The 60,948-nt window shown below is 44.4% G+C and overlaps 1 protein-coding gene and 2 long non-coding RNA genes across 3 annotated transcripts; 1 reads left to right on the forward strand and 2 right to left on the reverse strand.

The window, feature by feature from the left end:
• Positions 1–23,375: 23,375 nt before the first annotated feature.
• Positions 23,376–25,480, reverse strand: LOC146892374 (uncharacterized). Its single transcript, XR_015004332.2, has 2 exons — positions 24,699–25,480; positions 23,376–24,089 (listed from the first exon to the last, which is right to left on the reverse strand). It is a non-coding gene; the product is annotated as an uncharacterized LOC146892374 (long non-coding RNA).
• Positions 25,481–37,050: 11,570 nt separating this feature from the next.
• Dhrs7 (dehydrogenase/reductase 7) lies at positions 37,051–51,310 on the forward strand. Its single transcript, XM_048415756.3, has 7 exons — positions 37,051–37,247; positions 40,098–40,250; positions 45,371–45,477; positions 46,117–46,356; positions 49,208–49,330; positions 50,034–50,246; positions 51,043–51,310. Exons 1-7 carry the CDS (start codon positions 37,115–37,117, stop codon positions 51,085–51,087), a joined length of 1,014 nt encoding a protein of 337 aa, XP_048271713.3. The 5' UTR covers positions 37,051–37,114; the 3' UTR covers positions 51,088–51,310.
• Positions 51,311–54,945: 3,635 nt separating this feature from the next.
• LOC146892375 (uncharacterized) lies at positions 54,946–59,244 on the reverse strand. The gene is made up of 2 exons (XR_015739237.1): positions 59,149–59,244; positions 54,946–57,258 (listed from the first exon to the last, which is right to left on the reverse strand). It is a non-coding gene; the product is annotated as an uncharacterized LOC146892375 (long non-coding RNA).
• Positions 59,245–60,948: the final 1,704 nt, after the last annotated feature.

Raw genomic sequence — 60,948 nt, forward strand, 5'->3', positions numbered from 1 at the left:
GATGATGTTTTAAAGAGAGATGTGTACCTTTCCCCTTCATTATTGGCAGACCACTGAGACAATGGACCTCAAGGGATAGGAATTCCTCCCAGAAAAGTCTGGAGTTCCATGCCTGTCAAGGGAAGAACTTGACTCTTCGAAAGAAATATCAAAGTTCTGACAACTTTCTAAACTATCTTGCAAGGAGAGAATGGAGCAGAGAAATGGGGACTAACTTTTTGTCTTCTGTTGAAACCTAAACCTCACCCTGAAGGTGGACTTGAGGTGGCTTGTTCACTGACCGTGTTTGTTCTTCTTCCCAGTGTACTCACATGAACAAATCCCCGTTCTCTGCTTCTCAGTATCAGTATCAGTATCTCTTAACTGGGCATATTTGGTGATGGGTGCCTGGGCCCTGGCAGTCCTGACAACCTAGGTTGTGACAAGACCTCCAGGGCCCAATCACAGAGGGAGGTGGGGAAGAATGACACCTCAATAATCCTAAAATCTATTTTCACTTGGATGTTGCAAATACTTCACCTGAAAAAAAATAGAGAGATTAAAAAGAATCCAACCAATGACCTTTTCTGGATATGCAAGTTCTAATGGATAAACACAAGAAGTATGAGAAACCCAAACAGTGTGACTCCTTCAAAAGTGGTCAGTTTCACAGCAACAAACTCCAAGGACTGTTAGCTAGATAAAACCCAGGCAGGGCTGGAAAAATGGCTCAGTGGTTAAGAGAGAATGCTAATTTTACAAAGGACCCAAGTTCAGTTCCCAGCATCCACGTAGGGTGGCACATAACCTCCTGTAACTCCACCTCCATGTGATCTGATGCCCTCTTCTGTCCCCATGTATACAAATACATAGGCCAATTTCTTTGATGAATTCAAGTGAAAGGAAAGCTCTCAGTTAAGTATTTGTGAACTGAATTCAACAACACATCAAAAAGATCATCTCCACAACCAAGCGAGCCCTTTTGAGGGATACAAAGATGGTTGAACATATGCAAATAAATAGAAAGCATACATCACACAGATAGACTCAAGGACAGAACTTACATGACCATCTCGAAACATGCAGAAAACACCTATGATGAAAATTCAGTATCCCTTTGTGGTAGTTTGAATAGCCCCGCCCCCAAGGGGCTCAGGAGATAAGATTGTTAATCAGCAAATGAAGACCTCATGAAATTAAAAATCTGTAAAACAAGCAGTTAATTAACTTAAGAGACAGTTGGAGAAAATCTTTGCCAGTTGTTGGTGGTGGTTTTTCTCTTTTTACTCTTTTGGCTCTTTTGGGGGCCTGTCACCCAGCTTCCAAATAAATCACCCGGAGGCTTATTATTTCTTAAGAATGTCGGGCCTCAGACTGGCTTATTTCTAGGCAGCTTTCTTAAATTATCCCATTTACCTTTTGCCTTTTTAAAAAAATATTTATCTAAAACCTTTCTTTACTTCTTACTCTGTGGCTGGATGTGCAGTTGGGTGACTGGCCTCTGGAGTCCTCCTCCTTCTCTCCCTCCTAGATCATTTTCCCCACATCTCTCCTCCTATTTATCCTCTCTGTTTGCCAGCCCCTCCTATCCTTTCCCCTGCCTTGCTATTGGCCATCCAGCTCTTTATTAGACCAATCAGATGTTTTAGACAGGAAAGTGACACAGCTTCACAGAGTTAAACAAATACAACATAAAAGAATGCAACACATCTTTGCCTCATTGAAACAAATGTTCCACAACATAAACAAATGTAACACATCTTAAAATAATATTTCACAACATACACCTGACAGATTAACATCTAGAATACAAACAGAACTAAAAACTGAACAAGAAAACAACCCAATCAACAAATGAGCTAATGCAACAAACTGACAGTTCACAAAAGATGCATTATATATGACCAATAAATATGCGAAAAAAATACCCAGTGTCCTTAGTCTTTAGAGAAATGCAAGGCAAAAGGACATTGAGATTCCTTCTACTCCAGTCAGAAAACCACAAATGCTGGCATGGATGTTGACAATGGAGAGGCCCTATGCCCTGCAGGTGGGAGGGTAAACTAATCCAAGCTCTGTGAAAATCAGTGGGGGAAACAAATCCAACACATGACCCCATTATGCCTCTCCTGGGTTTGTACCCAGGGACTTAAATCAGCACATCACAGAGACACTACAGCAGGGTTTGTTTGCAGAGGATACATAATCCCTAAGTCATAGAACTGACCTAGATGCCCAGCAGCTGAATAATGGGTAAGAAAAATGTGATATATATATATATATATATATATATAATATATATATATATTAGTGGGTTTATATTTCATCCAGAAAGAAGAATGTAGTTATGTTGTTCATAAGCAAATGGACGCAACTGGAAGCGATCATATGGAGTTCAGCCAGTCTCGGAAAAACAAACACCCTGCTTTCCCTCAGCTGTGGTTCCTACATTTTCTACAATCACACAAAATCACTTATGCATATATTAAAAGAAAATAGATGTGAAATATCTAGGAAAATTAAGGGAACTAATAGGAGGGGTGGCAGGGAAAAGGGGAGGTAGAAGGCCTGGAGGAAGAAATATAAGCGTCATATAATGTAGTAAGAAAAAAAATTTTAAGCCAGGCAGTGGTGGTGCACACCTTTAATCCCAGAACTCAGGAGGCAGAGGCAGGTGAATCTTAGTGAGTTCGAGGCCAGTCTGGCCTACAGAACTAGTTCCAGGACAGTTAGGGTGGTTACACAGAGAAGCCATGTCTCGAAAAGCAAAAGAAATATTTTTTTTTTTAAAGAAGATAACTCTAGTTATTGGATAGAGAACAGACATGAAGCCAGGTGCGGCAACACATGCCTTTAGTCCCAGCACTTGGGAGGCAGGGGCAGGCAGACCTCTGAGTTTGAGACTAGCCTAGCCTGCATAGAGAGTTCTGGGCCAACCAGGGCTACACAGAGGGATCTTGTCTGAGAGAGAAAGAGAAAAAGAGGGGGTGCGGGAGCCAGAGCCTGAGACTGGGCATGAGCAACGAGGAGGTAAGAGTGGAACGTGGACACTATGGGTCCTGTGGGTTCAGAACAGTGATTCGGTGGAAACGCGACATCAGATAAAAGGAAGTCAAGGCTAGGCCTGGGGAGACGGCTCAGGTGACAAAGTGCTTGCCTTGGGATGAGAGACTCCGTAGCACATAATTAAAAGTAAGTAGGCATGGCGACCTACTAGCTCTCTAACCACTGAGAAGGGGTCCTGGTTGGGCGCTGGTGCAATCTGGCTTGCTGGACTGGCTGACCTTGGTGAGCCTTAGTTCAGTGGGAAACCCTTCCTCAGTAGATGAAGTGGAGAGCAATAGAAGAAGACATCCAATGTCACAAACTCTGGCCTCTGCACACACTTGCATACACATTCATGTGCACATGTACATGTGTGTGTTCACATGTGTGTGAAAATGCATTCTCACGTGCACACCACATATCCAAACACACACAGCACAAGGATGGATGCGGGGAGGCAGATGTGAGATGTGGTGACGAGCTGGGGAAAAGCGTATTTGTGAATACATACAGGAGAGAGCTTGTTGAACACTTTTATGTGGGGAATGTCTGCTTGAAACCACTTTGTCTGCCCGCCATCATTACAGGAGACCCCTTCCCTTCCTGAATTGTTCCAGTATCTCTAAGCACTGGCATGGTTTTCTGACTATACACAGACACTGAAAACTCGATTCAAATTATTCCAATACAAAACTTGACTTCATTCTTATTTAAATAGCCATTTCTGTTGTGGAGTTCAAATCCACTGGGAAAGACCAAGGACTTAGACTCAATTTAAATTTAGACTAAATGAGTTTGTTCTTATTTCTAGAAGAAAGATGGCAGCTGTAGAGCCAAACAGCATGCCTACCAAAATGGGCTGAAGGAAGAGTTTATTTACTTATTTTATTTTTTCAAAACAGGGTTTCTCTGTGTAGCTTTTGCTGTCCTGGAACTCACTTTGTAGATCAAGCTGGTCTTGAACTCACAGAGATCCCCCAGCCTCTGAGTGTGCCACCACCGCCTGGCTAAAGGCAGACTTAATAAAGGTGGATGGGTATCTACCAAAGGTGTGTATTGCAACTATCTACGGCATTCACAGCTGGGCAAAACCATTGCTTTACTTCCTTCACTTGGTTCCCTTTCCCTTTGCATAGTATAAGAGTCCCCTTCATTCCGGCCCCACAGCCATAGGCGAGCTCACAAAGGTAGAAAGCCAGTGGCTGACTGCTTCATATCAGGGCAACATCCTATCACACCTGCAGTCGCTGGGATCTCACAGACATCCCAAGGCAAAGGCGATACCTAGTACCATATTAAGTTTCTTTGCTATCACAGGGGAGTTATGTGTAAATTATTATATATGCCTGAGCCTTCTGGGGGAGGTGTCACTAACTGACTAGGATAGAGCAGGCAGTAACACGGTGGCATCAGGTTAGGGCTGGCTGTCACCCCCCATATCTCTGCTATTCTCAGGATTTCCAAGAGTCTCCCGCCTGACCTCTACATCCAGGCATCCAAACCAAATTTGGTCTCTCATGCTCTTTCAATTTCCTCCCCTGGGTCTTATCTTGGGGTCCCATTGCTTTTCTTACTCTTATTTCATTCCCTTTCTTGGATCCCTGGTGTGGTGGTTTGAAGAGGATTTCCCTCATAGGCTCATCTATTATAACGCTTGGTTATTAGGGAGTGGCACTACTTGAGACGGATCAGGGGGTGTGACCTTGCTGCAGGAAGTGTGTCACTGGGGTGGGCTTTCAAGTTTTCAACAACTCAAGCTAGGCACAGCATCTCTCTCTTCCTTATGCCTGCAGAACCTAATGTGGAACTCTCAGCTCCTTCTCCAGCATCTTGTCTGCCTGCTTTCCACTGTACTTCCTGCCACAGTGATAAAGGACTAAGTCTCTTAAACTGTAAGCCAGCCCCAATTAAATGTTTTCCTTTATAAAAGTTGCTGTTGCCATGAAATCTCTTCACAGCTACAGAACACTGACTAAGACACCTGGCTTGGAGGAATTTCAGAGTCCTGCGACACCTTGTTCTGGTCCCAAGGGTGGTTCCACAGTAGTTTTTCTGTCTTACTTTATTTTCTGTTTTTGCTGCTCAAGCTTGCTGCCTAAGCAGGGAGCCGACAGGATGTGGACCTCCCTTCCTGGCCTGGGGCAGCTCTCACTTTCTTTTTCACTAAGAAGGAAAAGCCCAGCTTTTGCTTGATGTGGGATGTCCTTCTGTGTGTGTGTTGCTTCTTATTGATTGATGAATAAAGCTCTTTTGGCCAGTGGCTTAACAGAGAGCAAAGTCAGGCGGAAAATGCACACAAAGATATCTAGAGTAGGCGGACTCAGAGAGATCCTTGTAGCTCCTGAGGGAGAAGGACATGCCGGTTGGAACCTTATCACCACATCCTCGTGGTGATACACAGATTAATAGAAATGGGCTAATTTAAGATATAAGAACTAGCTGGAAATAGGCATGAATCATTGGCCAAACTGTTGGAATTAATATAGTTTCTGTATTTGGGCCTGGGCGGCATGGAAACGAATGAGCAGTCTCTGCCTACACTTGCCGGAGGCTGTACTCACCCTAATTTCCCAAGACTCTGACAGCATCCGTCAGGGACAGTTTGGAAGGGTGGGAAGGGATTCGTCGGGATCGTTTTGGGGAATGACAAAACAGGTTCTCAACTATAAATAAATGTAGGGAGGTGTCTAGCCCGTTTTAGAGTGCTGATTGCATAATGCAGCTTTCCTGGGAACTTGGTGCTCATTTCCAACTCTGTGGCCACAAAATTTTCCACTTCGCATCCTGTTGGGTTTGTAGCCTGTTCGGATGAGGGCAGGGAAACCTCAGGAGTGGGGCACATGGTTCCTATTTTAGACATTTTGAAGTGAGCGTTAGAAACTGGTAGAGGTGCGGGTGAGGATAGCGCCGGCAGTTCACTCCGGGACTCCTCAGGGTGGATAACAGACAATGAAGAGGTCACTGGCGCATAGAACAGAGAGAGGGGCAAGAGGTGAGGGTTGCAGCAGTCCCAGGAGGTCCCGCCTTCTTCAAAGGTGAGGAAGAGGAGCCTGCAGTGAAGGCTGAAAAGGAACCAGCTCCTGTAGGCACAGAGCAAGCGCCTTGATCTTGAGGACAGATGGGCTGACCCCTGGCTAGTGAACGTGTCAAGGGCAGACATTTGGTACAGGCCGGAAGTGTTTCCCGTGGTACAGGGAAAAGCCCGACAGCTCTGAGAGCAAACGAAGGGCGTGAAGTTGGCAGACAGCGCATGCGGATGAGTTCTGAAGTTTGCTGTAAGGGGAAGCGTGAAAACCGTATCCGCAGTGAGAAGGGAACTTGGGATAGAGACGCTTTGGTTCTTCCTTGAGATGGACTAGACCACATACGCTTTAGTGTGAAAACATTTCCTCTGTGCTAGAGGAAAGAAAAAGGTCGGGTGAAATTGTAATCGTAACTAAAACAAGTTATAGTAATAAGGTTGCAGCCACGACTTCCGTAAAATGAAGTTCAGATGCGCTGTCTCCAGCAGGTGTCTAGGCTGCAAGTGATGAGAACACCTCATCCAAACCAGCTGAACTTGGACAAAGGTGCAGAAATCCCGCCAAAGGCAAGAACTGATCACACAGACACAAACACAGGTGTCACCTCAGTAGGGAACAAGAATTAGTTTGCTCTGGGACCAAATATGAGGGAATATGACCTTGGAGCACAGGCTGTCCCTGTGTGGGAACAGTTTTATGACGTTTTTCTGGCAGGGCCACAGGAGCGTACGTCAGAGCACTTTTGAAATGCGCCATTGGGAGCATTAGGTAGGTGAGTTTGGGTGGGGCAGGGAAGATCTCTACTGTGGGTCCCGGATGCTCTCTACGATGGTCTTACCTTCGGGGTTGGTGGAAGTGGTCTGGTAATATATTCTAAGAGGATGCAGCAGAGAGTTACTGGGATGTTAGGCTGGACGTGACACGGAGGTGGACAAATGGCTATTAACGGGCTAATGAAGCAGCCTGTGATTTGTCAATAAGGCTGCAAGGTTCCAACTCTCCATCCATAGGAAGCGCCAATCAACCCACGAGTCTTACAGAATCTTTAACTTGGGTGTATTTGCTTTTTCTTTTTTGATTTAAGAATTTCAGGCTGCAGCAAAAACAGTCAGTTGTAAGAGCAGAAGATGGGCCATAGAACTGAGAGAAAAGCCTCGGGAGCCAGAGACGTCTCTGCAACTAACTCTCTCCCTTTATTTGGCTTTCGCCAGTTTTTGCTTTTTACATGGTGTCCTTACTCTTTTATAGTTGTTAGGATGTGTCTTCCTCCCTTCCTCCATCCCTCTGTCCCTCTATCCTTCTCTCCCTTTTTCTTTTTCTTTTTTTCTTACCTTCCTTCTTTCTTTCCTTTCTTGCTTGTCTTTCTTTGGGTGGGGATTTGAGACAGGGTTTCTCTGTGTAACCCTAACTGTCCTGGAACTCACTCTGTAGACCAGGCTGACCTTGAACTCATAAAGGTCCACCTGCTTCTGCTTCCCAAGTGCTGGAATTAAAGGTATGCACCACCACCTGCCTTCCTTCTTGTCTCAAGACAGGATCTCAGCTTTGACTCTTGAGCTTCAGATCCTCCTTCTCCAGTACTGAGGTTACAGCCATCACACCAGTCTGGGATGCATCTTTTCTGTGGGATCATTCAGCCACCAACTGCTTCCAGTCTACCTTCCCAAAGAAAAGAGAAAATTTCCCCCAAAACTAGCAAGTTCAGATGAGTAAGTGACAAGAATTAGTCATCTATCTCTGAGTTTCAACTCGGTTTGTGGGGAGTAAGGATTCTTTGAGAGGCCCGATCCAGATCTACACATCTCTTCTGATTCTTATCACTTGCTCAGCTTTAATGATGGTGGTGGTGGTGGTGGTGGTGGTGGTGTGTGTGTGTGTACAGGTGCAGTGCTTGCATATTTGTGTTTGCACACACATCCCTTGGTGCACTCATGAAGGTCAGGGGAGAACTTTGTGCAGCTGGTTCTTCCCACCCACTTTGACATGGGTTCAGAAGATCAAGCCAAGATCACCAGGTTTGTGCAATAAGCAGCTTTACCCGCGGAACACTTTGCCGCTCCTCTTTTGTTTTGCTTTGATACAGGATCTCTATGTGTAATCCAAGCTGGCTTTCCCCTCTGTTCTCCTGAGTGCTGGAATTTCAGATATGGGACACCTGGTCACATGTCCTTTTAAAAAATGGCTGTGTTCAACTTTTTAACATTATGGCATGATGCTGTCATCCACAAAGTTCATGCTCAAGAACTGCACAATGGAGTTAACAAAAAAATTACAAAAAATCCCTCATAATGTCTTTAGTACGCTTGTGATCTTGTGTTGGCCATGCCAGGTAGTTGATGACCCCAGACTGTGCAAGCAGGAGCCATCCTTCCTAAGATGACTTTCTTCTGTCATTTCTTTTTTCTCTTGTAAAATGTGTTAAATATTTCTTATTAGAATTTTCTCTCTGATTGGTGTGAGCAATTTTCCAACAGGCAAACACCTCCAGGTTAGAGTTTGATTCCTGACAGGAAACAAAAGAGAGAACTGATTTTTATCAGTTAACAGGGAATTGATCTTAGAACCAAGAATATTCAAGTGAGGTTGAATATTTTTGTTGATTTGTGAATCTCCTGTGGTATGGATCATTTTGGAGATGTGATCCATTCACAGCTGGCTTTTGTGTGTGTGTGAGGCTGCTGTTTAACAATTATATTAGCAGTGTTTACTGATCTTGTAAATCACAGGATTTCAACTGTGACCTTTTCATACATGCAAGTAATGAGCTTGAATCCTATTCATCCACGTGACAACTTTGGGAATGATTTACCTTGCTTATGACTTCAGAGAGTTCCGTCTGGCTTTGTTACTTTGAGCCTAGGTAAGATTAACCATCATAGCAACCTTTTCTTACCTGGGCTTCATCTAATGAACGGACCATGCTTGCAGCGTGACTTGGGGAAGCCACACAGGAGAGGCAGTCCTGGGAAGGGCTCTATGTCACGTGACTAGGTATTTTCAATCTCCTTCCTCCCTTCAGGAGTCTGCTTCCAGTCTTAGGTGTGTGCTTCCTTTTCTAACAACCTAGCTCTATTTATAATCTCATGTCCCTGGTCTAGTGCTTTGTTGTAGGGCGCAATCTCTGACCTCACAGACGAGAATCTCCGGCCCTTCACACCGCTTCTCTGATATCTGTGGCTAACTTTAAAGGCGTGTCTTTTTTTCTCAGTCTCCCCCCCTCCCTTGGTGGATGCTGGGGTTTTCAGCTCCCCTGTGCTGTTGTTTTTCTTGCAAACTCTAATATGTTTTTTCTCAAGTTTCCTTCTGGGCTAGCTCTTTCTTTCTTTCTTTCTTTCTTTCTTTCTTTCTTTCTTTCTTTCTTTCTTTCTTTCTTTCTTTCTTCCTATTTTATTAACCAGGCTAGGACCCCACCCACCCAAGAAACCAGAGTTCCCTTGGTAAGGCAGGCCCCTTATCTGAAACTTGCTTGGTTCAAAGTCTTTCAGTAGCACTCAGAGAAGACCGACTTAGAAAACACTGCCAACTCTTATTCTGTCATCCGATTGAACTGAGAAGTTCAGGGAGGTTTAGTTTGCAAGGGGAGAAGTCAGTTAGAGATGGGCTATACTTTTTTGTTTGTTTGCTGTGTCTATACCGAGCTCTGAGCATCGCAGGTATTCCTAATGAGACAGCAGTACTGGGATGTCAACTTTTTTTTAAAATTTATTTTATTGAGCTCTACATTTTTCTCTGCTTCCCTCCCCTTCAACCCTCTCCCATGACCCCCATGCAAAGGGCATCAACTTCTTAAGGACTCCCCCCCCAACACCTTTTTTTAAAATTTATTTTTATTTTCTGAACATTAGTTTTTTTCGCCTGCATGTATGTTTATGTGAGGGTATTGGGTCCTCTGGAACTGGAGTTGCAGACAGTTGTGAGCTGCCACGTGGGTGCTGGGTATTGAACCCAGGTCCATTTGGAAGAGCAGTCAGTGCTCTTAACCTCGGAGCCATCTTTCTTTCCAGCCAATCTCCATCTCCCCCCCCCCCACCCTTTTTTTTCTTTTTTAAGACAGGGTCTCTCTGTGCAGCAACTCTAGCTGTCTGGAACTCACTCTGTAGACCAGGCTGGCCTTGAATTTGGAGATCCACCTACCTCTGCCTCCACAGCCCTTCCCAAGGAGTCTTAAGCGGGTGATCACAATCAGCCTTGAAAGCAACACGAGAACACTGGTTCTCAGCAGGGCGGATTAGGGACTTGAGCGTGGGTTGAACAGCCGCTTGCACAGACCTTTCCAGAGAAGGATGCTTCCTGGCCAGGTGAGTAGGCAGATTTTCAGTGGGATCAGAGAGTGGAAGGGGAGGACCCTTAGGACCCTTAAAGCTCTGAGAACCCTTAGGTACCAAAAGTAATACTCTTTAAAAAATACTTCAAAATAGAAACAAAAGGAAATCAGTCAGCAAAATGGAATGCTTCCCTCAGCACTGGGGAAGGCCTCAGCCTCCCTCCTTTCTCAGCCTCCAAAGTGCTTATACTGCAGGTGTGAGCCAGCATAGCCTATTTTTAGGTTTTTTTTTTGGAATAGACTTTGACATCAGAACATATATTTTATTACAGGAATTAGATTTCTCCGCATTATCTTTTTCTGATGCTAGGGGCTGAATTTAGCGCCCCCCCCCCCCCGTAGCTAACTGTATACGCTATCAGTGAGGTATACTGCTGGTCTCCCAGAAAAATCACATCTGAATGTGATTTGTGCCCATCTTGCCCTCTAACTGTGTCCTCATGGGGCGTCCACAGTGAAAATCCTCTTTCTTAGAAATGCCTGAAAAATAAGGGCATTGGTCCCCTCAAGGTGTTTAGCAAAAATCAGTGAAGTGTTTCTAGTCGAAGTGAATCAAGAATAGCATTCTCTGACAGTCCTGTGGGAGTAGGTAGGACCAGCAAGAGAACAACGCTCTCTGTGTCTGTGGTGCTCTTGCCATGAGCACGAGCCATGGCAGGGTGACGAAAGAGTGTCAGGGTGACGATGGAGTGTCAGGGTGACGGAGTGTCAGGGTGACGGAGTGTCAGGGTGACGAATGGCAGGGTGACGAATGGCAGGGTGACGACGGAGTGTCAGGGTGACGACGGAGTGTCAGGGTGACGGAGTGTCAGGGTGACGACGGAGTGTCAGGGTGACAACGGAGTGTCAGGGTGACGACGGAGTGTCAGGGTGACGGAGTGTCAGGGTGACGACGGAGTGTCAGGGTGATGACGGAGTGTCAGGGTGACGAATGGCAGGGTGACGAATGGCAGGGTGACGACGGAGTGTCAGGGTGATGACGGAGTGTCAGGGTGATGACGGAGTGTCAGGGTGACGGAGTGGCAGGGTGATGACGGAGTGGCAGGGTGACGGAGTGTCAGGGTGACGGAGTGTCAGGGTGACGGAGTGTCAGGGTGACGGAGTGGCAGGGTGATGAATGGCAGGGTGATGGAGTGGCAGGGTGACAGAGTGGCAGGGTGACAAATGGCAGGGTGACGACGGAGTGGCAGGGTGACGAAGTGGCAGGGTGACGACGGAGTGGCAGGGTGATGACGGAGTGGCAGGGTGACGACAGAGTGGCAGGCTGACGGAGTGGCAGGGTGACAGAGTGGCAGGGTGACAGAAGTCGAGCACTGAGATGAACTTTGCGGTTGCTAAGGAGACTCTAGTTAAGTTGGTGTTCTCAGTCATGTCGTAAGGTGTCATGGAGTCAGTCTTCTCTGCTCTTGAAAGGGTCCTGTAGGTCCAGTAGGTCCAGAACGACAGTCACATTCTTTCTTTGTCACCATCCTGACTTCCAGAAGTGGCAGAAGGGAGGAGGAAGCTGCTGTCCACAAGGGGAGTGGAAGAGAGTTACAAGAGAGTTTTCTCCTGTGGTTGTGTAACTTCCTTGTTCAGAGAGGAAGTGATATTGCATATTGATGTCGCTAGTGCTTGAATTTTGCCCTTTTAATTATTGAAATTTTACACTTCAGTAGTTAAAATTCTGTCAGGTTGAGCTGGACGTGGTGGGGCATACCTGTAATCCAGTACGGGAGGCTGAGGCAAGAAGATCACAAGTTTGAGGCCGACCCAGGTTACGTAATGAGTTGGAGGCTGGTCTTGTTTGTTTATTTCAAAGCAACCTCATCAGCTTTAAGGATTACAAACTTCAAGAGAGCCAGGCTGTTTTGCTCTGCCTGTTACTTGCACCCAGGTCTCAGCAGAGTCCCCACATTTGCTCACCCACCCTTCATTTGTCTTCAACACTTTGTTTTCAAACTCTATAGTGGCGTCAAGAGAAGGGGAGATGCAGCAGCAGCGGAGTCCAAGGCTGCTGTTGTTTGTCCTCTCTCACTGGTGAGCAGAATAGATGATATGAATAATAGATAAGTTATCTAATGACGATCGAAATGGATTTGCTAAATATAACCTGAGCTCAACAGTCGAGAACTTGCCTAGAATTTTTAAGGCCTTAGGTTTGAGCCCCAATACACACACACACACAGCGACACACACAGATACACACACACAGACACACACACAGTGACACAGACACACACACACACAGACACACACACATATGAGGGGGTAGCACACAGACAGGTGGGAGAAAGAACTAAATTCCAACATGAATTGATGAATTATGCTTTATTCAAGAGAAAAACAGTTTCTGAAGTTGAAATTTGCTGTTTGTGTTTTTCTTCTCTATTGCAAAAGCTACCATATGGTTTTATAATAGCTTTGTAATTAGCCAAGGTATTCCAGAGAAACAAAAGTAATTTGATATGCAAATGGTGGGGGTGGAGTTAAAGAAATTAGCAGGCCCAAAGTCTTTGACATACCAGCAGCTGGAATGTCAGGGGGAGAGGTGAGGTGACTGGAGACCACAGGCAATATGGAAACAAGATCACCTCTTCTTCCCCACCTCTCAGTTGTTTTTTTCATAAAACTTCAACTGGTAATGAATTGCCCACATTGTGAAGGGTAGGTCATTTACTTTACTGGAAGTCCATTGATCTGTAACATGAGGGGCCAGGCTTGTTTGTGTTTTCTGTCCTGCCCAGTTCCCACAGCTAGTTTGTTCCAAAGAAAACAACACAGAGGACTCTGTAAGTTATAAGCTGATTGACCCATTAGCTCTGGCTTCTTGTTAACTCTTATAGCTTATATTAACCCATTATTCTCATCTATGTTAGTCACGTGGCTCAGTACCTTTTCCAGCGGGGTAGGTTACATCTTGCTTCTCTGTGATCTGGGCAGGAATGGAGGAATGGGCTTCCTCCTTCCTAGCCTTCTCCTGTTCTCTTTGTCCCGCAAAAAAAGATGGTTTTTCTTAACTTAGAATGAATCCACAGCCTCTCACTTTCTGTGGAAACAAAAGTAAAATCTCTTCTCCAAGGTAACATACCTTTTGACTTCAGTTTTGAAGCCAAGGTATTTTCAAAATACCTATCTTGGGTTAGGTCAGCAGCAATTATAAGTAAATATCTTTTTAGCAGCTGTTGCTCCCTCCTCAGCATTCAAACAATTTAAAGAGAGCATAATAGCATACAGTATCAAGATTCTCTGTGTATTTTTCATCTTTATGCAGCAATATTTTAACCTCTATTTCTTTTATTTTTACTTTTACTTTTTGAGACAGGTTCTCTGTATATCTTTGTCCTGGAATAACTCTGTAGACCAGGCTGTCCTTGAACTCACAGAGATCCCTCTGTCTCTGCCTCCCCAGTGCTGGGATTAAAGGTATGTGCTACCACACCTTGAATTCACAGAGCTTAGTCTGTCTCTGCCATTCTGTAACATTGATTTAAATGATAAAATACATCTTTAAAATACCTTCACAGCAATATCTAGACTGATGTTTGAACAAAAATTGGGTATCATGGCCTAGTCTGTTGACTGAAGTTGTTTGTCCTAACTGCATGCTCCCAAATAACTGGTAGCTGCTTCCCTAATAACTGACTCAGAGACTTAATATAAATTATACATGCTTGACCAATAGCTCAGGCTTCTTACTAACCAGCTCTTACAACTTATCCCATTTCTATTAATCTATGTGCTCCCCTTGTGGCTTTTACCTATATCTCATTTTGTGAGTCTGACTCATTCTCCATCTGGCTGGCAACTCCCCTGACTCCACCCTTCCACATCCCATTCTTCTCAGTTTGACTCTCCCACCTAATTTTATCCTGTTCAGCTATTGGCCAATCAGCTTGTTTATTAAACTAACCATAGAGACATATATTCAAATGGTGTACAGAAGGATAATTACACAGCACTAATCAAGTCAGAACATAACATTAATTAATTTAAAAACTCAGGTTTTGTTTTGTTACAGGAGCTCATGTTTTCCAGTATAACTGACAAAAAAATTCCCAGTAGCATTCTTATGAACCACAGTTTAGAAGTTCAATTAGAGACAGAGAAATAAAGGCCAAAAATCTTTGCCAGGATTTGCACAGCAATGGAAGAGGGTAATTTATCTAACTTTGAATGTTGAATGGTTGATATTTTATCATATGAGACCTGAACATACATACCCAAAGTGTTATGCAATCATCTTTGCTTGAAAAATAATATTATTAGCAGTGGGGCACCAAAGGAAGTTGTTTTTTTTTTTCATAAAGTTTTAACTGATTGGAAGAACTGCCCATGAGAAAGCAAAATCTTGATATAGCTCATCAGGTCCCTCTCTAATTTTGGAAAGTTCCTCTGCCTTTTTCGCCCCAGAATTTGGTAACTTACACCGTGCCTGTAAAGCCAAAGTATCGATTTGTAAATAAGCCTCAGGAGGGTATGTATGTGATCTGTCATTGAGCATCATATATGTTCCTTCTCTGGTCAGCGTCTCAAAAGTTATGGGCACACTACTTTATTGATTCCTAATTGCTTGGTCCTGACATCTTTTTAAATAATTAGTCTCTCATGGTAAATATTCACCCCAAGTAAGACGAGTTGTTTTTAAGACCCTCCAATCAGAGGGAAGAAAAGCTTTCCCAGAAATAGCATCAAGGAGAGACAATGGCAAAGGAGCAGCTGGTCGACACTGAGCACGAGCCTGTTTCAGATCCTGAAGAGTCTTAGATGAGACGGGTATGTGATTCCTTAACTTTTTGCTCTGGCTTCTAATATTCAGGTGTTTTCCTCACTGGAAGAAGAGAAACTCCTTCCTTCTGCATCTTCTCTGATCTCCAGGACTCAGTACATCTATTGACTGGGCAACCTGTACTGTGACTTTGAAGGAATTAATTCTCCTGTGGAGAGTGATAAACCACCCCCAACAACCTCAGAAACAAATGCAGCAAAGCAGAGGTAAAAGTTTCCATGCTGTCAGGAACTGCCCTTTGTAAATGGAGACTGCTTGTTTGTTTCCTGACTGCTCAGACCTCAATAATCATACAGAAATTATATTAACTACAACACTGTTTGGCCTATTAGCTCAGGCTTCTTATTGGCTATCTCCTACATCTGAACTTAACCCATTTCTATTATTTTATATTTTACCACGAGGCTTGTCATTTGTTACCTCTTGCTTCTTGGGCAGCTCTATGGCGTCTGCCTCCTTTGGCAGCTCCATGGTGTCTCTTTGACTCTGCCTACTCTCTCTATATATCTCTGTTTGGATTTCCCATCTGGATTTGCTCTGCTAAGCCATTGGCTGAAGCAGCTTCTTTATTAAACAATGGTAACAAAACATATTCATAGCATTCAGAGGGAAATCCCACATCAGCCCTTGATGGATAGGTTATAGGAGTGGGGAGAAATTGGAGGTGGTGGTGGAGGGGGCAACATTGCTGCAAGGGGGAGGAACACCCTCAGCCTCATCACAGAGAGACATAGATAATATGTATCTTCAGGCTCTAGGCTTTCTTCTACTCTTGTGTTAGTTCTGCCTTTTCTGATAATTTTTATTTGTAATTTTAGCTGCGTCCTTTTTATTTATTACTGTTTTTTATTTCTTTCCAAAGCTGAAGAGCATCACTAGGGATTTTTTTTTCTTGTCCCCTTGCATCTAATTCTCCCCGAATTGCTCTTCCTAACCAGGACCAAGTTCTGGGATCCAGAGAGCCCTCTTTAGGGACACAAGGCTGAAACCTTAATGAACTCCAGGAACCTCATCAACTGACGGTATCTTGCTTTAACTCTTTCCTCCAGCAGCTTTGTTGTTCCTTCAACCCTGCCTGTCCCATCTTTTTACTTCCAATGAATGCGCCTGCCTTATTATACATGTGTATAAGAAGTTCCTCACCTGGTTCCAATAAAGACCACAGACTGAGACTACCCAGGCACCACCCAGTGACAGACCATCCAAAGGAAATTCCTAATGTTCCAACCTTCCAACCGTTGTAGATAGGATCTCTTGCCAGCACACACCCATCAATTCAGCTGGCTGGTAAGCTTTCTGCGTGGAAGCTTTGTTTTATGTCTTTCTGTTTGCATATCCTTCTGTAAATGAGGCCAGAAGCTGTGGGAGCCTGTAGAAGACCCATGCGGGCACGTGGAAAGATCACAGGTGGGGTACCTGGGGAGATGTCCCCAGACCCTTCTGTATGAGAGTGGATCTCTCTGGTTTCTGTAGATAGATGTGCCGGATGCTCCTGGCGTCTCAGTTCTGTACATAGCCAGGCTGGTAGTACCCTTAAAACAGCTTGAGGTTGCGTTGGTTCAGTTTTGCCTCCAGGCGCCAGGAGGACTCCTGTATTGTTTTGTGTGTTGTTTTGTTCTTGTCTTTTGTGCGTCCTCTTTCTGACTTACAAGACTGACGTGATGGGACAGACTCAAATCACGATCTTGATATTGGGTCACTTACAGAACTTTAGAGACGGGACCATAGGCATAGGGGTATATTTTCCTAAAAGGGATAAGACAAATAACATCTATCCACCTTAAACATATCATGGACAGAAGTCAGCCTTGACTGTAGTGTGGGGGCCACACGGGCAGGTTTACCATACAAGCACAAGGCTACGGGGTAGCACACTTGTGAGACTGAGTGGCTGGGTTATATAGGCTTGTTGTTAAATGTTGCAAGGTTGACAGCCACAGGTGTAGGGGGTAGATATTCCCCAGTAGGATTTCAAACACTGAACAGAGAATCTGGGATTAATTGCTATGACTGGAGAAGTTAACAATCTTTTTCCCTCAAGTTGCATACTGCCCCATCCCTTCCCATGCTGGTGGATGGGTTCCTTTGGCCTACCATGGGGGCAATGAGCCTTGATTTCTGGACAAACCTGGCCAAGGTTTGGCTCCATGGGCCAAGGGCAATGAGTTGCAGTCACTGGCTGTAGGTGTTAAGCTGCAGTGGTCGTGTGGTGACACTATAGTCAGACTTCCCTCCTCCTGAATGCTTTGGTCATTCAGATCCAATGTGTTATAAATATGTCATCATTTAGAGGGGCTGGTTAAAGATTATTATTGGTTAGGGTATGGAAAAGACTTCTGTTAGTCTCAAATGTTTCATGGTGGTGTAATATTGAGTTGGAAATGTCACCCTAGCCTGTCAAGTGCTTGAATTCTAATTCCCAGCCTGCCAAGCACTTGGACTCCAACTACCAGCCTGCCAAGCACTGACCCTTCTCCAGGGAGTCCACTGGGTATTTAGGGTAGTGTTGGAACAAGGAACATGTGGTTTTGGGTTTGCTTGTGTGTTTTCTCTGTCTTTCCCCTGCCATGCTCCTGGCTACCTGGGAGACTGCTGGCTATTAAACTCAAGCATTTAATTTGGTTTAATTTGGTCTGATTAGATTCCTTTGGGCCGGCAGAGAGGCTCTGTTAGAAAACATTCTTAACAGGTGGTACAAGATTTTATGTGGTATAAATTTAAAGCTATTTCTGTTATAGTATATGCATGTTTCTGTTATTTTTTAAAATATTGCAGCCATACAATGTATTATATACTACTGAAGAAAACCACAAGAAAGACTTTGGTAAGAGTTTTTATGTTGTCTGTAAAGTGAAAAAGACTTAGTAAAAAGCGAGAAAAACTTTGGTATGTTGTCTAGAAAGCAAGGGAGAAGGCAGGAGACTGATAGAATGAAGAGAGGAAAAAACAGATTAAAGGTATATAAAAAGTTATAGACGGCCAGAATGGGATTCTCATCCCTACAAATACTGAATGTGCTTGTTTTATTGAAAAGTTTGTCTACGTAAGTTTTCTTGCACGCACAGAGCTGAAACAGAAATGGCTTGAATATCTTTGCTGTCTCTGCCACCCATCACTGTTATGGCCACAGTTAAGGGCCTGGCTGCTGTGGGAGCTCCTTCCGCTCCTTCAGCCAATAGCCTTTAAGATACCAGCCCACTTGGGCGTGATCTCTTATGCTATAAATGCAGCTGTTGAGCATACACTCGCTCGCTTGCTTCCAGCTCTCACTTCCAGCTACTAGACTCTGTTCCTGTTCCCCCCGTTTGCACAGAGGACTGTGATTTAGGACAGTAATCTGTAAGTCTTCCCTAGATAAATAACCCTTTATTACACATAATTCTGAACTAGTGTGGGATTATCTTGTATCTTCCATCATCACCTGACCTCAGAATTTATCTCTGGGCTCTGGTTACTGGATTTGGGTTAGCAGAAATTCAAATGACTTTTTGATATAAATAATGTTCAGACTGTTTTATACTGTTCTTTTTTGAAAATCTGGCTCTAGTGTTGGATTGTGGCTCTTCCTTCCTTAGACCCATGTTTATTTTTAAGTTTTCTCTGTCACTCTCTCAGTCTGAGCCCCCAACACAATGACTAGGGGAAGAAAACAAAGTAAAACAGTAAAAAAAAATAATTGGGCTTGGTTTATGTGAATACTCTGTAGCTTCAGATGTATAAGCTTATTTTGTTAGATATGATCAAAAACCTGTTAAAATCTAAAAATAAAACTAGTTAAAAGTTAATTAGTAAAACTGGCAGTTGATAACTTAAAATCTATGCATGGGTAGGTTTAAAGAAACCATAGACATGATTCCATTTTAAATTTTCGATTGCCAATTTGCTAGAGTTAGAAAACAAATGGATGCCACGTGATTTCACCATCATCTTGATTAAAGGTGACCATGTGGAGTGGGCCTAACTAGGAGGCAATAATTGATCTTCAAGATAGTTTGGATTGGGATAGATTTTTGCATGATGACTATTGACTCATGTCCTGTTCTAAAAACAAATATATATATATATTTATATATATATATATGATTTAAATTATTAAAGCTGCACTTCAATGTTTTTATACTCAAAATATGTACCTAGTTCTGTCAGCTAGACTTTGTTAATGTAAGAGTCACCCCGGTGATAATGGTTATAAAGACATAAAGGAATCACAGGAAACAGCTGAGGTTTACAAATGTCTGGCAGGACTAGAGTCCCAAGAATGTACAGCTATAAGAATGAACCTTAACAGTTTTAGACATGCCAGTGCCAGGTGATAGCCACCAGGAGTGCCAGCTACAGTGAAACAGAGCAGGCTGTGATCTAAAAGACAGGCTATGTATATGCCGTCGAAATGGAGAGAAAGAGGTACTTTATTTTTGATATAGCAGGAAGACATTTAAGAGATTTTAATTAAAAAAAACAGTTTAGACTATGGGACATTTGTGCTAATAAAATGTTTTATATTGTTAGTGTTTGTGTTTTGCTAGGGGCTTCACCCCAGTCCCCTGGCACCCACTTTGGAATGTTGGGCAGAAAATTCCATTTCAAGCTACCTTCTCTGGGAGTTGCCTCAATACAAACTCCAACTCCAAGAATGCCCACCAAACAGTGCCTCTCCCCCCACCCCAGGGAAGGACAAGGCCACTCCCATAGGCCATTTAAACTGCCCCCCAGAGATGAACACGTGGTCTCCCCTTTTCCCTCTCGGGCAGTATTCCGTTTCTGCTTTCCCCTCTCTGTGTTTTCCCGGGGGCCACCCCGGAGCACTGGCATCTACTAAACCTGGACCTTTTAAAATTTGGTCTGATTTGGTCTAATTTGGATTATTGTGTTGGCGGAGAGGTTTGTTGGTCCAGAAAAACTTAACACTTGGAGAACCCACTGGGGGGCTGTTATTCCCACGGGCCCAGGGCTACATGTTGGAAAATGCTCTTGTTGCCCGTGCTCCCTGCCAGGCTAGGATTGGCTTCATCTGGGTGAGCTCCCCTTTTTCAAGTACATGCCCTTAGGGACCAGGACCCATAGAATTTTCGGGCTGTCCTGTTGAAGTCCTGGCTGTGCCAGGCACCTGACCCCACAAGCGGTGAGCCAGTCCTCACTGAGGTGAGATTGTGTGGGGCGGAGACGTCTACCCATGTATTTCTCATACCCCTCCGTTTTTGACTCAAGAGTCTTCTCACGGTGGATGCATTGTGGTAGACACTGGGTTCCAAAACTTAACATAGACTTGTAAAAATGGGCTCTTGCAATTCAAAGCAGGATCCTCTATCGCTCCCTGGGCTGCCTTCTATAAAATCTTTATAAATTGGGACTGTTGGGTACCATCGGTTCTGAATGGCTAATCTCTCTATGCTCTAAGATCTGGCTTCAATATGACCTTGACAATGGGACTTGATGGCCACTGGAGAGAACTCTTGAATTTTCCATCCTCTAGAATTTTGAAAACTTTTGCCAGCATGGGGACAAGTGGACAGAACTTTCATATATCCATGGTTTCTGGGTGTTGTGCTCCTGTCCCTCCCTCAGTAGCAGTGTTTTACAGCACTGGTTTTGGTTGCCAGGGTCATGATGACTCCAGATTCCTGAATATCTGGGAACTGGGACCCTGAAAGTTCCACCATGGCCATACTGCCAGGGACACTGGTCCCTCCCCTACTCCCTGGAACCCTGACTACCCAACCCTGTGGAGCAACATTCTCCACATTCCTCCTCCTCCCCACTCCTCCCCACTCCCTCCCTAGCCAAAGAAAAGTTTAAAGGCCAACTTCTTCCTCCTTACCCACCTTGCTCCCCTCCTCTCCTTCCTTCCCACCCCCCCCACCTCCCCCTACCCCTCCATGCCACAACACACTCATGGATTCCTCCTATACACTGGGCTAACCCCTCCTAATCCTCCCCTGTCTCCTCTCAGACCAGGTCTCACCATAACCCTGCCCTTCTCTGCCCTCTCCAGGAGGTAGCGGGAGCTGATGGTATTATTAAAGTTCATGTTCCCTTTTCTCTTCCAGACCTCTCTCAAATAGAAAATTGGTTTGGTTCCTTCTCTGCTAATCTTTCTATTTATATTAAGGAGTTTCGCTATCTATCCCAGGCCTATGATTAGGTTAAAACCTGGCATGATTTCTATGCCATCCAGACCTCTACTCTCACTCCTAAAGAGCAAAGTGAAATTCAGGCAGCAGCTAAACAGTACACAGACCAGACCCACCTAGTAAACAGTGTAATCCCTGTTGGGGAATTGACCATGCCAGCCACAGAACCATACTGAGATTATCAACCAGGCCCAAACGGCCAACAGAGGTGGCACATCATGGTCTGCTGCCTCCTTTAGGGTATGAAGATGGTCTCGGAAAAACTGACAAAAAAACCCAGTCATTATTTTTAGAAATCTGATTACCCAATTCATTTCTCAGTCAGCACCAGATATTAAAAAAAAATAAAATAAAAAAGGCTGAGGAGGGTCTCCAAATCCCCATACAAGAGTTGGTGAAAATGGCCTTTAAAGTTTTTAGTGCCCGAGAAGGGGCAGCTGAGTCCTCCTGACAGACGAGGCTGAAGCAGGTGGCAACACTCCAAATCCAAGCCCTAGCAGCTGCCCTGAGTCCACTGGGACCCCCAGGAGGGGGAGACAAGGGAAGTTGACCACAAGGCTCCATTCCACCAGAGCTCAGCCTAAGTCAACCTCACCAGGAGCCTGCTACAAATGTGGCCTAAATGGCCATTTGACATGATATTGCCATGGTCTATGAGGCCATGCCCTATCTGTCAACAGCCTGGACACTGGAAATCACAAGCCCCCATGTGGGCTTATCTTCTATGCTATGCCACAAAGGTTCAGCCTCTCCAACACTGGAAAGTGAGACTGTGCCAGCCTTTGAACTACTCAGCCTGGTGGAGAATTGACATGGCCCAGACTTGGTGACTTCCATGGCCCTCTCCGAGCCCAGGGTAATGCTGCAGGTAGTGGGTAAGTCCATTACTTTTCTTTTGAACATGGGGGCTACCTACTCTGTTTTAACATCTCACTCAGGTCCTATGTTCCCCTCACCAATTTCAGCCATGGGGGTAGACAGGGCCCATTCCTTCCCACTTAAGATTCTTCCACTGCCCTGCATTCTTGCAGGATGATTCTTCTCATTCTTTCCTAGTCATGCCTGCTTGCCCCACATCTCTACTTGGTTGAGTTATTCTCTGCCGCTTTGGGACTCACTCACTTTGGCCCCCATACTCTCTCCTGAATCGCACTTTCTTCTGACCTTAATAGCCTCACAGGTTCATATCCCAGACTATCCTGTCCCTACCCTTCCTGATCTAGTAGCTCCCCAAGTATGGGATAGTTCCACTCCTGTGGTTGCTACTCACCACCAGCCAGCCCTAGTTAGCCTTAAAGACCCTTTGTCCTTCCCTTCCAGACCCAGTTTCCTGTTCCTGAAACCCACCGCTAAGGTCTTAAGCCTATTATCACCTGCCTCCTATCTCAAGGACTTTCGATTCCTATCACCCTGAAACATTCCCATTTTTCCTGTGCATAAGCCTTCCAGTGCTTACCATTTGGTTCAAGACCTCTGCCTCATAAACGAAGCAGTTATTCCAGTTCACCCAGTGGTTAACAACCCATACAATCTCCTGTCTAATGTCCTCCTGCCACCTCCTACTTTACTGTTCTGGACCTAAAAGATGCCTTCTTAACCGACCCTTTTACACCCTGACTCATACTTCTTCTTTGCCTTCACCTGGGAGGACCCTTACTCCTGGTCCTCCAGACAGCTTACATGGACTTTTCTCCCTCAGGGTTTTCAGGACAGCCCTCATTTCTTTGGCCAAACTTTGGCTTGAGATCTTTCAAACTTTGACACTGTTCCTAGCATGCTTCTCCAGTATGTTGATGATCTTCTCTGCAGTCCTACGTTGTCTCTGTCTCAACAGGCTGCCTCTGTGCTCCGAAACGTTCTTGGATCCCTGGGATATTGAGTTTCACCAGCTAAGACTCAGTTGTGCTCTCCCATGGTGGTGTATTTGGGTGTTCTTCTTAGTCCAGGGTCTAAGACCCTCACCTGACAGGGTTCAGGCCCTGTGAGATTTATGTTGGGGACCAGCCTTGACAAAAATACCTTTCTTCAGAGTGGAGGCATGGGAATTTAAAAATATAGTAAAGAATACAAAGACGCGAATGAAAACAATAAAATGTAGAAACATGTAGGACAGTAATGAGAGGGAATTTTTCAGTGAGTACTAAAAATTCACCTGTGTTCTATTTTACAAGAGGTTAATATAGCCCTGACCCCAAAACAAAGACTGAATTAACACACAAATTGAAAGTCACGGGTTACGTTCATCACTCTCTCTCACACCCAAAACCAAACAAACACTCTGTAGGCAAACCACTCCGTGTGTGGAATCCAAGTTCTTTCCATAAAGGGAACTGAAACGTAGTTGGATCCTTAGACTTTTGTTTTAGGCAGGAACAACTACTTCCATACTGTATTTAGGAGCATGAGGTCTGGCAACTAGCCATACCTGTTGACAATAGCCTTGAGAGAACAGAACTCTGATTTACAACTATGTGGGAACTTTGTTTGAGTTAGAAGCACAATAACTTTGAATGAACTAAAAACAACTCCCAAACTCTCTGATCTTTAGCCTCTTAGGGTCTCCATAATTCCTCCCTTTTTAAGTTAATTTTAATAAAGCCTGTGCTTCTGCAACAGGACAGATGATCACATCTGCCTTGGGATGAACACTTTTTCACTTCCCAGTCTTACCTGTCTTCGGAACCTGCATTCTCATTCATGCAAGTCCATGTCCTAGGTGCCTGGGGGGTAAAGGATCAAAGTCCATTCTTGACTGCCGACCTCTGTAAACAAAGGCTTAAGGAAGAAAGTACTGGGCTCTTTGTCTTCAAGCCAAGTTTCTGTCAAGAGAGTTCATTAGAATTAGCTAATGATAAAAGAAGCAGATAATATTTTGTGCTATGCATACTTCAATAGCTAATATATCTCCTTATTAAAGGAATAGAGGATCACTAGGGTTGGGAATGCCCACTTGTGAATTGGTCTAGAGGATTCACTTATATCAAACTCTAAATTGTTTTAACATATAAAGTTCAAGAATTCATTGCTAATGTCAAACTTTTCTTAGACAAGTTCTAAACACTTTCTAATCATTAACATCTTAAAGTAGATATTGCTAATGTCAAACTTTTCTTAGACATGTTCTGAAATTTTCTAATCATTAACATCTTATAATGAACTAAAGCATTAACAGCTCAATCTCATAACACAACTTAACAAATCACGATTCTGTTAAATCTGTTCTAACCAAAAGACAAGAAAAGATTTTTGTAGTGGGTGAGAGTCCAAATGCAATGCTGGTTTCAAGCAACTGCCCCAGTCTCTGAGCATCAGACAAAACCCTTAGGCTATCCTCCTCTGATCTGAAGAGGGCTTTCAGTCCTTTTTCTCCTGAGGGGAAAATTGAGATCTCAGTTCTCAGGCTCTCTTAACGTTTCAACAGCAAATACCTCATGGCAATCTGAGTTCTGTATTTCTAGTCCGGCTTCAAGGAAAACAGGATTCAGACTGTAACAAGCTGTAATTATTGCAGCCGTTGCAGCAAGGTCTCAGAAGCTGTGTGGATCCTGAGTGTCTGGAAGCAGTCCAGCATCCTGCAAAGCAGAATGGCATCTGCTGTATAGAATGGTGGCACCTGGTCCCGTGGCTCAGGCATTCTTCTCTGTGGGGTCAGGAAAAGTAGGACAATGGATTTTCATTCTGACTCTGCCATGGGGGCATTAATAACTACGATGTCATCAGATCTGGTGTTCTTCTGCTGAACACACTGAAACAGACATTCTGGACGCCATCTCACTTGATCCTCATCCTGTGAAAAACAGATATGTCTTTGATCCCAAATTAATACAGGGTCAGGTCCTTTCCATCTTACAGTGCAAGGCTCTTTCAACCTTGCTTCAGTGAAGGTCTCATTTGCGCCATTATGCCATAATTTGTCTGCTGATGATGGCTCATTGACATCCACATTCAAGAAGATTAGCATAAACAGTACATGGTTTAAGGCATTATGTGGTGTTTGAGGATATAATTCTCCTGTTTTTATCCTTTGAAGTTTTGTTTTCAAGGAGCTATGAACATGCTCCACAATTCCTTGCCATTGAGAATTATAACGAATATCAGTCTTATGTTGAATATTCCATTGGGCATAAAACTGCTGAAATGCTTTATTAACATATGTGGATTCATTATCCATCTTTATTATTTTTGGGGTTCCCATATATGAGAAGCATTTTAAACAATGAGTTATTACATGCTTGGCAGTTTCCCCAGTTTGTGCAGTGGCCATCAGAAATCCTGAACAAATATCGATTGTCACATGCACATACCTCAATTTTCCAAACTCAGAGACATGAGTAACATTTATTTGCCATATATGATTAGGAAGCAGTCCTCAGGGATTTACTCCCAAATGAGGTACAGGTAAATATTGTGGGCACATCTCACAGTGCTTAACAATTTAGCGAGCAGCTTCCCTTGCTAATTTAAATGGCTTTCATAAACTTAGACTATTTTGGTGGTGCAAAGCATGCAACTGCTGAGCAAGCTCAACCTGTGATGGAGCGACTATTTTTGTAAATTTATCAGCTAAAGCGTTACCTTCAGTTAATGGACCGGGAAGATTTGAATGTGCTCTGATACGTACTACAAAACATGGTAACTTTCTTTGTTGTATGGCTTCTTGAATCTGCTGGAATAGCATCTTAACTTGCTTATTGCTAGTCCTGATATCAGGGATGGTTTTTAGGATTAGAAGAGCATTAAAAATATATCAGCTGTCAGTATATAGATTAAAAGCTTTGTTTTGCAAAGTGTTGAAACACCATAGCCACAGCTCGAAGCTCAACTATCTGAGCTGAAGCTGGTTCTGTCTACACTGCATGTCCTTTATCATTAACCTCCCATTAGGAGAGCCATCTTCTAATGAAAATTAGAAATGTTCAAAGTTAGCAAAGAATCCTTTAAAGGATCTTTTGCTACAGTTTTAGGAAAAATGAATAAATACAGTTGTGTAAACTTCAATAATGGGTCAGCTTGAAAAGATTATTAATCTGGCTTTGAAATTGAGCAAACACAATTGCCCAAGAATCACTATTTTGGAATAATCATTTAATTTGTTGCTTAGTATAAGGAACATTGATCATAGCTGGTTTCTTGCCAAAATATCTCCTAGATTCTATCCTGCTCTTCTGGGCTAAGCAAGCTACTGCTTCAAAATAAGGGTTTAATACCTTAACTGGCGATACAGGAAGGTGCATTCACAATTTCACTACCTAGACTCTAATGATTTCCCAGAGCTGGAGCAGCCACAGTGTGGAAGACTAATGTCCTCTGGGTGTGAGGACATCATTTCACATGGAAGTCAAATGTGGGGTTATCTATCCTCTTTATGATGCAGTGGATGGTTTTGTTTTGTTTTACTATGTGTCAATACTGATGCATCAGGAAGGGACCTTTCTGATTTTAGGAAGATCTGGACCTGATGGTAAGATGTGTTGAGACAATGACTAGGAACAAAATAACTTTTCCAATTAATAGTCTAAGAAATTGATTTTTGCAGCTAAAAAAAAATCGTTCAATAATTATCTTATCTAGAAGAGCACATGGGTGATTTCTTGATATACTATTTTCTACCTTTTATTCTCTTATTATTATTATTATTGCTTTGTGTTCTGGGATTAAACTCAGAGCAGTGTGCATGCTAGGCAAGCACTCAACCCCCGAATTACATCCCTAACTCTATTCTTTTTTTCAATAAAAGCTATTTTTTTGGTGTGTGTGTGCTCTATGGCAGGCCCTTTCTCCTTAATCACTACCTTCCAGCCGAAACTCTTCCACTGGTGGGCACCTACCCTACCTTTTGCTTCTGTGGTCCCTTCTCCATTCATATGCTGACAGCTGTCTCCCTAACTCCACACCAGTGGACCCAAAGGCCCCTGAACCTGCCCCACTCTCCCCAGGGGACAGAGTACTCCTCAAACAGCTAGTTCCTAGGTCTCTTGAACCTCAAGGACAGGATCTCACACTGTAATCCTCACCACTCCCTTGGCTGCCAAGCTTCTGGGACACCCATGCTGGTACCATCTCTCCAGGCTCAAGTGGGCACCTATTCAGGAGATTTGGTCTGTCCAGCAGTTAGGACCTGCCACCCTCCAGTTTTCCAAGATGGCACAATAAAGGGCCTATCTGCTACTCGCCCTGGCACACTCATCTTTGTCAGTACAAACAAGATAAGAAATAGCAATATTTCCTCTCCTAGCCTCCTGCCTTCTCATCTCCCTCAAGGAACAGATGCCTGACATCTCCAAGATGGCAGTATACCGAATGCCTCTCCAGTCACACCTTTCGCTGAGCATGAGCCTACCAACTCCCAACTCTCCCCTCTCCCACATCGCCCCATGTCCACAGGAAGTAGCCAGACTTGAGCCAGTGCCCCTTTATCCAAAGAGTCTGGAATGTTTGCTTGGAAGCATCACCTCACTCCCTAACACCCCTTTACATACAAAGAGTCTGCAATGTTTAGTTGAGGGTTTCACCCCAGCCCCCTAGAATCCATTTTGGAATGTTGGGCAGAAAACTCAATTTCAAGCCCTGGGAGTTGCCTCAATCCAAACTCTACTTCCAAGAAGGCCCACCAAACAGTGACCTCTCCCCAGGGAAGGCCAAAACCACTCCCACAGTCTATTAAACTGCCCCCCACCACGAGAATAAACGCGTGGCCTCCCCTTTCCCCTCTCTGGCGGTCATTCTGGTTCTCCTTTCCCCCTCTTCGTGTTTTCCTGGGCGCCACCGGGGAGCGATGGCGTCCACTAAACCTGGGCCTTTTTAAATTTGGTCTGATCTTGTCTAATTGGATTACTGCATCAGTGGAGAGGTTTGCTGGTCCTAAAAATCTTAACAGTTTGAACTTAATAAAAAGCTAAAAATTAGGGTCATAGCCGAAAGCATAAAATGTTAACCAGAAACTGGGTTGTTCATTTCTTGTAATGCAGCAAAACAATGACCTAAGCAGTCTGGCAAAGGGCTTAAAATAGTTTCTCAGCTCACTGAGTCTCGACCCTTTGGTGGTTAAAAAACAAAACAAAACAAAAAATCTTACGGGGTAGACTAGGATCACGAACGACTGCATGTCATATGTTTGCATTCAGATTCATAACAACGACAAAACTGCAGTTGTAAAATAACAATGGGAAAAATTTTGTAATCGGGGGTCACCACAACATGGAAAACTATATTAAAAGATCAAAGTGTTAAAATATTGAAAATCAATGACTTAAAATTGTCTCTCTTTACTCAAGGTCCATTCAGACTTAAGGAAGTACATCTAACCTCCTTGTCTTTGCTAATTCTGCTAAGCTTAAGCTGTTTGGATAAACTGAGTTATGAAATTTTTTGTATTGATACTAAGAAAAACTTCAATTGAAAAATTGTTGTTTTCTAATGCTCATACTTAACAGAGATAAAACTACAAAGTCCTTCTCCCAAGGTCAGGCATTCAGATGAAGCTCCCATTCCATCAGGTTGCTTGGAGAAAGTCCCCCCCCCCCCCCCCCGCAAAGAAAAGGATGTCACCCTCCTTAACTCTGGCAAAAGGGAACTCACTCGTGGCTCTACCCTAACAGTGGCTGTGGTGCCTTAGAACTTGTCAAGGGCAATGCTAGTCCCTAGGTTCCCTCCTGTTACCGCTTTGCCCTGAGACCTTTTCCTTGCTTTCCCAGGAGACAGCATTAACAGCTGGACACAAACTTGTTATGTTTTTACCCTCAGAATGACTAGTTCAGTTTCTTTATTGGCCTCAATTCAAAGTAATTACAGAATGTAAAGTTCTAGTCTTATAAAAGCTGCTAACTTACTATAGACTTTTAGGAAATACAAGTCAGTCATCTTTAAAGTACTGATATAATTAATTACAGAAATAAGCCTTATTTAGGTCCCTGTATATGTTTTCAAAGTCAAACTTAAAACAAGTAACTAGAAACAAAGTTTGTCTAATCAGACATACCTAGGCAGCCCTCATACTTCAGAGAGCTAGAGAATATAGAATTTAAAATAATGATTAAAAAGCTTATATTTGCTAAAGTCTCCGAGATCCTAGCAGTAACCCAAGGTCTCCAAAAAGGATTATGGGGCACCATGATGTCTCCACCTGGATTATGATGACGCTGACCACTGGGCGAGATGTCCCAGGGCAACACCTGCTGCCCGGACCCGATTCAGATTGTAGACAAACAGCAGGACATTGGAGAATTGATTACACCACTTCTGCCTGGACAAAATAAGGTCAGTCTTTTCCATGTCCTTCTTCCGCAGGGAAAAAAAGTACCATATGGGCCTGGCTAAAACTGTAAGACTGCTGTTTTGGATACTTCTGCCTCCAGTGCTATGAAGACCTGTGTATGGCTAACTGTATATGGACTCTGGTCCCTGTCATTTTTTTTTTTTTGGAATTTTTGAGACAGGGTTTCTCTGTAACATGAGGGCCGGCTTGTTGGGGTATCTGTCCCGCCCGGTACCCCTCAGCCGGCATGCCCCAAAGAGAAATCATACACAGGACTCCATAAGATTATAAACTGATTGGCCCATTAGGTCAGACTTCTTGTTAACTCTTATAATTTATGTTACCCCATTATCCTTATCTACTTTAGCACATGGCTCCGTACCTTTCTCAGCTGTGACAGCTTACATGTTGCCTCTTCAGTGATCTGCGCAGGAGTGAAGGAATGGCTTCCTGCTTTCCAGAATACTCCTGTTCTCATTGCATCACCTCTACTTCCTGTCTGGTTTTCCCACCTATACTGCCTGCCTGGCCAATCAGCGTTTTATTAAAATATGATTGACAGAATACTGACAATTCTCCCGCATCAGTTTCTCTGTAGTTTTGAAGCCTGTCCTGGAACTAGCTCTTATAGCCCAGGCTGGCCTCGAACTCACAGAGATCTGCCTGCCTCTGCCTCCCAAGTGCTGGGATTAAAGGCATGCGCCACCACCACCTGGCTGGTTCCTATCATTTTTATAGATTCAGAAACTACTTGGTCTGTACTCAGGTACATTGACGACTAGTGTTATGGTTTAAGTAAAATGCTGCAGATCCCCAAGTAGCTGCAGCAAGCAGTGGGCCATAAGACTACACTGCAGGTCCCTGAAGTGGTAGCAGGCAAGGGGCAATGGGTCCTGAGAGGAGCCAGTCCCAGGCAGGGACATGTTCCTGGCTGTGCCATCTGTACTGGAAGAACCCTCCACTTCTGCTCTGGATCCAGCTAACGAACCCCCACCTTTTCAGACTCAGTGGGCAGCTACCACTGTTTCTTCAGCTCCCACCCCTGTTCCTTCAGCTACTGCTCTGGACCCCCGCCAAGGAATCCACACCTTCCTGACCTTGACAGATACTTCTGCTCCTTTACTCCCCACTGCCTCGCCACCTTCCTCCTCTTGCTCTTCAGCCCCCCACCCCCCACCCCACTAACTATTCCATCAGCCCTGCTGGATTATTCTTCCTCTTGTGCCTGTTTGCAGCAGTCACTCAGCTCTGGCACCCACCTTTACCCCTCCTCTCACACACTCACTTGCTGCTATGGAATCCAACCCTGACCAAGCCAAGTCTGCTGCAATTCTCCCGTTGCAAGAGGTGGCCGGCCTAGATGGATTGATTAGGGTACGTGTTCCTTTCTCCCTCTCAGAACTCTTCCATATAGAACAAAAACTGGGGTCCTATATGCCTAATTCTACCACTTTCATAAAAAACAACTTCAATATATTACCCAGTATTATAATCTTACCTTTCATGACACCTATATGATCCTATCTAATAACCTACTTCCTGAAGAGCACAGACGAGTTTGGGATCAGGCCAGACTACATGCAGACAAGATTCACCAAACACACGCAACCCATGCTCCAGGGGCACAGGTGGTCCCTAAGCAGGAACTTCACGGGGACTATCACACTCCAGGTGGGATTTTAGCTAGAGACCAGTTTTTGACTTGCCTTCTGGCAGGTCTCCACAAGGCTGCCCGCAAGCCAGGAAACTATAATAAGCTCTCAGAGGTCATTCAAGATACGAAGGGAAATCCTTCCGCAATTTTGGAACGTCTCCCTAAAGCTCTATTACAATATACTAACTCAGATCCAGAAACCCCAGAAGTCAGACAGTTACTCATGACTCATTTTTTTTTTTCTCAGTGCTACCCTGACATTAAGGCTAAACTTAGGCGTTTGGAGAAAGGCCCCTTGACCCAGCAGGCTTTCAAGGTGTACCATGCAAGGAATTCCCAAGTTGACCTAGGTTTGGCCATGGATGAATGAGACTGCCAGGGCTCCTTTGACCCAACCACAATCATCTTCTGTAACAGGGAGCCATGGGTAAGCATCATGGTATCAGGATGGCCCATCTCCTTTCTCTTGGACACCAGAACCACATACTTGGTACTGATGGAATTCTGGGGGCCTACCTCCCCTTCTAGTTTCCCTATTGTCGTGGGAGGGGAACAGCCTTATCTACCTCAGCAGACCCCACCACTTAACTATGTTTTTAGGGGTATTTATCTCACCCATTCATTTTTTAGTCATGCCGACCTGCCTGGTACCTCTTAGAGGAAGAGATTTTTTTAGCAAAAGTAGGAGCTTCCATTTCATTTGCTTCTTCCATTCACCTTACTCTACACTTGCCAGCAGCTCCACTCTTTCTCCTTCTAGCCTGCCAACCTCCCAGCCCCAATGTGTCTTTTCCTCTACCAGCCTCTCAGGCGGACCCCCAAGTATGAGACACCCAAAACCCCTCTGTTGCTAACCACCATTCCCGCCATTGTTATCCAATGACAAGATCCTACTAAGTACATTACCCAAGCTCAGTACCCCCTCTCTCTCCAGAGATTTAGGGGACTTATGCCTATTATCTCTGACCTTTTAAGAAAAAAACTGCTTTGCCTCACCTCTTCTCCCTTTAACATCCCTACACTCGCTGCTAAAAAACCTAAAGGAATCTATCACCTGATTCAAGACCTCCAGCTCATTAACTCCGCAGTGGTCCCTCTTCATCCTCTAGTGCCTAACCCTTACACACTTCTTTCCACTGTTCCTCCAGGAACCTTCCACTTCTCAGTTCTAGATCTCAAGGAAGCTGTCTTCTCTATTCCTCTCAGCTCTCAATCTCAAAACATCTTTGCTTTCGCCTGGACTGACCCTGACACTCACCTTTCCATACACCCCACCTGGACCGTCCTTCTCCAGGGATTCTAGGACAGCCCACACCTGATTGGTCAGCTTTTAACTTCTGATCTTCTCTCACTGTCTCTCCCCAAGTTTAAAATCATACAGTATGTAGATGATATTTTACTTTGCAGTCCATCCTTGGAGATCAGCAAAACCGATACCTCTGTTCTTTTAAATTTCCTGTTCAAAAGGGGCTATAGAATCTCACCTTCTAAGGCCCAATTGTCTACCTCTCACATCATTTACTTGGGATTAACTATTACCCCAACCCAAAAAGCTATTACCTAATAGACACAAAAAAGCTAACTCAGTCCCTTGCAGTTCTTTCCACAAAAGAAAAGGTTTTATCGTTCCTAGGAATAGCTGACTTCCTGCATTCCTGGATCCCCTCTTTTTCTCTCCTTGCCCGCCCCTTATACAAGGCAGCTCTTAGCTCTCTGCACGAGCCCCTTCTCCATCCCATTACAAAACTCTTCCAGAGACTCCACCAAGCCCCTATCCAGTTCCCAGCTCTTCAGCTCCCAGATATAACTCGTCCTTTCTCCCTCTATGTATCAGAGAATAAGGGATATGCCCTTGGGTTCCTACGACATAAGCTGGGACCTTTCTTTGCACCTGTAGTTACCTGTCAAAGAAGCTGGACCTCAGCACTCAGGGCTGGGCACCCTGCATACGTACGTGCTTTAGTGGCCGCTGAGCTTCTTATTCGTGAGTCAAAGAAACTAACTTTTGGGTCACCCACCCCTGTCTTCTCTCACCACAATCTGTCCCATCTCTTAACTCACAAAGGCTTGCAAACCTTACCCCCTTCCCGAGTTCTTTCCCTCCAGGTGACACTAGAAGAAGATGCTACACTCATTTTCCAACGTTGCCCACCCCTTAATATCTCAAATCTCCTACCTCAACCTAACATTAATTATTCCCAGAAACCTTAGAGGATCTACTGCCCCACCCCTCACATATACAGGAGGGCAAACTGTTCCAGGCCACTTATTCCTAGTACACAGATGGCATCTCCATTTTATGTGAAGGGACCCATAGAGCAGGCTATGCCATAGTGTCAGATACTGGGGTAGTGGAGGCACAGGCACTCCCTGCCTACACCACTAATCAGCAGGTTGAGTCAATAGCCCTTTCCTGTGCCTTCCAGTTAGCAAAGGGACAATCTTTAAATATTTACACAGACTCCAAATATGCCTTTTATATCCTCCTGTCCCACACAACTGTCTGGAAGGAATGTGGGCTTCTTATGACGAAAGGAGGATCCATAACTAACTCAGGTTACATTATGGACCTGTTAAAAGCCTCCCATTTCTCCAAAGCTATTGGAATTATTTACTGTCGGTCTCATCAGACCGACAGTTCCATTATTTCCAAGGGAAATAACCAGGCTGACCAAGCAGCTAGAACAGCAGCATTCCAGAGCCCAAACCTACCTCCATCACCTCAGGGGGTTCATACAGTACAGCCCACATTCTCGCAGACACCCCCCCCCCCGACACTCAGTAAATTCCATTCTACCTACATCAGCTCTTTCATCCTAACAGCAAAGCTCTATTTCATTTTGTCAAGGCTCACCTCCACCCAACCCCCGAGGACTTAGAGTTCTTAAAAGCTATCACTGCCTCTTGTAAAATCTGTCAAAAGTCAGATCCCAGGAGCTGACTGGCAGCTGGATTTTACTCATATGCCCACAGTCAGATGAGTTAAATATCTCCTGATTTTGGTGGACACCATGTCTGAGTGCACTGAAGCGTTTCCTACCACTAACAAGAGGGCCCAGACAGTTTCCGATGTTCTTCCCCGAGAAATCATCCCCCGGTTTGGAATCAGTTGGATAATAGCCCAGAGTTTACTTCCCAGATTTCTCAAACTTTGTTGAAGTCTCTTAACATTCCCTGGCGTTTTCATATCCCATACCCCCAGTCTTCAGGGAAGGTAGAACGAACGAACTGTTCCTTAAAAAATGTTCTTGTTAATCTGTCACAGGACCTTCACCTCAACCGGGTAAAACTTTTGCCTCTGGCCCTTCTTAGGCTTAGGGCTCTCACCCCAAAACCCCCTTTTCATCTCACCCTTTAAACTCATGTTCACCAGGATACCCCTAGACAAATGTCAGCCAATCTGTAGTGCCAGCACTACCAGCACTACCGCAGTCCCAAGTAGTGAGCGAGGAGCTGAGGACTTAGAGAAACCACACAGCGGGTCATTTGTGCTAAGAGAATGCTGTTTAACGAAGGGCGAACGTAATCTATATATACCGGCTTGTAGGACTGTGGAAAAACCCAGGGTTTGGAAGTTCATGTTTGTAACATGAGGGCCGGCTTGTTGGGGTTTCTGTCCCTTCCGGTACCCCACAACCGGCATATCCCAAAGAAAATCTCACAGAGTCTACATTAGGTTATAAACTGATTGGCCCATTAGGTCAGGCTTCTTGTTAACTCTTATAACATATATTACCCCATTATTCTTATCTATGTTAGCCACATGGGCTCAGTACCTTTCTCAGTGTGACAGCTTACATGTTGCCTCTTCGGTAGTCTGCACAGGAATCGCAGAGGGACCTTCCTCCTCCATAGCCTTATTCTATTCTCATTGCCCTGCCTCTACTTCCTGTCTGGTTGACCCGCCTATACTTCCTGCCTGGCCAATCAGCGTTTTATTAAAATACATGATTGACAGAATACAGATAATTCTCCCGCACCACATGTTATTGACGGGCTTAATCAGTAAACAACTAAGCGGAACAAGGAGCTTGCAGTTAGGCCGGGAGGTGCAAGATGTACTTGCTAGCAAAGGTCAGCAAGGAATAAACTGACATCCCAGGGGGAAGGGCCCAACACCAATCAGGGGTCCTAAGCCTTAGAAATCCCTCACCCCCACCTTTGCTACTATAAAAACCCAACTCTAACTGAGCTCGGGGCTCTCCCTGATCACTCCAATACGTTGGATACACGGAGAGTCCGAGTTTGCAAACTAGTGTAAGAATAAAGGCTCATTGCTTTTACATACAGAACTCGGTCTCCTAGTTGGTTTTTGGGGGGACTCCGTGATCTGGGCATAACAGTCAAAAGCGGTCATTGGATCTCCTGGGAGAGGAGTTACAGAGAGTGGTGTGTCACCATGTGGGTGTTGGGAATGGAAACCAGGTCCTCTGCAAGAGCAACAAGTGCTGTTAACAGCGCAGCCAACTCTCCAGTTCCAATAAGTAAAAACATTTTTAAAGATCTGCTTCATAGTGATGCACTCAGCATGCACACAGTCTCATCCGAGGGGTGGACAGGGAAGAGGACATACTTTCCCCCAGTTCCTCCTCCCCACAGCTGGGGGTTGTGACCCAGAACTTGACTTCTCCAGCTGGTGTTGGAACACTAGATCCACCTCGGCCCTTTCAGTTTTGCAGAGGGTGAAACGTTCCAGTAAGGCTTATCGCGAGACCCCCGTATGGTGCTTTCAGACGCCTTACTACAATAGTTATGTAAGAAAATAAAATTCACATGACCCAGGGGACATGCCAACTAGGGCAGTTCCTTGGGCAATATTATTCCAAATGACAGTCGCGGTAGGCAGTCCCACAAGGTCAGAGTTTAGTTGATGCGCACCTTGAACTAGACCGAAGCAATTTCTGATCCACACTAATTTAAACATTTAAAAATGCCTAGATCATTCTACAGGTGCAAAATGTAGAACTTGATAAGCAGTCCCTGTCACTGCAATCAAAGAAATAAGTGACAATTCATAAAAAGAACACCAATGATACAAAAGAAATAATAAATACAATTATTACGCACAGAAGCTATAACCCCACAGGCTTTTTCTCATTCAGTCCTTCCCACGAGAGTACAGATAATGAGATGAGATCATTTACATAGGGTGCCAAAGGGCGCCAACCTGTGAGCTCAGCTCCCGGAGCTCGCCAACAATTGCCTTCCAGTCCGATTACTTTCATGCTCCGATTTGGCTAGGCCATGATAACCAATCTTTGGCCAAATATGTGTCATTTGTAATGCTTTTCTAAATATAAGCTGACCGTCGATGAGGGCAACCCAGTTCAGCTGCTAGTTTAACTGCTGGCGTGTTTCAAAGTTTGCTTATCTCAGTTCACACAGATGAAAAGAAAGAGTGAAAAGTGGCTTAGGAAAGAAGGTGAGAGAGTGAGGGTTTGGCCCTGCGGCTGAGAGCTTGTCCAGCATGGAGAAGGATCTGGGCTCAATTCCCAGCGTGGGGCGAGGGATGTGTGTGTGTGTGTGTGGGGGGGGTGTGTTCAAAGTTAGAATGTTTCCCTCCACATCACACCCAAAACCTTGAAAAGGACGTCCTAAAACCAGCTGTTAAGGGCTTATTCATGTTCTCACAAATCTTGTTGACTGTTCTACCAACAGTGGTGTCGCCAAGTAATTAAGTCTCCCATGCCGTCTGTTTCTGTTGCAACACTCAAGCGGTCCCACACGCAATAGGGACGCGCATGACTCCCAGAACCGGGATGCGTGCGTATTTCCCCGGACGCCGCGGAAGCCGCCCGGGACACAGTCCAGGATGCCGCCCGGGAGTCCCGCCTTCAGGGACTCTCTGGGCGGAGCCTCGGGTTGTTGTCGGTGGCGTAGCGGGTGTGCGTCGACGGTCTTCCGCTCACCGCAGAGCAGGACCGGCGGGGACAGCGATGAGCTGGGAGCTGCTGTTCTGGCTGCTGGCATTATGCGTGCTGATCTTGTCTCTGGTGCAGCTCCTGCGCTTCCTGCGGGCGGATGCCGATCTGACGTTGCTATGGGCCGAGTGGCAAGGGCGACGCCCAGGTGAGCAGCTGCAATGGTCCGGGCTCCGAGTGAGAGCCCTTGCGAGAAGTGGCGGAGGAACAGACGGAGCCTCTGTGGCCAAGTTAAGCCTTGCCCAAGGGCTGAGGGTCCAGGAGGAAGCGGCAGTGACTAAATAGGCAGTTCTCACTCTGTCGCTTGTCTTGGTTCACGGTTGGTACTAATGTACCATGCTGCTGAGAGTAGGAGAGAAAACGTCAAACTCCAAGAGAGCGCTGCAATCTTCTGATGCCCACAGGACACAAACTTCTTCAGTAGGATCCCAGGGATCCTGGGACCCTATCAGGGAGGACATAGTGGAGAGCAGAATGTGTCCCCAGCTTTATACGAGGCCTAGTGTCTGTGCAACCAGAACATGTTTATCCTGTGCCCTTTTACTCTCCCGAAGCACTGAAAGGAAATTCGGTCTGACTCACCCACTTACCTCATTGCTATGAAAGAGTCACAACAGAAAGCGCTGAGCTGACGCTTGGCCAGGAGGGAGATCACTCTGAGCAAACTAAGGCACATTTCACCTGCTCCATTTTAGTCTGCGCCTTGCTCCGTGCTTGATATTCGCTTAATGCATGGTTCACATGCTTAGATATATCAGTTCATAGATGCTGCGGGTCGTGTCAGGTGTGCAGTGTGCTCAGTACTTCACAAACGGCCCCTGACCTTTGGAACAATTCTTATAACGTGGGCACTATTTGTATTGCTTGTCACTTAGAGACACTGACAGAGAAGATAAAAGCCTGCCCGAGGTAGGCTGTTGATCCTTAATACTAAGTGGGATTCCGCTATCCACGGTGACAGGTGCACAGAGCAGCCCAGGGGGCGTGCTTTGAAGTAGCTGGTGGTCACTCAGCTAGTGCATTCAGTCTGCAGGGCAGGAGCCGGTGAAAACTGGGTCCTGGAGACTGAAAGATAAAGAGAGGACAGTATTTTGTGTCCTTCCCAAACTCTGACAGACATCCTTGCTGTTTCATTTCTGAGGCTGCATTTCTTGGACTCTAGCAGGTGCAATGCAAACACAACTGCAGTGTGCTTGCAGGTTCACTGTTGCAAAAACTGGAAGAGACATGGCTGCGGCCTGTAGACTGTCTCAGTTTCGAGGGCGGGAACCCCGATATTAATGTCTTTTAACCGTGACTCCCTCTTCCCTGATCACTGTTTAGGCTGATGGGATGTGTGCCGGTTCACTCCCGTTAGCTGCCTGGGGGTGTTTGTGTTTGAGCCTTCGTGCTTTTATTTACTCGAAAGATTGAATTAAAACCAGTTTATAAATTATACGATTTTATAAAATAAACACGTTGGATTATATCTGAAATGTAAAATTGTTGACAGCATCCAAATGCATATTGAGCAGCTAGCAAAAGTTGTTTTCCTATAGCAAGCAAGAGCTAAAAGCCACTAACAGTACTGTTTGTTGACTCATTTCTGAGACTGTGTCTCACGTAACCCCAGCTGGCCTTGAACTCATTATGTAGGTGAGGATGATCTTAAACTCCTAATTCTCCTGTCTCCACTTCTCAAGTACAGGAATTCCAGGCAAGCAGCTCTCTCCCTGGCAAGAATAAGCACTTTTCTCATGGTATGGTGGAGAGACTTGGGACAGGGTCTCTACATAGCTCTAGCTTCTCTGGAACTTACTCTGTAGACCCACATCCGAGCAGTCTTCTCTGGTGCCCACCCCACAACAATGAGATCGCCAGTTAAAGCCGCTTGCTGCATAAACTTGGTGACCTGAGTTCCACCCTGGAAGTCACAAAAAGTTGGAAGAAAAGGACTGGCTTCTCAAATTGTCTCCTGCCCGCCCACATGTGCACATGAAGTGCACACATGCCCTGTGAATGCATGCACAGTAATAACGATGATGAAATTAAGAAAATTAAATCCAGGAAGAGGACTGGGGCAAGGTGCTAATGCTGTTATGACCCTGGCACTTAAGATGTGGAGGCAGGAGGATGAAGTAAGTGTTTCAGGCAAGCATAGTAGGATACTGTCTAAACAACAACAGCAACAACAGAAACTCAAGACAATTATATCATACTGTTGAGCAGCGTGTGGTATTTCTAAAGGCCTCTTCTGTGTTCTCACTTCAGAATTAGAATTAGAAATCTAAACAGTGGGCAGGAACGTCAGAAATGTCAGAATCATTTGTCTGAATCTCCCATGTAGTAGAGAAAGCAACGAGTGTCTAGTCAGTAGCCTTAATTTTCTTTGTCAAATAAGTGGGTTAATTGAGTCTGGGAGTGGCACTGTGGAGTTAGGAGGCTTAGCTACAAGGCGATTCTCGTAAATGTACCCAGATTCCAAAATAAACAGCACGTCGTGTGGGTGACTTATTAATAACGGGTTGTAGTCACGATTTCTATGAAGACTATAAAAGTGGAGACTGCTTGCTCCCCCAGCAGAAAACTGTGGTAGAAGATGCTTTCTTATACTACTTGAATTCTATTTATTTGCCTGTTTATTTTGTTGGTTTGTTTGAGACACGTTCTCTTCACCATCAGCTGGCTCCAGCTGACTATGTAGCCATGTAAGTAAGGCCTTGAACTTCACACCCTCTTGACTCTACCTTCAAAGTGCTGGGATTACAGACATACACCACCATGCCTGGTTCATGGAGTTGTTCGAGACTGTTCCCAGACTTTGTGTACTGGAGGCAAGCATTTCTACAGTTGAGTCAATCCCCCACCCAGGACATTGGAAATTTTATGCCATACTTACTAGACATTCATATTTAGTAGTGGTGTTTTTAAAAGTTTACTTATTCCGTTCATGTTTTACTACTCGTTGGTGTAGGGGTGTCTTCCATCACGTACTGTAACCCTCCTCCTTCCTCCACAGAATGGGAGCTGACTGACATGGTGGTGTGGGTGACGGGAGCATCCAGTGGCATTGGTGAGGAGCTGGCTGTCCAGTTATCTAAACTCGGGGGGTCGCTGGTACTGTCAGCCCGAAGGGCGCAGGAGCTGGAGCGGGTGAAGAGAAGATGCCTGGGTGAGTCCATTCCCCACAGCAGCCGTGCTTCCTAGAAGTGAGAATCCAGAGGTGGGACTGCCCTGTGCAGCTCGCGCTACCCGCCTTCTCTTCTCTTACCTCTTTTGCCTTCTTCTCTGCCTCTCTCTTTTGATATTGAGGGGCGAATAAGCACCAGTCCTCAGGTGCTGATGGATTTTAATGATCAAATGACTTGCAACTTTGTTTTAGGAGAAGAGGCTCTTATCCACAGCATTCCTGTGTATAACTAATGAGATGTAGTTAGGAGTGATCCTTATTCACTTTGATTTATGTCAGATATTAAATTCATGTTTGAGTGTGTGTGCGCGTGTGTTAGGATGATGAACAAAAAGAAAGGAAAGAAATAAGGCTTAAAAATGAATCCGGCCAGGCGGGTGGTGGCGCATGCCTTTAATCCCAGCACTCGGGAGGCAGAGGCAGGTGGATCTCTGTAAGTTCAAGACCAGCCTGGTGTACAAGAGCTAGTTCCAGGACAGGCTCCCACACAACGGATGATACTTCATTGACTTGAGTTTTTGTGAAGTCACATTCACTGTAATAATCTTAGAGAGTGTTTAGCATTTAGTACTTTAATATAGTCTTAAACGTGTGTGTGTACCTCTCTGTGTGTATATACCTCTGTTGTGTGTGTACCTCTCTGTGTGTGTGTGTGTGTACCTCTCTCTGTGTGTGTACCTCTGTGTGTGTACCTCTGTGTGTGTGTACCTCTCTGTGTGTATATACCTCTGTGTGTGTGTACCTCTCTCTCTGTGTGTGTACCTCTGTGTGTGTACCTCTCTGTGTGTATATACCTCTGTGTGTGTGTACCTCTGTGTGTGTATATACCTCTGTGTGTGTGTACCTCTCTGTGTGTATATACCTCTGTGTGTGTGTATCTCTCTGTGTGTATATACCTCTGTGTGTGTGTGTGTGATCTCTGCCTCTTACTTTCATTATCCTTTTTTCGTTTTGCTGACTGCATTCACTCAGTGATAAGAGTTCTTTGCCCCAACTCTCAATAAAGTCACAAGGTTGTTTTCATGATGTTGCTTTCAAAAACCTGTGTTCTATGCTTTTTTAATTTAATGGTCATTGGTCCTCTACCTCCGTGACTTGTAAGGCCCACTCTAGCAAAGAGGATAAATCATGCCAGCTGAGCTGAGCTGGTGTGAGGACCATTGACTCCTTTTCCTCTGTGTGGTCTCTGGTGTAAGCCTTAACATCTTTTTTTAAAGTCCCATGTTCTTTCATCTCTTTGCCCACAAGACTTCTGTTCCTCTCATATTCTATGTACTTGGTTGCTTTTCTTAGTGATATTTATTGTTTTACATTAAAGTTAAAGTCCTGAATAATTCATTTCAGTTGTTCCACCGGTGACCGGAAATAGAAAGGATCAATATGTTCCTGTCTTAGGGTTTCTGTTGTTGTGAAGAGACACCATGACCACAGCACCTCTTATGAAGGGAAACATTTCATTGGAGTGGCTCACTTACAGTTTCAGAGGTTCAGTCCATTATTAACATGGTGGGGATCATGGCCGTGTGCAGGCAGATATGGTGCTGGAGAAGTGGCTGAGAGTCCTACATCCTGCAGGCAACAGGACGCTGAACTGAGACACTGGGAAGTATCCTGAGCATAGAAAACCTCAAAGCCTGCATCCACAGTGACACACCTCTTCCCACAAGGCTATACCCACTCCAACAAAGCCACACCTACTAATAGTGTCGTACCCCATAAGCTTATGGGGGCCAATTGCATTTAAACTACCACATTTCTTTCCTTGGCCCCAAAAGCTTGTAACCTTATCATAATGCAAAATGCATTTAGTCCAACTTCAAAAGTCCCCGTAATCTATCACAGTCTCAACAATATTTTAAAAACATAGTTTGAAGTCTCTTTTGATGGAGACTGCTTATGTGTTTCCGGGCTACTCAGACCTGAAATAATCACACAGAAACTATATTAATTGCAATACTGTTTGGCCAATAGCTTAAGTGTATTTCTTACATCTTAAATTAACCTATTTCTATTACTTTTTATTTTACCACAAAGCTCATGGTTTACTGGTACTGGCTCACAGGCGTCTTTCTCCTCTGGTAGCTACATGGCATCTCTTTGACTCTGCCTACTCTCTCCTCCTCTATCTGCTTAGAATTCCTGCCTTGCCCTATTCTGCACTGCAATAGGCCCAAAGTAGCTTCTTTATTAACCAATGGTATTCACAACTTACAGAGGGGAATCCCACATTACCTCCCCTTTTCTGTCTAATTGAAAAACAAGGTTTTAATGCCTAACCTGGTCCAGCTTCGCAAAGGATATTGGCTGAAGGAGATTCTCCAGCAAGTCTCTTCTGAGATTCATGCAATCTCTTAACTGTATTCACCTGTAAAAATCAAAAAAAAAAAAGGCAGATCACATACTTCGAACATATAATGGCACAGGATATACATTACCATTCCAAAATGTAGGGAAGTGAATATAGTGAGGAAATACTAGACCAAAGCAAGACTGACAAACCAGCTGGACAAACACCAAACTGCATCTCCATGTCTGATGTCAAAACGCTCTTCAGATCTCCAACTCCGCTCAGCTTTGTTGACTCCAAAACACTTCTTTCTCTTGCCTGGTTCCACTCCCCCGTTAGCAGCTCTCCTTGGCAGGCATCCCATGATTTTGGCATCTCTAACAACTTGGGTTGTCCAAGGTAATCCAGGCTTCAACTTCACAGCTTCTTGCAATGGCCCTCCATTCAGGGACACCCCTGACACATGCCTCACCTCAGAGGCTTTCCTTAGGTATGGAGGCAAATTACATAACCTGTTTCTTCTAACCTTAACTCTAAAGCCAGAACCATGTGGCTGAAGCTGCCACGTTCTGCTACTTACTGGGACTGGAACATGGCCCCCTTGTTTAACTACATCTTTATCAGCTTTCTGCCCTTCATTCCCTAAGCTTGGCTGTCTTGAAACTTGCTCTGTAGACAAGGCTGGCCGCAACCTTAAAGATCCGCCTGCCTCTGTCTCCCCGGTGCTAGAATTAAAGGTGTGCCCTGCCACTTCCAGCTCTCAGCTTTTCTTTAGTTCCCTTTCACAAGTTGGAAACTTAGCTGGGTGGGCTCTTGCCCTATAGGTCAGCATTCCTTATATTCCCTTTCTTAAGCATTTATCTCCTTGAACACAGGACTTTGCTTCATTCTACTTCCTGGTGCCTTTTTTCTCCACAAAATTTACAATTTGTAATTTACCCTGATCAGCTCGCTCCTTTTTGTTATAAATCTTTATAAGCATGAACCCCAGTAACCACATGACAGTCTATAATAGGCTGTTTTGAAATTTCCTCTGCCAAAGGAGTTAAACCAAGATTCTTCTCTTTAACCTCAGGCATATTCCTCGGACAAGGGTAAATTGCAGCCACTTTCTTCATCAAAATATCACAAGAGCAATCTCTAGGCAACATACATAAGTTCTTCTCCTCTGAAACCTCTTGAGTGAGCAGCCCCCCACAGTTCAAATCACTCTTAGCACCGCTGTCTCCCATGCTCTTACTAGTATGGCTCATTGAGCGGTGCTAAAAGCATCCTACTGCTTTTATGACTCCACGTACCAAAGTCCGTATTACTTCAAGCAGAACCATGATCAGACCTATCACAACAGTCCTCAGTCCCTGATACCCTCTTTTGTCTCAGTTAGGGATTCTGTTGCTGTGAAGAGACACCATGACCATGGCAACTCTAAAAAAGCATTTAATTGGAGTGACTCGCTTACAGTTTCAGAAGTTCAGTCCATTCTCATCATGGAGGAGAATGATGGTGTGGAGGCAGATGTGGTGCCGGAATAGCAGCTGCAATAGCTTGCAGGTGGCAGGAAGTCAGCTGAGACACTAGGCGGTATCCTGAGCATAGAAAACCTCAAAGCCCAACTCCACAGTGACACACTCCCTCCAACAAGGCCACACCCACTCTAACAAGCCACACCTCCTAATAGTGCCGCTCCCTGTGAGATTATGGGGGCCAATTACATTCAAACTACCACAGTCCCAATATGTTTTTAGGTAGGAATTGGATGAAGACCTGGGTGCTTTTCTTTATTTACTTCTTGGAATCATTGGCCTAGGGAGAGAAGCTCTTGCAGGGGCTCTTGCCAGAGGTGCTGGCTCTTGCTGGAGCTGTGGTTATAGATGGTTGTGACATGGCTAGCCATTGAACTTGGTGCTCTGCCAATGTGGCACACGCTCTTAACCTCCGAGCCATCTCTCCAGCCCTAAACTGGGGTTTTAAATGTGTGTGCTTGATCAACTGAACTTGGCGAGTCTATTGCAAAAAGAAAAGTTGCTCTATACTCATCAAAAAAATTGTTGTGGGCTGGAGAGATGGCTCAGAGCTTAAGAGCATTGCCTGCTCTTCCAAAGGTCCTGAGTTCAATTCCCAGCAACCACATGGTGGCTCACAACCATCTGTAATGGGGTCTGGTGCCCTCTTCTGGCCTGCGGGCATACACACAGAAGGAATATTGTATACATAATAAATAAGGAAATAAATTAAAAAGTTGTTGTATAATTTTTTCCTCACTTTTTTGTGGGTGGGGCTGTTTTTTCTTTCTGATGCGCAGCCTGTGCAGCCTCAAGATCCCAGTCTACCTGGCTCCATGCCAAGTACCTTGTTGTAGACCACTGTGTGGGACTGGTTGCGTCTCCTCTGTTTCTATCTGGTAGAATAATATCTCTTTTGTTTGGTTGGTTTTCGTTTGTTTTGTTTTTTGAGACAAGGGCTGGCCATATAATCTTTGCTCATCTGAAGCTTGCGACGTAAACCAGAATAGACTCGTTTCTGCCGTCCTCCCTCTGCCTCCCAAGTGCTGGGGCTATAGCTGTGCTGTCACTTCCAGCTGGTTCTTGTGAAGTTCCTCTGTGTGTAGCGAAGGGGAAGCACAGTGTTCTGCCTCCAGCCAGCCAGAGCGCTAGCCTTGCATACCCGTCACCTGGGCAGCGACACTTTGGCAGAGTTGCCTCGAGTGAGCTCATTGCCGCCTTTCTGTGGGGTAGAGAGGTTAAGTAGAACTGGAAAGTTGAGTTCCGTGGAACTGTGGGATGACTTACATACTGCTCGTGTCTTTTATTTTCAGAGAACAGCAATTTAAAAGAAAAAGATATCCTGGTTTTGCCCCTTGACCTGACCGACACAAGTTCCCACGAGGCAGCCACCAAAGCTGTTCTGCAGGAGTTTGGTAAAGTAAGTTGCGTTTCATATCAGCGAAGCATGGCTGGTGTTCTTTATCTGTCAAAGAGCTTTCCAGTTGTGGATCCCCTTCAAAGGGAGAGAGATGCAGAGCCCGTGCAGTGAGGTCGGGCTACAACTTAGCTTCTTAGCAGTTGGCTGCTGGACTTCAGCTTGTTAGTTCTTCTCATCCCTTCCCAAGCACTAATCTCTCCATGAAGAACGAGAGAAGTGAACATCCGCTGATGCTTTTCTTTCTTCTGATACTTATTACTTTACATCAAATAGAGATTCTGTAAGTGAATTCTGCTTCCTTCCTTCCTTTCCTCCTTCCTTCTCTCCCTCTCTCTCTCCCTCCCTCCATCTCTCTCTCTCTCTCTCTCTCTCTCTCTCTCTCTCTCTCTCTCTGGGACAGGCTTGATGTAGCTCTGTTCTAGATCTCACTATGTAGACCAGGCTGGCCTTGAACTCAGAGATCTGTCTACTTCTGCCTACCAAATGCTGAAATACACTTGGTTTTGTTTATTATTATTATTCTTATTATTATTTTTAGCTGCTACTAGAACCACATCACTGTTCCATTTACTTCTCAAGTTAACATACGAGCAATCATTTTCCTAGACTGTCTTGAAGTACCCATTTTCTGATTTTTAGATTGACATTTTGGTCAACAACGGTGGAAGATCCCAACGTTCCTTAGTTCTCGAAACTAACCTGGATGTCTTCAAGGAGCTGATAAACCTGAACTACTTAGGGACCGTGTCCTTGACCAAGTGTGTTCTGCCTCACATGATAGAGAGGAAACAAGGGAAGATTGTCACTGTGAACAGCGTTGCGGGGATTGCATCTGTGTCCCTTTCCAGCGGGTACTGTGCCAGCAAGCACGCTCTTCGGGTAAGGCAGCCCAAACTTACCCGAGAAAACTGTCCTCTGTGCGTGTATGGGGCATACGTCTTTCGGTAAATGTGCTGAGTAGACCTGAGCCTTGAATATGAGACAGAAACAAGAGAATTTGACCTCTCCCCTTTGATAGCAGAAACGGCCCAGCAGTCTCTCCTGCTTAGAACTCATCAACAGATTGGCTTTGGGCACCTGTGTTACAGCGTACCCGGTGCCAGACCCTGGGGATGTAGAGCTGAGACCCGAGTTCTTTCCTTGGGATAATCTACTCGGCACCTCTCCTCTCATCCTGCTCCAGCCCCTACCACGTCCTCCAGGCTCCGCCACGACTTCCCTCCGCATGTGTTTCAGGATCTGTTTTTGTTGGTCCATGTCTGTGACTTTTTTCCTTTCCCTTTCCTTGTCTTTATGTCCCCTTCTCTCCTTGCGCATGCACGTCAGAGGTCGGTACTTCTGCACGTCAGGCCTGGGCCCGTCTCTATTGGGCAACACGTGACTCTATTTCTTACGGTTTCTGTGGAAGAAGAGAATCTGATCAGGGCAGTGACTGAGCTTGGGCTGTGTTCTATATCTGACCAGGCTTAAATAGCAGAACGGAGTGAATTTTTAATTTTGGCTTGAGAGTAAACGTGAAGAAATAGTCAAGTCAGCCTGACAGTGCGGAAACACAGAACGTATGGCTCGTGTTTGGGAAGGAAGTTTCAGCGGCACATCCTACCACTGCATAATGAGAGACGGTGGCACAGGTCACCAGGCTTTCAGGAAAATTGAAGTTACGGTTGAGTAGGACTCACTCTGCCATACAGAACCGACAGGGTAGAGTGAGGAAGGGCTGCAGCCCGAATGCTTTCCTCAGATTTTGCAAGGGGTTGTCAATCAACCTCCCATAGAGACAGTCCCATCTTAGACAGATGCGGTAGACGACAGGCCCCATCTGTTGGCACGTTGCCTCATGAGACATGCAGGACACTGTCAATAAAACACAGGGGAGCTGTCCAGCCTGCCCTCTGAGAATCTCTGTTTTGTTATTAGGTTGGATCCTCTGACATAATGTGGCAGGTATAGCAGTAGTTCAGTAGCTGAATGCTGAGACTTGGAGGCTTTTATTTTGTTCTGGGACTGTCTCTTGTAGGACACACTGATCCTGAGCTCTCAGACCTGCCTTTATCACCCAAGAGCTGGGCTCATGTGTATGCACCACTGTGTCCCCAGAGGCCTTTTAAAAAGAATACATTTCCTTCTCGTAGTCCGAGAAGTTACAGTGAACTTTTTTTTTTTTAGTTATAAACTGATTGGCCTAGTAGCTCAGATTTCTTTCTTTCTTTTTTAGACAATTTTTAAAAATATTTATTTATTTATTTATTATGTATACAATATTCTGTCTGTGTGTATGTCTGCAGGCCAGAAGAGGGCACCAGACCTCATTACAGATGGTTGTGATCCACCATGTGGTTGCCGGGAATTGAACTCAGGACCTTTGAAAGAGCAGGCAATGCTCTTAACCACTGAGCCATCTCTCCAGCCCGTAGCTCAGATTTCTTATTAACTCTTATAACTTATATTAGCCCATTATTCTTGTCTGTGTTAGCCATGGCTCGGTACCTTTTTCAGCGAGGCAGTTACATCTGTTGCTCACTCTGTGTCTGGATCACGACTGCAGACTCTAATTTTTTTTTGAAGAAAGTATTTGTTTATTTTTATTTTGCGTCTATGCACCACATGTTTACCCTACCCACTATTAAAATTAACAAAAATAAATCTTTAAAAAAACGCCTTGATAGAGTCAGGTTTAGTGGCATGGGCCTATAATCCCAGGCACCTGAGAGGCTAAAGTAAGAGATTTGAGCATTTAAAACCTGCCTGGGCTGTGAATAAGTTCAGAGCTAGTCTGGACAGCTTAGTTAGACCACTGTCTCCAAACAAATTGTGAAAAGGGTGCCAGCATGATGTTTTGTAGGTGGACTTTGCTGTCCCACCAATTGGCTCCCAAATAACCTCACAAATACAATGGCCAATAGCTTAGGCTTGTTGCTAACTAGCACCTACAGCTTAAATTAAACCGTATTTCTTCTCTACGTTTTACCATGTGACAGAAACGTTTTTCAGCATGCATTGTTCATCTCTTGCTTCCTTTGCATCCGACTGGTGACTCCGCCCCACTTCTCAGTGTTCTCGCAGTCTGGTTCTCCGGCCTAACCTCTTTCTGTCTAGCTGTGGCCAGTGGACTCTTTCTTAAACCAACGAGAGCAAAACATTGTCACAGTGTACAAAAGGATTATTCCACAGAGGGGTTCAGTAGGAAAAGACTTGCCATGACTTTTTTTTTTAAATATTTATTTATTTATTATGTATACAATATTCTGTCTGTGTGTATGTCTGCAGGCTAGAAGAGGGCACCAGACCCCATTACAGATGGTTGTGAGCCACCATGTGGTTACTGGGAATTGAACTCAGGACCTTTGGAAGAGCAGACAATGCTCTTAACCTCTGAGCCATCTCTCCAGCCCCTTGCCATGATGTTTAACAGCCTGCGTTCATCCTCTGACCGCCATACTGTGTTTTAGCTTGCCACACCCCCACATAAACAAATAAATAAAAAGAACAGAATTATTTTCATTTATTAAGTACCAGAGATATAAGTGATAGAGCTCTTGCCTAATGTGTACAAGGTCATATTCAGTCATCAATACTACAAGATGAAAAAAATGAATGAATATGCCGATATGCTTACGTCACTGTACTACCTGCCATTACAGAACATGTATTTGGATAGCATATTATATTTCTTTTATTTCTTTGCTTTATCCTTTCCTTTTTTCTTACGTTCTTATTTTGTGGTCCTTAGGGTTTTTTCAATGCTCTCCAAGGTGAGCTCATGGAATATCCAGGAATAACATTTTGCAACGTTTACCCAGGGCCTGTGCAGTCTGATGTTGTGAAGAATGCCCTCACAGAAGAATTAGCTAAGGTAAAAATTCTAGAAGGGAAAAATTGAATCCTTTGCTAGCTACATTTGCTTTATTGTGGAAGTCAGGTGCCTATTCAGAACTACTTATGAATTGTTCGCAGAAAGCAACAGCATTCAGAAAAGTGTTCAAGCGACTTGATAGTAGTACCTCAGTGTCTCATTTTCACAATGGTTAGCGACATTGCCAGACGGTTGCTTATTAACGGTTCACCATTGTGGATCCATCACTCTTATTAAGAAAGTTCTTTTGTCTTTTTCTATTTCTTCCCCATTATTGCACTTGCTAAATATGAGTTATTTTTATATTGTGTGACACTGGGGATTAAAGCCAGGACCTTAACCAGTCTGAATAGTCCTTTTACCTCCGAACTGTACATCCTTAGTTAGCCCTTAACGTAAATCTTGGTGAATTGATATTTCTGTAAACGGAATAAAATAGGCATTGGTACTTTATTATGAGGTAATTTTCATTAAGAGTAAAGCGTCTTCAGCATGCGCAGTCTCATACGGTGAACGTATGACTTCTTCTAGGCTCTTTGAAATATTGTAATTTGTAAACCTCCAGGAGCACCTATGAGGACTCCCAGTTGACAGGACTCATCCCGACAGAGTCTCACTGCCAGATGGCCTCTGGGTCCTTCCTAGGGGACGTTCTCATGAGATGGTTTGGAACCCTCAGCATTTGCTTTGCTTTGACTTTCAGCCCAATAAAAGTATCGATCAGTCTTACAAGATGCCAACGAGCCGCTGTGTCCGGCTGATGCTAATCTCCATGGCCAATGATTTGAAGGAAGTTTGGATCTCTGATCATCCTGTCTTGCTGGGGGCATACTTGTGGCAGTATATGCCAACCTGGGCCTTATGGCTAACCTCCAGGTTGGGGAAGAAAAGAATTCAGAACTTTAAGAATGGTCTGGTAAGAGCAATTTATAAATTTCTTCACAATTATGCATGAATCCTGTGTGAAAATCCAGTGTTCAATGTCTTAAAGATTTTTTATTTTGCTGATCCATACCAGTCTTATGACTCTAATAACAAGAGTTTAGAAAACTGCTCTGTATCCACACAGCATATCCAATGGTTTACCATACGGTTTCTAATCTGGAACAGTGTATTGAAAGTTCATAAATAATTTTAGTGTCACACCAAATGCTTCTTTTTTTCCTTTCTTTCTTCTTTTCTCCCTCCTCCCCTCCCTTCCTCCTTTCCTCCCTTCCTTCCTTTCTTACTGCATATTTCAGGCTACCATTGATGTCCTTACATAAATCAAAACTGTCCTCAAACACACAGAGATCTGCCTGCCTCTGCCTCCCAAGTGCTGGGCTAAAAGGCGTGCGCCACCACCATCGGACGAATAGTTAAACTCTATCTACTCTGACCTGGTTTACAGTTAGGCTGTCAGTAGGTGTGATCCAGAGGACTAACAATAAGAACACTCTTTGCTTAAGTAATAAGTAAGTAGAAAAGAATCGACCCCATTCCTGCCACGGGGAGAAGATAAAAAAATACTAAGCCCAAGGGCAATATATGCATGTAGATCAAGAGTTTTGACTGTGGTGTTTTCCTTCCGATTGAAGTGTTTGCTCAAGGATTGCGAAGATCACAGTGACTGGATGATGATACAGTGCAGTTAATTAAACAGAGAAGCTTGGTTGTCAAACATGGGTCAATAACAAGAAGGGCTGCTTCACAATACTGTCGCTCTTTTACAGGATCCAGACTTGCCTTATAAATTCTGGAAGACAAAGACGGATTGAAACCACCCCCTGGAATGTCTGAACCACTTGTTGAGAATGATAAACAGCCTAAGTCTAGTAAACTTACACACAAAAGTGGGTCAGTGACTGCTTCCTGGCTTAATTTTTGATACAAGTTTCTATTCAATATGTAATGAATAATAAATAATACCTTGCTCTGTATCTTATAAATGTGTGTGAACACATGCTACCTTCTTGAATAAAGTAATGTTCGCAATATTTAGCCTGCAGACCTAGAATCATAGTTTTCAGACCCTATCCAGGAACTGTAGCTTTGTAGTCAACATTGTCACTCTACCACTGAGCTGTACCTTTACCCCATTTAAAAAAATCTCATGTGTTTGACATATGTGTGAGTACAGGTATGCACATATCACCGGGTGCGTGTGGAGGGCAGAGGACACCCTTGAATCTCAGTCTTCAACCTTCCACCACGATTAAGACAGGGCTTCCTGTTTCCTGCTGCATACAATAGCTTAGGAGGCCTAAAACTTACAGGCATTCATTTTTTGTCTCTTGAAGCACAGTTAATAAAAGCTCAGGGTCAGAAATTGGGGTTCAGCCTGAAGATCTGAAAAGTAAAACAGCCAATCACTGACTCTTAGGTCGACCTCAGTCCTAAATGGCAATCTTGCCTCCTGGAATCTCAGAAAGAGACTGCATCTGAGAGCTGTCTTGCCCCATCTTATATTCCTCTCTAGGGCTGGGATCAAAGGCCTGCACCAATAGGTTTAAAGGCATGCACCACCCGATTTCTATGGCAACTAGTGTGGCTGTTGGGATTCACGGTGCGTGGCATTGTGGCTACTGGGGTTAAAGGTGCGTGTTACCATTACCCGGTCTCTAAGACTGACCAGTGGCACTGTTCTACTCTCAGATCTTCAGGCAAGCTTTATTTATTAAAATACATTTGAAATGCCACTCCCGTCTCTCTCCTCCGTGGAGCCGGGACAACAGATTCGTGGATGCGGCCGGTTTTCGATGCGTTCTACAGATCCAAGCTCAGGTTCTCACGCCTACATGACAAGTTGTCTCCCTAGCTCTACTTCTCTTTCGTTTTTCACTTTTTCTCTTGAGACTGAGTGTCACTAATTTATCTAGCCTGACCTTTACCTCGACCTATAGCACAGGTAACAATCAAACTTCACTCCTGCTGCCGAAGCCTCTCATGGGGCCGAGATTAGAAGCCAGGGCCACTGGGCCCTGATCACAAAGCCCTTTTATCAGGGCATCTAATCCCACTCATGACTCAGTCTGCTCTTTCAGGCCATGCCCTTTACTATTCTGTTGCACTGGGGTCTTTCAACATCAATTTCAAAGAGAGCAAACGTAATTCAAAAGAGCAATGTGAGTTACAAAGTGGACGGCTGGGCAATGAGTGGATGCAAGGAATTATTTGGAACAATCCTTCGTCCCAAATGCTGACGCTGCCTTAAGGAAGAGTGGGCAGGTACCAAGGACTAGCTTGAAGCAGCTGGCAGGCTGCATGGTAGCCTGTGCTATGCATCATTACTAAATACCTGTGATATACCATTTGGTATACTGGACTGCGTAACTTGTTCCACATAGCAGCCACTAAGGTGGGTGACATTTTCTACCTTTTATATCTGCAAGAGATGCGTAAGGTAACTATATGTAACTTTTTCAAGACCCTGCAGCTATTCAGGCACAAGTAAACAGCCCGGAAAGAGCCCACTGGTATCCTCTCCTTACTGTCTACTTTGGCATTCAGCCCCAGACAGCACAAAATACACACGGGCTGTGATGGAAAAGCAACAGAAGCAACAGGAGAAAGCCACGGCTCTTCACAAGCGCTTTGCTGGGATCAGATAGCATACATAAAACAGCTATGGAATGGCGGGTAGGCACATGGGAGGCCACCCCGGGGCTATCCTGGGGAAAGGGGGACAGTGACACAGAGATATACTCCACCAGGTACAGTAGACAGAAACACTGGGTAAATGCACACGCAGAGATAATCCCACAGTGCTGTTCGCCAGAACATGAGTAGAACACAGGCTCATCTCGTAAGAGACACACGGAAGCAGACCCCCCACGCTCCTACTGCAGCTGTGGTCGAGCAATGCCTTAGGATGGCAGTGTGGACAGGGTGTGCCGTGTGTACACAAGTACTCAATGAGAGAGGACTGTTGCACTAGTGATAAAAACGGGAGTTATGATTTATTGCACACACCACGCCTTAGGTAAAAAGCGGAAAGAACACTAGCATGATTTTCTTTTTAACTCTGTTGGGGTCTGACACCCAGCCCCCAAATAAAAACACGGAGATGTATTCTTATTTATGAATCCCCAGTCTTAGCTTGGCTTGTTTCTTGCCAGCTTTTCTATTTTACATTAGCCCATTTCTCTCTAACTGCATTTTGCCTCTGGGTTTTTTATCTTTCTTTATTCTATAGATCTTTGCTTCTTTCTTACTCTGTGACTGACTGTGCGGCTTGGTGGCCGGCCCCTAGCATCCTCCGTTCCTTCTCCTTTTCTCACTCCCCCCCCCCTCTTTTTCTTCTCCTATTTCTTCTCTCTGCCTGCCAGCCCTGCCTGTCCTTTTTCCTGCCCAGCTACTGACCATTCATCTCTTTAGTAGACCAATCAGGTGTTTTGGGCAGGCAAAGTAACACAGCTTTACAGAGTTAAACAAATGCAACATAAAAGAATGCAACACATCTTTGCATTATTAAACAAAAATTCCACAGCATAAATGAATGTAACATGTCTTAAGCTGATATTCCACAACACTAGCATACAAGAAATAATAGCACATACGTCATATGTTAGGAAAATACGTCATGATAGGGGAATAATGTTGAAGTCACGGCATGATTGTCGCAGTGACCTTGAAGGAAGGGACTAGAGACAGATGAAGAGTATGAGGTCAGGGCATCAGAGGTATTTGCTTTCTCTTGTGTGACAAACATAACCCAAAGCAAGTTAGTGGGAAAAAAAAGGGTTACTTCGTCCTGTTTCCAGGTCAGCTCCTGTCACTGAAGGAAGTCAGGGCAGGGCCTGAAGTAGAGACCACAGAGAAATGCTGCCTACTGGCCCACCCTCTGGCTCAGGCTCAGCTGCCTTCTTTTTATACAACCAAGGCCCACCCGCTCAGGGGAGGTGCTGCCTATAGGATCCTGGACCCTTCCACATCGAACATTAATCATGACAGTTTCTTACAGACATGGTCATAGGGTAATTTTATGGAGGCAATTCTTCAGTTGAGAGTCTCTTTTCCCAGAGTTGTATGTAGGTTGTCTCAAGTGGACAAAAAGAACAAAAAAGGGACAATACAAACACAAACAGAAAAGGGAACAAAAATAAAACAAACAGAAGACAACCAGGGCACGAGGATTATTTTGTCCACAGTGTTGGGTTGGTATTGTGCCAGTTGTATATGTAGTGTATGAAGTAGATTTTGGGTGGGCATTCCTTGCCTCCAGAGACAAAGTAGGAGAGGTTTGAAATAAAAAAATTACTGTGGTCAGTCTCCAGCACTCTTTCTAGAAATGCAGGACCAAAGTGCACATACAAATCAACTTGAAGAGTTCATGCATATGGCATTTTTCAGGCTCAGCAGTTAAGAGCACTGCCTGCTCTTCCAAGGGTCCTGAGTTCAATTCCCAGCAATCACATGGTGGCTCACAGCCATCTACAATGACTTCTGGTGCCCTCTTGTGGAAGAGACCTGGTCAGTCATCCTCACCAACTTAAACCCTGAAACCCTTTACGGACTAATTCAACAGAGCAGACAAGTTCAACAGAATGACCATACACGGGCTACCCACACGTGCTTCCGCGTTGCCAGGGCACAAATTTCATTTCAAAATTTCATTATAATAATTAACCAGAAAATTGGCAAGCATACACCCATTTATTTGCAGACTGAGAGGAAAAGGCAAGCTCATATCACAGTTCATCTTGTTAAATAGAGCCTAGAGTTGCAAACCCAAGTGGCTGGCGTACTTCTCCCTTCTTACTCCCGGTGTTCACAATGCACAGGGCTGACACATTTGCAGAGCATTACTATTTAAACAGTAAATTTCACTTGCACAACTGAGGGTCAAGCCAAGTGTCAAGCATCAAGGCAGCAAGTGTTTCAGATTTGTTTCCCTCCAGCCCTCCCCCCTCCCAAATCCCAACAATTATCTTTCATGGTCCTTTGAAATGAAGGAAAGAACTCAGTGGGCCATCCATGAAAGCGAGGCATAACTGTTTTTGTGCAAAGGGACACACTGGACAAACTGGCACTGTGTTACAAGTTGCCCTTTTAGGACTCGTCTGCATAATACTGGCTACACCAGGTAGTGACTTGAGGCCACCGTTACAACCTGTTATTCAAAGGCAGATTTATACTAGTACACGCACACCGAGCTGCAATTACTATACTACACTGAACAAACATGAAATGTTCACTGGGGAGGAGCTGACCGATCAGTACACCTGCTGAGCTGGAGAGATGACTCAGTAGTTAAGAGCACTGGTTGGTTACTCTTGCTCAGAACCTGGTTCAGATCCCAGCACCCACATGACTGCTCGCCACAGCCTTGACTCCAGCTCCAGGGTATCAGATACCCTTTTCTGGCTTCTGGGAGCACGTGGTGCACTTACACATGGCAAAGCATTGAGGCACATGAAATAAAAACAAACCTTTAAAGGTCACTTGGAAGGTTACACCTGCAGCAAGAGGGCTAATGTATCCACCAACCTGTAAAGTTCTACTGGGTCCTTGTGAATGAATTCTAATTAAAGGTTCAATGGTGGGGGGGCACTGAGGCATATTGTTATTTGGGTAAGAGGTTTATTAAAAGCATTATTCACTCTGACATTGTGCTATCTGCTTATGAAGACTCTTTGAAAAAAATCCAGCCAGTGGGGCACAGTCCTTACACGTTTAAGAGGAAGAGAGTGGTTATATACATCACATGAGCAATGGGCAGTTTATAGTGCATGCTTTGTGGACAAGCTATCTGTGATTCCTGTCTCCTGGGAATTGTGGGTACATAAAAGGGGGTGGGTGCTAAGTGGAAGTGGGGTGCATTAGCCTGCAGCCCATATCAGCTATGAAGGTAAGGAGAACATGAATGGACTTTACAATATATGCTGTGGCCCTGCTTACATTTTGTAATCACTTACCCAGCAGATGGAACCAGTGGAGTACTTTGCAATAGTATAGGCTTCCTTGCATCTTATGTAAAATTAATAAGCTAGGGATTATGGGCCTGGAGATTTTTTTCTTTTTCATTTTGGTGTGACAGAATCTTGCTATGTACCCTAGGCCAGTCTTGAACTTGTGGCAATCCTCCTGCTTGAGATCCCTGAGCATTGGGATTATAAGCATATACAGCTTTAGAAATTCTCATTTTCAGAAGATTGAAAGCTATAGGTTCAATTTCTTAAATGACAGCCCTGGATTCAGATTGTCTATTTCATTTCAGCTGAATGTTAGTCATGTAAAACTGAAAAAACAACAACAAAAATACTTTAGTACCCATTTATCAATATTAAGGGGATATTTCAACCAAATTGCAGTTCGACTTATTTCACGTTAAAGGAAAAGTAGTCATTTGAATGAGATGTCCCCTGTGAGTCTCAAGCATTTGAATTCTTGGTCCCCAGTGGTGACTGGTAGAAGAAGATTAGGAGGGATGGTCTTGCTGGAGGAAGTATGTCACTAGGGGTGAGCTTTGAGGCTTCAAAAGACTCTGGTTATTCCCAGGTGCCTTCATTGCTTCCAGTCTGTGATTGGCAATGTAAGCTCTTAGGTGCTGCTCAGACACCTGCTGCCTGCTGCGTGTATCCCACCATCATGTATTGTCCTCCCTCTGGAGCTGTGATTTAGTTTGGGTTGTATGGCTGTGAAGAGACACCCTGACATGGCAACTCTTGTAAAGGAAAATGTTCAATTGGTTCAGAGGTTTAGTCCGTTAACATTGGGCAGGTAGCACAACAGCATTAGCATGGCAGCATGCAGGCAGACATGGTGCTGAAGAGGTAGCTGAAGACTCTACATCTGGATCAACAGGCAGCAGGAAGAGAGGCACTGGATCTGGTTTCAGCATTTGAAGCTTCAAAAGTCTCCACAGTCTTTCAAAGTTTCAGCAATGTTTAAAAGAACAAAGTTCAAAGTCTCTTCTGAGATTCATACAATCTCTTAACTGTAATCACCTGTAAAAATAAAATACACAAAAAGGCAGTTCACATACTTTCAACTTATAATGGCACAGGATATACATTGCCATTTCAAAATGCAAGGAAGGGGTCAGAGTGAGGAAATAATGGACCCAAGCAAGATTGTAACCAGCTGGGCAGACTCCAAATTCTGCATCTCCATGTCTGATGCCAAAACATTCTTTAGATCTACAACTCCCTACAGCTTTGTTGACTGCAACACTCCTTTTTCTTTTGGGTTGGTTCCCTTCCCTGTTAGCAGCTTTTCTCAGCAGGTATTCTGGCATCTCTAACATCTTGGGGTCTCCAAGGCAATATAGGCTTCAATTTCACAGCTTCATGCAAAGGCCTCTCTACTAGGCCTCCATTCAGGGACACCCCTGACATATGCCTGACTTCATCCTTAGTCTCAGGGCAAATTTCACAGACCCTTTCTTCTATCCTTAACTCCAAAACTATGTTGATGAAGCTGCCAAGTTCTGCTGCTTACTGGGGCTGGAAAATGGTCCTCTTGTTCAATTACATCTTCACTAGCTTTCTGTCCTTCACTGTCTAGGTTTGCTGTCCTGAAACTGGATCTCTAGACCAGGCTGGACTCAAATTCAGAGATCTACTGGTCTCTGTTTTCCCAATGCTGAAGTTAATGGCATATACCACTATGACCAGCCCTAAGCTTTTCTTTAATTCCTTTCCACAAATTGAAAGTTTAGCTGGGTGGGTTTTTAATCTGAGGTCACCACTCCTTTTATTCCCTTAGCATTAGACTTTTATTTAACCAGTTTACACTCGCTGGTGCTTCTTTTCTCCTCAAACTCAGCATTTTGTATTTTCCTAGCTCAGCTTGCTCCTTTTCATTATGGATCTGCATAAGCATGTCCACTAATAGCTACATGACTTGGTCCACACTAGGCTGTTTTTAAATCTCCTCTGCAAACACAATTAACCCAAAACTCTTCAATTTAGCATCAGACAGATTTTTTTGGACAAGGACAGAAAGCAGCCCCATTCTTCACCAAAATATTATGAGAATGTTCTATGAACCACATCCTAAAAATCTTTTCCTCTGAAATATTCCAAGAGGGGTCCCCACAGTTCAAATCACCTTCAGTACCACTGTCTTCTAGTATGCTCTGTCATGCATTGCTTAAAGGGTCCAATAGCTTTTTTAGTCCAAAGTCGCAAAGCATTCCATATTCCTCAAAACAAAAACATGGTCAGGCCTAGAGCAGCAATACCCCAGTCCCTGGTAACAGCTTCTGTCTAAGTCAGGGTTTTGATTGCTGTGAAGGGACACTATGGTCACAGAAAGACTTTTAAAGGAAAACTACTCAGGGCTGGTTTACAGTTCAGAAGTTCAGTCCATTATTGTCATGTCAGGAAGTATGGCGCCATGCAGGAAGACATGGTACTGGAGACACAGCTGAGTTCTATACCTGGATCCACAGGCAGTAGGAGGAGAGAGTGACACTGGGCCTGGCTTGAACATTTGAACCTCAAAGCTCACCCCAGTGACACATATCCTCCAACAAAGCCACACCTACTCCAACAAGGCCACACCTCCAAATAGTGCCATTTTCTCTGAGTCTGTTGGAGCCATTTTCACCACAAACTGTAAACCCAACATAAACTCCTTTTATAAGTCGCTTTGGTCTTGATGTTTTATGACAACAATCAAAAAGGAACTCTGATATAGAAGGATCTGCAAAATTAGTGTTTGTTCTCTGCCATACTAAAAAGACATCTCACTGACAGCGGTGACACAGGAAATAATCAAGAGGCACAAAAAACTCTGAAAAACAAAGGGGTTCAAAGGTGAACTGAGAAACAAGGAACTTCAAGTTTCATCATATCAACTGCAGTCCCCCTATGTCTGGATATTGACCGTACCTCGCTTTCAGACAGTTCACAGTTCCAGCTGAAGTGATGAAGCTCTCTCAAACCAGTTGGTGGCTGTAGGCAGGTTCTTCATCAGGACTGTTGGCTTCTCAGTAATGACACAGAGACTTATAATTAATTATGAAAGCGTGGCTGGTAGCTTAGACTTGTTTCTAACTAGCTCTTATAACTTAACCCATATAATACCCATGCTGTTTGGTCTGTGTTGTGGAGTCTCCACCCTCCTTCTTCCCAGTGTCCAATGTGCCTGGAAATCCTACCTAGCTATTGGCCGTTTAGCTTTTTTAGGAAACCAATCATAGTGACAATTCTTCATACAGGGTAAAGGAATATTCCACAATGCGTGGGCATATCTTCCATCATGATTTTATCAACACTGCCACTGATTGTGGTGAAATAACCAAGACACTCGGGTTTCATAATACCATAACTAAAGTTCTTGTTTAGAGTAAATTATACAGAAATAGATCTTAAATCTCCCAAACATCAGTGCTCAGCATTCCTGCCACCTCACCAGTGCTGAGAATTGTAAATGTTAGCTTTATTATTGTTTTTACATTTTATTTATTTTAATCTGAGTTGAGGAAAGGATGTATCAGTGTGTCTAAATGGAGAAGTCTGTTTCTTTTTCCACCATGTGGGTCCCAGGGATTTTACTCAGATTGTCAGGCTTAGTGGCAAGTGTCCTTGCCCCCTGGGCCACCTTACACCCCCTACACCCTGAGTCTAATTTTAAGACAGCACAGGAACTGCTATAACACAAAGATAAACTATCAGGTCATTTGTCTTAAGGTTTTGATTATGTGGAAAGTCAGCATGGCCATGGCAACTCTTATAAGGAAAATATTTAGTTCGGGCTGGGGGATCACTAACAATTACAGAGGTTTGGAGGAAGGCATAGTCCTTGAGAAGTAGCCCAAGAGGCCTACGTCTTACAGGCAAGAGGACATCAACTAAGACACCGGGCAGTATCTTGAGCATAGTAAAACCCAAAGCCTGTCCCCACGATGACACACTTCTTCTAATAAGGCCATACCCACTCCAACAAAGCCACACCTCCTAATAGTGCCACTCCTTATGACCTTATGGAAGCCAATTGCATTCAAACTACCACAGCATTTTATTTAAATCTACTAGTAGCTGCAGCCATGCTTTTCGTTCTGTTTCCTGTCATCATCATCATCATCATCATCATCATCATCATCATCATCATCAGTTTGGCACTGCTGGTATTCAACAGTTACAACCTAACACTGTCTTCCTTTTAATCTATCCCACCACAAGACTATTTCTTCAAATCATTTTTTGCATCGCACTACATTCTTAACATAAAATCATTAGGATGTGTTTTGTTTCATTTCTTTTTAATTCAAAAGACTGCCTCCTCCAAAAGCACACTTTGAAAGCAAACATGGTCATGGCTTCCCTGCCACTCCCCCTATCTGAGATCAATGGGCATAATCATCTTACTTAAATCGTGCATTTTAATTTGGAAACATTTGTGTCTTCTAGGATATGTAACAATGTTAGACTTTGACACAGGCATTCCAGTTAACTCCTATGAATGGAAATCCAAAGCCTCTCTAACCAATATATAAAACAGGGGGATCATCTCCCAGTTACCTGTTGTTTGCAAACATGTAGTCAGGAAAGCTTGATCATTTCTGTCCTAGTCAGGGCTTCTATTACTCTGATGAAACACATTGACTAAAAGGCAGGTTGGGGAAGGAAGGGTTAATTCAGCTTACACTCCTAGATCATAGCCCACATTGGAGAAAGCCAGAACAGGAC

Source organism: Myodes glareolus, chromosome 11 (assembly GCF_982192425.1).
Source record: "Myodes glareolus chromosome 11, mMyoGla1.1, whole genome shotgun sequence".
Lineage (NCBI taxonomy): Eukaryota > Metazoa > Chordata > Mammalia > Rodentia > Cricetidae > Myodes > Myodes glareolus.

Excerpts from the sequence above, each read along its gene's own strand:
- Dhrs7 (XM_048415756.3), top strand. The coding sequence starts at position 37,115 with ATGAGCTGGGAGCTGCTGTTCTGGCTGCTGGCATTATGCGTGCTGATC. Across the intron at positions 40,251-45,370 it reads GGTGAAGAGAAGATGCCTGG|AGAACAGCAATTTAAAAGAA; the intron begins GTGAGTCCATTC and ends TTTTATTTTCAG. Across the intron at positions 45,478-46,116 it reads TTCTGCAGGAGTTTGGTAAA|ATTGACATTTTGGTCAACAA; the intron begins GTAAGTTGCGTT and ends TCTGATTTTTAG.